Source organism: Ranitomeya variabilis, chromosome 2, assembly GCF_051348905.1.
Source record: "Ranitomeya variabilis isolate aRanVar5 chromosome 2, aRanVar5.hap1, whole genome shotgun sequence".
NCBI classification, from domain to species: domain Eukaryota; kingdom Metazoa; phylum Chordata; class Amphibia; order Anura; family Dendrobatidae; genus Ranitomeya; species Ranitomeya variabilis.
In genome coordinates, this window is record NC_135233.1 from 40533593 (window position 1) to 40605681 (window position 72089).

Below are 72089 nucleotides of genomic sequence, written 5' to 3' on the forward strand. Positions count from 1 at the left end.
ACCACAGAACGGAGGGATTCCATCCTGAAGTGTCGGATCTTTATGAATCTGTTTAGTAGCTTCAGGTCTAGGATCGGACGTAGTGATCCGTCCTTCTTTGGGACCACGAACAGATTCGAATAGAAACCCTTGAATCTTTGTTCTAGGGGGACCGGAATGATGACTCCGTCCCTTTGTAGTGCCCGTATTGCCTGGAGAAACGCTGTGGCCTTTGACCTTTGAGGGCAAGACTGGAAGAAGCGCGTGGGGTGGGGGGGGGGGGGAGGAAAATTCTATTTTGTATCCGGTGGACACCAGTTCTCTGACCCACTCGTCGGAAACGACTGAGAGCCAGGCTTGACGGAACAAGAGCAGACGTCCGCCTACTTTGTTGGTGCCCACCGGATGATGCAAGGAGTCATTGGGCGGAGGATCCATGGGATGTGGATCCCTTAGAGGCGGGTGGTTTAGGCCTGGGTCTCCAGTTACGATTAGGTCTGTAAGAGACCTGGGTGCCTCGGCCACCGCGCGAACCTCGTCCTGATGCGGGGGTAGAGGATGTAGAAGACCAGTTGGTATTGGACCGAAAAGGCCGAAATGGAGGTTGCTGCTGGTACCGAAAGGACCGGGTGGGCTTTTGCTGGGGGAGAAATTTACTTTTCCCTCCGGTAGCATCCGAGATCATTTGGTCCAATTTTTCTCCAAATAGCCGACCAGCCTGGTAAGGCAGGGCTGTTAGAGAACGTTTAGATGCCGAATCTGCTCGCCAATCCCTGAGCCACAGGGCTCTCCTGATGGAAATTGCATTGGCGGCTGCCTGAGCAGCGCAATTGGCTGCGTCCATAGAGGCGTTGACTATGAAGTCTCCGGCCTGCGCTAACTGGTTAACCAGGATGCTGGCTTCTGGAGGTAAATCACTGGCTTGGATGTTAGAGGAAAGAGTCTCGGTCCAAGAGACCATAGCCTTAGCCACCCAAGAGGCGGCGAAGGATGGGAAGAGAGACGCTCCTGTGGCCTCGAAGGCGGAGCGAGCCAGATAATCAATCTGGCGATCGGAGGGATTCTTAACGGAGGAACCGTCCGAAAGAGACAGGATGGTCTTGGACACGAGGTGTGACACAGCAGGGTCCACCGAGGGAGACTGCAGCCAGTCCTTGACTAATTCCCGAGAAAAAGGGTATTTGGCCTCGATGGACTTTTGTCCTATGAAGCGTTTATCTGGGCGATCCCTATGTTTTTGTACGACCTCCTTAAAGTGAGGGTGAGTGACAAAAACATTTTTAACACGTTTAGTCTTTTTGAAAGACACCACATGTTCGGGTTCCGAAGCGGAGTCCTCAGTCACCTTCAGGGTCTGGTTTACCGCCTCAATGAGAGAGTCGAGAGACTCTTGGGAGGAGGGGGGGTCCTGAACGTAGGAAATGTCGGACTCATATTCAGAGTCATCCGAGTTTGGGGAAGGGGACCTGGAAGCAGAGCCTGCAGGCACTGAGGGGCCCGCTAGCTCATGGTCAGGGGATGAAACGTGAACACGTTTTCTGGAGCCCCGGGTAGAAAGTGACCGGGTACGCCCCCTGCTGGTAGAAGAATCCATACCGTCGTCTGAATCCTCCACGGTCCGACCTAGAGGGGGGCCCCGGAGGGAGTCAATTGCCCTGGCTAGGGAAGCCACAGATCGTGACAGAGAGGTTGTCCACTCAGGGGGGCTAGGCTCTACCGGGTCGACGGCTGCGGCATCGGAGACGGTACCGGCGTCGGCAAGGGGCGGCTGCACAGAGGGCGAGACGCAATCTGCACACAAATGGCTAGTGTGAGCTCGGGGCAGAGCCGCATTGCAAGTGGCACATACAGTGAAAAACACTGTGTGCTTCTTGTTACCCTTTTTTGTCTCCTTGGATTGAGACATAGTGCCTTAGGGACAGAGCGGGCAGTATACAGCAGAGAAAGGGTTAAGCTTTCTTGAAGCAGCTTACCCACGGTCCTGTCTGTGTCCCCAGAGAGAGATATGGCGGTTCTGTGTCCAGGAGTTCTCCTTGGAGCGCTGTAGAAGCGTGGGCTCCGTGCAGGGAGAGAGGAAATATGGCCCCCGAGATATGGAGGGCGCCTCTCGTCCCAGACGAGAAGCGCCGATGTAGGGGGCGGAGCTACGGCCGTGGGAGGAGATTTTTCCCCTGCGGCCTACTCCGGCTGAAGAAGCCGGGGACTAAATTTTTGAGGCCTGCCGACGATGTGCGGCGGCGGCCGCGACGGAGCGCCGCCGAGCACCACCGACCCCCGGTCGGCGGTGCCTCTCCCTGGGGACCCGGAACGCATCGCTGCCGCTGAGGAGGACTGCACAGAGGGCGAGACGCGCAGGGGGAGTCCCCCGAAGGTACTTACAGCCACTGTCCCGGTTCTCACAGGTCTACGCTTCTGTGAGGATGTGACTCAATCCATGCACCCTGGATGGGGATGGAGAGGCCCCTGATGCATCATGCTGCTATAGCAGAGGGGGGCTGCGGCACAACATCCCCTCCGGACTGCATTCTTCTCCAGTTACATTGCTGTAATGCAGGGTCCTGGAGGGGGTTGGGGGAAATCGGGACCAAGAGGAACCGTTGCCCTGGCGCAAACTTTCCGTGCGCCATACGTCGCAGGAGAGGAACGGGGAGGTATACTCGCCGTGCTCGCCTGTTGTTGGTTCGGGGGAGAGCGGACCTTATGAAAAAAAGGACCCGTCGCCCCCTTCACTCCGTTAAATAAAAAATTAAAAATTTACATAAAATTAAAAAATCAAAAATTAAAATCAAGTTGGGGTCTGGGAAAAAAGACCCAAGTGCCTCCTAAGACACTAAGCAAGAACTGGTTGAAATTGTATCCAGTGAAGGGGTGTATACTGCAGAGGAGGAGTTAATCTTTCTGTCTACTTAGTGTCCTCCTAGTGGCAGCAGCATAACACCCATGGTCCTGTGTCCCCCAATGAGGCGTAGGAGAAACTTATTTTCACCACTGTAAATATTTGCTTCTGACCACTGAATTGCTTTATTCCTAATTTATAGTGTCAGATCGGGGATTAAGATTTCTGAACGGTTATTTTGCTTTCCTGTCTCCATATAAACAAAAAAAACTATATTAAAAAAAAAAACAAACAAAACACTTAGTGAATTTCTTTTCAAGAAAACACAAACGTCATACTTTTAAAATGCCTTTGTATTTACAACAGTGAATTTTTTATAACTGGAATAAATTTTATAAAACTATGTGATGAACAAGAAATAAATAACTGAAATTCTACTGCACAAAATGACAAACCCAGAAAGAATAAAAACCGGAGTAAAAGTTACTCAACTTTAGAAAACAAATTAAATAAAAACCTTAAAAACTTTTTACACAAAGAAAGTGAACATAGATATACAGCTATCACTGACAAGTTAGCACATCTTGCTGATCATAGGTAAAAGCCCTGTAGCGGAAAGGTAACAGTAAATTCTAGGATTTCCTTCGTGCACAACAACCTATGTGAGGGGGAACTACAACTCTCAGTATGCCCCATCAGTGGATGACAATTATAGAAACTCCTCATGAACCCCCAGATGATAACTGGATGATAATGAGTAGATATATAATATCTATTATAATAGTGATCGATTTTCACATCAGCTTACACACATTATTGTCAATTCACAAGTGACACCATGTGCTGCCAAACACAAGTGTGAACTGGAAAAATGGAGCCACATTCATGCTGCTGGAAAGATCTTCTTAGAGGCCTTAAGGTTACTCTGTGGGCTTCTTATGAAAGTACATGGAAATCTTCCTTGAGGAACTAGGTGCTGGAGCCTGAGGAGACCAAAGAGGGAAAAAAAAACACCATCCATTATATACAAGAAGAGAAACGAACGGAAAACGGTTCTGATCAGAAAATGATTCGGTATAGAGAACGCTGGGAGTTCTAATTGTGCAACATATAGAAAGCCACAGGTTTGATATCGCTGCATTATAGGTGATCATGATTTAAAGGATCATTAATAGCTGCTGGCATCTCCACCCTGATGGGAGTTGTAGTTTTGCAGCACCTGAAGCGCCGCAGATTAGAAGCCACTAATATAGCAGATAACAGGGGACGTTGGCAGTAACGCCGGCCTAAAATAACTAAATGGCAGCATTTAATAAAAATCAAAAAGTGATTCGCAATGAAGTTCTGAGTGGACATCTGAAAAAAGCCTAACAGCGAGCTCCTTATATCCAGTGTGACTTCATATACAATCACCCACATCAGCATGCTGAGGTAAGAGGAGGGTTGGGGTCATTTTTGCCAGTGTGCAGCAGGCTATGATATTTTAGAAGATATCAGAAAGTGGACAACCTTTAATTGTAAAACATTGTAAATAGAAAAAAAAAAAAAAAAAAATGAAGCTATGACTGCGATACAGAATTTTTTTTTCTGCAGCACGGATTTCTCCAAGCAGATACACTTGTTAGAATTTTCCAGTTGCAGAAATGCCCAACAATCTTCCACCTGCGAAGAGACATGATATAACATGGAGACATACTTACAGATTTGGGAGAGTTCGATGTACTTGTTGTCGGGGTCTTTTTCGCACTTCCGCTACTTGATGATGGGCTGTGTGTTACTTTACAATGTGCTGTGGACTTATCAGATTTTTTCTTGCTCCCCATTGCGGACAGCCAGTTCTTCTCAGGGGTGCGGTTTTCTTTGTCTTGCAGACCAGAGTGTACAAGACCGGATGATTTATTGGGACCGTCTGGCACATCTATGGAAGTTGATCTATCTGCAGTGCCCGTGCTCAGATCGGCAAGGTTTAGACACCTTGCATCAGTAGCGTTGTCCTTCTCTGCAGAGCACAGTTCCATATTCACCTTGGTCTTCTTCATGCCCGGTTCCAGCTCCATCACACAGTTACAACAAGTAATGCATTCATGTTCTGCATCCTCGCTGCTTGTCGCCAGGCGTCTCTTCGCCCTCTTCTCCAGGGTTGACGGCGCTCTGGAATCAGACCCTACGGAGCGCTGCTCGATGGGAGTAAATGCCTTCCGTGGTGATGGTGTTTTGGGGATTGGGGTGAGTGATTTAGGTGTACGGGTGATCCACTTTGTAATGGTTAGCTTAGACATAGACTGCTGCTGGGGAGATGGCTGCTCTTTCTGCTTTGGTGGGGTGTGCAACCTCGGTAATGGCAAGAAAGGGGATGTTGGTGTGCTGGAAGAAATAGGGAGGTCCCCAGCATAACTTGGGGCACAGGTGGCTGGTGTTGGTGAAGTCATAACTAGAGGATTTTGTACTTTATGGGATTTTGCAGGGGTGCGGTGAACAGGACCTGACGGCAAAGAGAAAAAAAAATAAATTGAAAGTTAGATTTATAACAATTTTAGCAGCCGTGAGTTTGCATTACCTCAGACTACTATACCAACTTAACTAAAATGTAAAATTCCACACACCCCTCCTCGAGTGGTGCAAATCCATTACAAAGAGGCCACTAGATTTGTGCACTCCCCCCCACCCCCACTGGGTCTACAGCTCCATAAGTCTCTAAAAATATAGACTACGAAAGACATATGGTCAATGCAGAATTACTCTCCATTGATTCCCTTCTTCCTGATAACTTACTATATGTAGGACAGCAAGACTGTCTTTACACTTGATAACTCAGCTGTACTCACAATCCTGCATGTGCTGGTTGATGGGAAAAAGGTTATAACACTCCGTAACCCAGTACATAGTAGGTAGCAGGCTCTTACCAAGTAATGTGCAACTACAACCATAAGCGAGTATGCAGAGCTATTTGCTGGAGACAAACTTCTCATTTTCTACATGAAGGATTTTTTTTTTTTTTTTTAATTTACCTGTACATGGAAATTCAACCTTCTTTGGACAAGTCCATCCCACCCTGTTCATGGTCTCCTCCTCAGTACCACTGCTGCCTCCCCTCTTCAGTCTCCAGATTCTTATAGTATTATCATCAGAGCAAGTAACGATCTACAGGCAGAAAAACAAATAATCAAAATTAGAAGAACAAATCTAGATAGATAGATGGAGATATAGATCTATCTATCCACCCATCTATCTATTCCCTACCAGAGGTTTCCAATCTAGTCCCTGTGGAAGCGTTACTACAGCTGGATCGCTGCATGGAGACTGCCTTCACCTTCTAAACATGGGTAAAATGGCAAAGTGTGTGGAAAAACAAGCAACATTGCAACTTACCGCTTAATAAAACCCCCTCTGTTCAAGAACAAAGATTTTTAGTTTTATTGTTCACTGCTTGGTGCCTAGTTTCCAGGCCACCTCTGCGGTTTATCAGAGGTGGCCGGTTTCATCAACAAGAAGCTCAGAACTTACAAGTGCTTTGTTTTAGAGCATGCAAGTGCTGCTGTGATGCTGGCCTGAATCATTAGACCTATCTTAGGGCGCAGTCAGATGACCGTATAAACTGGATCAAGGATGATCCGCAATACACGGACTGGTTGTCAGCTGTTGACCCAAGCGTGACAGCTTCATGTATTTCTATGCAGTAGTCACGCTCGGGTGAGTTGCTGCCAGTCCGAGCATTGTGGTCTGATTTATACAGCCATGTGACTACCCCTTAGTCCAGTGCTGTCCCCACTTGTAGCTTGTAGTTCAGACCTGCAGCACAGCCTTGTCAGTCTTCAGGTGTACACCTCTCCAGCAAGCAGGAAGACTGGGGAGCAGTGCGCTCCTGAATACACGAGACAACCCATCAATCTGGCATGCCATAAATATCTAATCTGAGAACCTAATGTGTCAAAAGGCTTGTCAAGAGAACAACCTGTTTAACTGGAGAACCTTCAATTGCCCAAACTACTCACTCCCAAAAAGCAGAGCAAAAAACAAACAAACAAACAAAAATTTTGCCCATGCCAAATGTGTTAAACACATCTTTTTCGAGCACTTCCAGGAGTCCGGCCTGCCGCCATTACCAGACTGGTGGTCTTAAAAGTGAAAAACATTCTAGACAACGAACCTTAGTAAAATCAGTGGGAGACCAAGTGACCGAGGTGACATCTTGACTGTGTCCCTGAAGCATTATTGGAGCAGCACGAGGACTGGACACCTAAAATATTAAGCATTTTGTTATTTAAAGCATTGAATCGATGGATTAAAGCTTTTTTTTGCATAAAGTAGTGAATACATGACACTTTGTAAGAGTTATCATACAGGGCAAACCGCAACTTCAACTTTTAGCAGCTTCACATCCAAGCAGTCCAGTAAGTGAGGGAGGAGGGGTATGATGCTGCAGACTGACATGACATAAGAGAAGGAGTAGTAGGGGATGGCAGCGGATTGTACGGAGCTCCTCCACATCTGCGAGCTCAGACCAGCTACAGAAAGGAACCCATCATTTACACAAACATTACTGGATGCACAACATCAATGCCTCAGATGGCTACGATGCAGGGGCATTTTTAAATAATGTATATTAATGAGTTTGGGTCTGTGGACTTGCAACCGGGCCAAGATCAGTGGCTGTAATAGGACTGCAAAAAGCCCCCCCCCCACAACATGGCCGTCTGAACAATGCCCAATACACGTTATAGAATAATAACGGATCACAGAGAGATTGAATCGTGTATACTCACACAATAGTTATAGCAGTGTTCCCCAAGTCAGGTCCTCAAGAGCCACCAACAGGTCATGTTTTCAGGATTTCCTTAGTATTGCACAGGTGATAATTGCATCACCTGGACAGGCAAGCATTCAATGACCTGTGCAATACTAAGGAAATCCTGAAAACATGACCTGTTGGTGGCTCGAGGACTGGACTTGGGGAACACCGAGTTATAGAATACAATCGCTCATGTAGGAGCTATACTTTCAGTGTTAGGGCTGCGGTACAGGCCTGAAACTACAGCCCCGTTACCAGACACTACAAATGTAGAATTTAAGCATCAAGGAACAACTATTCTAATAGACGAGTTGCCATACAAAAAGGATTTGTTAAAAATTAAATAGAGGCCAGAGCATAATTAATTGTGAATTCAAAGTAAGGGCACCTGATGCTGGAATCGCATTGGTGGTATGGATTATTTAATTTTAAACATTATGAAATATAAGCATTGAAGAAGTTTTAAAAATACTTTCAATGAGTTGGACTTTTTTTTTTTTTTTTTTTTTTTTTACTGTGGATTGACAATGTGCGCCAGGATACGTCTCACAAATTGTATAGATGCACTGGAGGAATATCCACATTAAAGCTTTAGCGCATGATTTTTTTTTCCCCTTCAGTATAATACAAGCTGCACGGCCGACCACAAGCGTCATGCATCGACAATGCCAACAGGAAGCCTCAACGCTGCACCTAAACCCAAAATATGCAAATCACCAATCCTCTACATAACATGTGTAGACTCACTAGTGAAAGCCATTGACGTGTGACAATATACCGTGCACAGTGGCCGGAGATTATAGTCTCCATTATTAAGTGCTACTGAATTTATCTATCGGTTCTAAAAATAAACACACACTGACTAAAAAAAAATTATTTTCTATAGCATTTTGGAAATGTTTTGAAGCTTTTTTGGCCGCCTTTGTTCTACAGTGTCCATTTTGGGTTTTTTTAGACTTATTTTTAGACTTTTTTTTTTTTTTAAAGCAAAAGTGGTATGCAAGGTTTTAGCCCACCAAGTTTTTCTTTGTCCCGCAATTTTATTTTATTTTTTGCAACTGTGCATAATTGCATTGTCAACATGGCAGACTATGGGCCAATGCGCCATACAAATTCTGCTGTGTATATAAAAAAAAAAAAAAAAAAACAACAACGTAAACAGACCCCTATGAACAACATCTGAAGAGTCGTTCAGTTAGGAGGTGGTAATTCCTAGATTACAACATTTTTACACAGCTGTAATTCAATAAATCTGTATCATATTCCTGTAAATCACTTTTACTACTTTCAAGACGCAGAAAATGTTCCGGTGTAACCGACACGTGACGGCGGAAGCGGCATCTGCTTCTCAGCTGACAGCCACGCTCACTTTCACTCTGAGCTGTCAGAGGCAGATTAAGAGGCTGCGATCCCGGTCCGCACAGCTGCTCCGAGCTCATACAATACAACAGACGGCCATTCATCCGCAACATGTGTCCACCCACCCCGGGAGGGGAGGCATGAGGACCATCTTGTGACTTCTTGTAAATGATGATACATTCCAGTAAACCCCATCATGAATAGCCCGCTAATTATGCGGTGACTATCACATTTCTACAAGGGTTTGTCATTAGGGAGCAAAATGTGAAGTTACCACCTTGCCCATATTATAGGGACCCCCACCAATCCAGAGAATGGGACTCAGGTCACTCTTTGGATTGGGGGGGTCCCAGCAGTTGGTTACCTACGTATAGGGATTTACAAAGGTAAGACTCGCATTCATCTCAAGAATGGGACAGTGTTGTGAATCATTAGAAATGCAGAGGTGCATACAGTGTGTGCAGCATTGTCTCGAGCGGTGATATAAGGGAATGGAGAGAGACCGGCAAGCAACTGCATCTCCTTCTGCGCCACCATGTATTGGGGCTAGTTAGAGACATCACTACAACTTGCAAGTATTGAACATTTATGGTGTATCCTTAAGATCTGCAATAACAAACGTGCTCAGGTAAGGTGTTATCCGAGCGACTTCGGCGTTAATCAAGAAATATGTTCGAGTACCCAAGAGCCTGCATGTCTCGCAGCTGTTTGTCAGCTGCAACATATGCAGGGACCGCCTGTTAGGCAATCCCTGTATGTGCTGCGGCTCTTGGAACAGCCACGAGACATGCAAACTCGGGGACTCTAACACAGCCGAAGTAGCTGTTAGCACCCGAGCATGCTCAGATAACACCTTATCCCAGCACATTTGCTCATCAACAATCTGCAATAAATGTCCACATAGGAATAACCCTTTAAAGTCGGCCATACACATTAGATTGTGGACGGTTAGTGCTTCAGCTGATAGCCATCTCAGCCAACTTTCCGAGTGCTAGTACGGAAATGCCTGAATGACATCACTCGTGACCATCAGTCATCTGGGCGGCCCCCATACACAAGGCCCTCGGCCAAACCAGTTGATATTAGCAGGTTCCACCATCATAAATCCAATGTGTATGGGTCCTTAAGAATGTGCTGCAACCAGACGTTGACAGTCACTAGACAAATAAGAAACAGACTGCAAACTTTTTGCGTGACTTCACACCTGGGTACAAAAAGGCTACAAAAATGGTTAATATCACTGCAAAACTTTGTGTAAAGGATGGCCTAAAGGGGGTGTCCAAATGAAAAAGGCTGCTTTGTTTGAAGGGTACAGAGACTATAAAAGGTGATACATGTATCTGTCCAATGTCCATCCATTCACCCCTAAAATTGGTAGTAAATGACTATTTGAGCTGATTAAAGTGTCATTTTCAAGAATATTGAACAGACGAGCTTTAAAAAAAAAAAAAAAACACAGGAAAAAAAAAAAAAAATCTGATGAACACAATTGTAGCGCATTAGCAGATATCTGAATTACAACTCCATAATAAGGAGTCAGTTTGTTTTTCAGGAAAACAAGAATATCTGATGGTGTAAATGGCCAACTCACACCAGTGTCATCCTCAAAGTTTAATCTAATTGGTGAGAAAACTATGTAAACGCAGCTTAAAAGTCGATCACACAAGGTCCCATTTCAGGGACCACCGTCTGCAATCAGATGTTAACTATTGGGAAACTTTATAGCAAATTTTTAATCTTTCTAAAGCACCACCAGGGGAGAAAAAGCATTAATTAGTGCCTATGAAACTAAATGCGCTGTGTGTGAAGCATGGACATATCTGGTCATGCTGTGCGAGAAACTAACCACTCGGCTTTGATTAACTGAGTATTCTGACCAGTAAAATGACTCCCCTTTTAAAAGGGTTGTTCCTATCATCATAGATGACTATTTTTCTATAAGGTTTTTTTTTTTTTTTTTTAAACAAACAAAAAAACCTAGCACTTTTGCGATTTACTGCTTATTACAATTTTCAGCCAGTTGACTAGGAGACAGAAAAACAATGTGCTTACAAGCACCGATTGTCAAAGGGGGAGAGATATTCATAATATACAAAAAAGGGAAGAACCCCATATTGGCTCCCTCTCTAGCAAGTAATAACACTTGTTTAATTGATTAAAATACATACGAGGTATACTTCTATTAGAATGTCCCTAATCTGCCTTTTCGGTAGTTTGAGCTCCCATTATATACTTTCAATAGATGGCACCCCGGGGTGTCACCATTATATGGCAGAACAAGACAAATTAGTGCACAAGACAAATTAGTGCACAAGTCAACCCCCCACATGGTCACCGCATGTGCGGCGAAATCAGGGGATGGGAACTATGGCATGAACCTTGTATGCACTTACCTTTTACTCCCTACCCGCCTCAGCTAACAGCAAGAGCCAGTGATTCTGGCCGGTTTTAAACCAGTGCTCACAAATTTAAAAGAAAAAACAAAAAGCTTGTAAGCACGGTGTGTGTTCTGTTGTCTAGCAGTGGTCGGTCGCCTAGGCAACCAGATGTAAACAAAGAAAAGCTTTATATCTCAAGAACGGCTGAACATTTAAGTAGAAAATTGCTCATTTTTACAGCCACCATTTAACTATACCCATTTATGAAGTTGAGAATAATCACTTTAAACTCAGATAAATTTCTATTGAAAGAAATGTAGCCTCTCATGAAAACCTGCACAAGTATTAACCCACATCCCAGGACACTTACCTGCCAGATATAAGCGCTGTGGTCACTTGAGCCGCTAAGGAGAAACTGGCCGTCAGGACTGAGGCTGGACTTTGTATAAAAGGTGGAATTGTGATGACCGCTGAACACAGAAACTGATGGGAGAGAGAAAATTGGGAGAAGAGGATCAGTCAGAAGAAATTACAGCACAACATGCAGGGATTGCAGGCAGACAACCATTACGCCGGATATTATATCAGGAACAGACTTGTCGCACAAATTACCGACTATAGATCATTAAAGTGACTTTTGCCCATTACACCTCATATGTTTACATCTAACTTTAAAAGCATTGAAGGGTCACTGGAAAATGAGTTGTGAAGAGCAGACAAAAGCTAAAAATAAGCTGGTAACCAGGGCACACCGCAGCGTCTCCCACGAGAAGGAATTCCTGCAATGTAATAAATCTTCCAGTCTGTTCTCTTCCACATAAGAACCAGAGCTGCAAATTCCTCTCAAACCTCTTACCAGCTTGACCTCAAATTAAGAAACAAGACAACACTTCTTGTATACTCATCGCAGGACCCAATGGAGATTTTACGGAGACTATACTGCCCCCTACTGTTGAATGCAGCTAATGCAAGAAAATGCACTAAAAACAAACCTGACACCCAAGAGCTGAACAGATAGCCTGGAGCTTGCTCAATGTTAAGAAAAAGCCTAAATTTTTCCTGTGCTACTTCACTTACACCCGTTAATTTGGATATTAATTGTACAAGCTACTTAAAAGGGGTGGTCCCTGACGGTCCCAGTTGCAAAAGAAAGTGAACCAGTGTAGCAATGTCTGTGCAATCAATTGGAAAGCAGTGTCAGAGCGGCTGCTGTAATGTGATCGTCAGACTTAAAAGATCGTACTCTTCTGACTGCTGGAGCTGCTGACAATCTACAAGGTTTAAGCAGTAAGAGCAACAGGACTGAGTGCTGGAGATAGTTAAGCGACAACTGAATGCCGAGGAATGTTCTAAAAAAAAAAAAAAAATTATATATATATATATATATATATATATATATATATATATATATATATATATATATATATATATCCCCTACACCACACACCTTTTTGTAATTGCATTGAGTTACAATTGTCCAGAACTAACAATAAAACTGTCTTAAAGAGTGTCATTTTAATTTCATAATCAATAGTTCACATGAAAAATAACTAACTTCTTCTAGAAAACTGACTTTTCCTGGAAAAAATACGGATTCAGAGAAGGCAGATTCTCCCATTAATGAGATGGATGGCAGTTGGTGCTTTTAAAGTTCTATACAGAGGGGAGGAGCCAGGAGACGGCATTCTACTGCAAGCTCCATAGAACTTTGAGAACCCACTGACATCTCTTATCTCAGTGATGGGAGAGTCTGTATTCACGCAAGAGATTTTACCAGTAAATGGAGAATTTTGAGAATGAAAGATCAGTCCAGGAGGAGAAAGAAGCAGATTTCATATTGACTTCTAAAAAAACATTTCTATACTTTATGTTATCATTAAAGTTCCTTTGCAGGATGGGGTGTCAGTAATGTGCAGTCATCCAAGTTACTATAACCCATATCTCCCGCAATCACATTGTAAGCAGGATTTTGGCTAAATTCCCACAGGGTGTAAGTGCTGCAGGTTATCTGCTGCCAATTCATTTTCTGAAGATTTGCTGTAGTACTAGCATTGTGAATTAAATTAATTAAAAATGAGAAGCCCACAATATTGTCAATTTGCTCCTTTAGACTATTTGCATTATAAATATGCACAAAGATATCAAAGAGTAACAATCTCCTTGTGGAGATTGACAAGCCCGACATGTCAGAGTGAGGAGACTTATTTGCCATGCATGCTCCTCAGCAATATCCCAGAGGAACGTGCATGGCATACAAGTGTCATCACTGACATGCCAGACTTGTCAATCTCCACGAGGAGAAACATTACCTTAACCTTTTAGACCTCACCTAGCCAGATAAGGCCACATACTTTGCACTAATGAGGGGCAACAGCCCAAAACAGTGACAGCAATTTGAGATAATGCTTTGGCTTTCATCCCAAGTCATGTGGCAACGCTCTTTAAAGAGTCAATATTGACTTTTAGGATTGCTACTTCCTATACGTGGCACTAGAGTTTTAGTCCTCTTCCTCTCTGAAGAGACAATTTGTATATTTATTGAAAACGGTGAAACTTGTGGAATATCCAAAACTTTCCACAATTCTTTATGATGTGGAAAATATTCGGCAAATTAATTCCCAAAAGGGAACCAGTCATCAGGCCTTTTGACCTTAAAGTATCATTAGCACAGAAAAGTACCTGCAATCAGGATTAATCCAAACATTTATATTACAAATCTGTTTCTTTATCTCTTAATTCATTGGCAAGTGATTGACAGGTCACTCTTCTGACCTGCTTCCCTGGCTGCCATCTCACGTAGGCACTCATACCGGGGATGACGCACGAGCAGTAACATCCCGATGACGTTGCAGGAACCAGAATATTCATCTGAGCATACGCTGCAGGAATGACCGTGGCAGCGTGAGATCTCAGGCAGGGGAGCAGGTAACAGAGTCTGCACACTGCAGAGGTGTCGTTCTCTGCAGGGCGCCACATGTGCAGATGGCAAAAGGGTACAACAGCGCCTGTGTGAGATGTCAGCAGAGGAAGGTCACAGAAGGCTACCTGTCCATTACTGGCGTTAGGAGAAAAGCTGGAAATGTAACTGATGACAAAGCCCCTGCAAGTTCATTTGCATGAGAATTTGCAGATTGATTATGAGTTGGAGACAGATTTGCAATATAAAAAAGGTATGAAAGTAATCAATAGAGGTGCTTCACTGTGACAATGTTACTTTGGGGGTCTAAGAACCCTTGCTGACCGGTTCCCTTTAACTGGGAGTTGGGGGGTTAACATGTAAAATTCCCTATTGAGATCCAGAGTAATTACACAGCATCACTGCTACCATCATGAGGGCTTCAGCTGGAGGACAGTCCGTGGTCAGCTGCCTTCAGAAGGCGTTTACTAGCCCACAAGCCGATTACATACAATCTCACGTACCAGGATCACTCTTTAATCCGGCTACATTAAACATATAGATATTATCATCAGTACAACTAGCAAACAAGTTGGTGCCAGTGGAATCCAAAATCAGGCTGGAATAACCTAAAAAAGAAAAAAAAAAAAGTCAGGAACGTTAACTCAAAAGCCATATACATTATTGCAGAGATTTATCATATTGTTCATTTTCTTCATAACCGCAAAGTTAAGAAACTACCACAAATCCTTCATTATAAGCTTTTCATCATTTTGCTGCTGCAGAGTGACTAAGTCATTTACATGGCCAAGTGATCTGGAAAAATGTTTCCAATTCATTAGAGCTTTGGCTCCTAGTTCCCTCTCCCTTTTCTCAGTGTTAGAGACTGCAGCAGGGAAGGAGCTGTACACAGATTCCCGCATTGTGGCAATGGATGAGAGCTTTTACAGTCTCATGGAGACCTGCTTTCCCCAGGTTTAGTTACTGTTCACAACATTGCATTGGTCTCCGCTTTGGCTACTGCAATGACAGTGCAACACTGAGCTCAATGTTCCGTGCCAACCTTGACACAGCAGATGAGCTTAGTAATTGACTACAGCAGTGATGCGCACTGTCGACAGGACGTCACCGCTGGACCTGGGGACGGTAAATCCCCCTTTATTCCAATTTTATTAACTAAAAGGTAATCACTGACATGTAGGAGTTATTCATCCCCAGTTCCTTCGGCCACACAATCAGCAGAGGGCATACTCTCCTCACATTACAGTGCTCACACGATCAGCAGAGCGCATACGCTCCTCACCATTACCGTGCTCACACGATCAGCAGAGCGCATACGCTCCTCAACATTACCGTGCTCACACGATCAGCAGAGCGCATACATCACCATTACCATGCTCACACGATCAGCAGAGCGCATACACTACCCACCATTACTGTACCCACACAAGAGGAAAGGGCATGCAGGAATTCTTGTCATGTGTTCAGTACGTTTTAAGGATTCCCATCACTTCAGCAATTACACGTAGTTCTTCCAACCATGCACAGTTTATAAAATGTAAAGGATTGACATACCAAGCTTCCGAGAGCTGCTCCCGGGATAAGGAAGCGATTTTGCAGGGATGGGATCCTGCCGGTAAGTAGTGTAATTCTTCCTCAAGTCCCACAATTTGATAACGCTGTCAAGACAGGAAACAAAGAACAGCCGAAGCATGAAGCAAGGTGCAAGAGATTTTAGTATTACAGTAAATACACTGAATTAGAATTATGGATGAGGTTTACCCATCAACTGCTCCGGCTGATATGATCGTGTGCTCATCCTGAAAGATCACCACAGTCACGCTCTGCTGGGAGTCCTGTAGGTGAAAAAGGAAAACTGTTTAAAATGGACTGTTAGCACAGAATAACTGTTCAAACCAAGTACAGGCGCTCAATGCATCTTGGAAGGGCCAACAAGTACACTTTCCTACCTGCTTGTTTTCCATCCATCTCTGGCTCTATGAAGCCAGAGCAATCAAGAGGGAGGAGGTGGAAATTGAGAGCTTTAATGTTTTACCATTGACAGACCAGGAATTAGCACCCCAAGTCTTGTGAAATTACAACTCCCAGCATAACTCTGAAGTGGCAAGTTTCACTCCTGCTGTTTAACATGTCATTGATTTTTTTTGTTGCGATAGGTGAGCTTTATTAGGTTACACCAAAATAGTGTAGATCCCTTACTAATGACTCCTGACCAAATGAACATAGAGGGGCAGTTCAGAGATTTAATCAGACTATTTGGCCGTTATTCAACACTTTTTGGTTCTCAGTTTGATGTACCTATTGAATGTAGTGCAAAAACACAATGGCCATCTACTCTAACACTGCAAAGAGTATGTCTACAGCCATCTCACCCAAGGTATCATGGCCACTATTCCCATCAAGGACAGCAGCTGCCAATTACCTTCATGCACTTCCCCTCTCCACCATTGCAATCAGGCACTTTTCTTTTTGCACTTTCCATTTTTGCCATTTGGAAAGTAAGTGACAATATTTCACTTTACTACACTTGCTTCATTTATATAGTTCTTCATTTCCTGACAATCTGTAATTAGGTTCTTACCACAGATGGGGCGAGTCCCCTGATCATAGGCTTTCGCTTCTTTATTTTCAGCGGCGTTTGTTTATCAGGTGCATTGTGAGCCCCGCTAATCTGTTTCACTTGTCTATAGAAGCCATCTGGAAAAAAACCAAAACGACATTGTGTAAATGTTTCACATCAGGATGAAATACATCTTTGACCAAGGAGCACTGAAAAATGTATCCAAACTAGAGATCACCACTCACATTTGGGACAGTGCGGTTTGGTTCACCTTTATGTGTCCGTCCCTTTGGTACTATAAAGAGCAATGCTCATTATGGAGGCATGACTATGTATTATACAATCAATCGATGATTTCAGTAGGTACCATTCAATATAGAACTCCCTCTGCAGTGAAATTTAAGTGCACAGACAAACTTAGATAGCAATAATTAACTGAGTCTTGGTCGATCACATCACAGAATTGTAAGGCTAGTATGCCTATAAAGTTATTAAAAGGGAGAATCTACAACCATTTTCTAGAGTAGAGCAAAATGGTCCATCAACCACGTCTGTAGTCCATGGCTGCCGGATCAGCACCCGGTGAACCTCTTCCTACCTGTTAGCATCTCAGATTCCTATAGTGATTAGCCAGCCTGACTGAATAGATGCCGATAAGGAGGAGGAGCAGGCCATCAGATGTGTGAGCCAGCGTCCACGGCCTGCCGATGTGACAGCTGGACAAGAATCTCGCAAATCATTTTGAGCAACTAATATTCCAAAGTGATTGATAGCAAGTAGGATTGGTTGGAGGGGAATGGGGAACAAATTAGAAAGCCAAGTCCTACATATCTCCATTTGAAGGGGAGCACCATTATGTGTCATGCAAGTGTACAAAAAAAATTCACAAAATTAGAGCGCAATAATTTATTTTCAATGGCAATCAAACCACATACAGTTATCAGGTATTGTCATGAAGCATAAATTTACCTTTCTTATTGCATCGAATATCCCAGACCATAATGTTGCCATCTCGTCCTCCAGTGCTGAATACGGCTGAAAAATAAAATAAAAGTTTGCACAAAGCAATGTCATTTGGACTGTGGTTAAGTACATGACTTGCCCATCGGACAGCACTATCACACATGTCACGGTGCAGCTGTGCATACACATTTACCATTCTAGAACTGAATTTGCTAGAAATTTCACTTAATTGCAGTTAAATAAGCAGATTGATGATGGCTGCAGATTTTTAGATAATTCTACCTTTTTCAAACTTGGAAAAAGTAACAGACTTCAGACTGCACTGGTGTCCTTTACATTCACCAAGAAGCTCCCCGGCCTTCACATCAAACAGCTTAGCAGTCTGGTCCCCGGAGGCTGTAACCTGTGAGAAAATCAAACATCACAGATGGAAACAAATTCTGACCCTTCGCTCCCTAACCCCATCATGACTATATACTGCCACTATAAGAATCTGGATTATTCTCATAGGTGCCGAATCACTTGATGTAAAGTGTTACTGACCCAGAAAAAAAAAAAAAAAAAAAAAAAAGTCTTATAAACTTAGAATTTACTTACTAGCTTGTGCTCCCCTGGAACCCAGGCAAGGTCAAAGACCGCATTAGTGTGCGCCTGCCAGTCTAAAGAGAGGGAGAGGAAACTATGCAGTATTCAAAAGCGAGAAATATGGAATAAACCCTCTGTATTTAAAGAGGCTGGTTTCACATGTCGGCGTTTCACGGATGTGTACAGACTGCAATTTCTGGTCCAGCCGAAGGTTTCCTGACCCGAACTTAACATCCTCATTTGTACATATACAAAAAGTTTAATTTGGGTCAGGAGATCTGAAACAGACGTGTGAAGCCAGGCTTAGTCTTTTAATCAGGTAAAGCCACATGATACGACATGCTTCATTCATAGCAACAGAGATGCACATGCATCTTACCTTTCACTATCTTTTGCTGCAAGTCCCGGCACTCAGTATCATACAGTCTTACAAAGCCTTCCTCATTGGTCACGGCGAGGTGGTGAGGCATATCTGGAACTAAAAATGAAGACCAGGTACAGTTTGTATTCCATCAATAGCTTGGCAGGTGTGAATATCTCAGGCTTTTATAGTGATAGTACATCAGTGTCATGTGCATTTGTCATTTAAGTGTTTGCCCCAACCATTTACCAAAAGCGTCATACTTCACCCCAGCTGCACATCTATGAGCTACATGCATTGTTTAGGGCAACAGTCAAGTACAATACAAGGAAGATGAAATCAGTCACACGATTTACACACGTGCCTGCTGCTGTCTTGGATGCATCCTCTTCTGCAGAGGTGATCAAGAGTAGTGAGCATAGTCAGTGCACGCGCAGATACAGACAGCATTCACCTGCATTGGCTGAATATATCAAGCGCCTGTATCAGAGGGTGCACTCAGGGATGGCAGAGTAAAATACTTGACAGCCAACATTTTGTTTCCCATGGACATTGTGACCATGGCCTATACACTTTATATAGCCCATAGAGGAGTAGTCCACTCTTTAATAGGCAGCTGGGATAAAAGTAGAGATTAAAAGTTCAGAGACCTTCAGATAATATTTTATTTAAGTGGTCCAGAAAAAGGCAAATTATATTTAAAAACTAAATAAAATAATTTGCAATTTGAATGGAAACCTAAAATAGTCTCACCTGAACTGAATGAGCAGCCGAAAGGTGGAACTGGCATACCGACATCACCATATGACACGTGCTCGTCTTCTCTGACACACTGAAAGCTCGGCAGTAGACTCTGGAGAGGAAATCCATACAGCCCTGCAACCAGGAAACGAATTATATAGATTAACTACAAATTAATAAATACAATTCCAAATATCACCCCTAGGGTGCACTGCACCATTCAGAACATTCTGAGAGAACCTGCTGTGCAACGCAAGTTACAGACAAATCACACAAGTTTTTTTGATCCATGATCAAAGTTGGCAGGAGACCCTAATCTTAAAGGGTCACAAGGTATTGATGACCTAATCCAGGGGATGTGTCATCGATATTAGATTGATGGTGTTAAGAGACAACCTCTGTAAACTCTTAATGAGTTAGGACATACATTTTGTCACAGGTCAAATGCGGGATGTATGCAAACTTGGGAGAACAGTCTACACCAAGCAGAAGACGGCTTAGGCTACGTTCACATTTGCGTTGTGCGCCGCAGCGTCGGCGCCGCAACGCACAACGCAAACAAAAACGCAGCAAAACGCATGCACAACACTGCGTTTTGCGCCGCATGCGTCCTTTTTTTCATTGATTTTGGACGCAGCAAAAATGCAACTTGCTGCGTCCTCTGCGCCCGGACGCGGGCGCCGCAGTGACGCATGCGGCGCAAAACGCAAGTGCGACGCATGTCCATGCGCCCCCATGTTAAATATAGGGGCGCATGACGCATGCGGCGACGCTGCGGCGCTGACCGCAAATGTGAACGTAGCCTTACTGTTTATATGACGGCTGCAGAAGTATCAGAGGTCAGAACAAGTTTCATTCTTAGTTTCAAAGCACTGAAAAGGCAGTTGTCAATCCCTGACAGTGACATGTAAATGGCTTGCTTGTTGGTGCACTCGTACAGATGCTTCCATTATTTATGCACTCAGACCCGCCGCCACGGCCGTCGTGCCACACACACACACACACACACTCAGACCCGCCGCCGTCGTGCCCCGCACACACACTCAGACCCGCCGCCGTCGTGCCACACACACACACACACACACACACACTCAGACCCGCCGCCGCGGCCGTCGTGCCCCGCACACACACACACACTCAGACCCGCCGCCGCGGCCGTCGTGCCCCACACACACACACTCAGACCCGCCGCCGCGGCCGTCGTGCCCCACACACACACACTCAGACCCGCCGCCGCGGCCGTCGTGCCCCACACACACACACACACTCAGACCCGCCGCCGCGGCCGTCGTGCCACACACACACACACACACACACACACACACACACACACTCAGACCCGCCGCCGCGGCCGTCGTGCCCCACACACACACACACACTCAGACCCGCCGCCGCGGCCGTCGTGCCCCACACACACACACACACACTCAGACCCGCCGCCGCGGCCGTCGTGCCCCACACACACACACACACTCAGACCCGCCGCCGCGGCCGTCGTGCCACACACACACACACACACACACACACACACACACTCAGACCCGCCGCCGCGGCCGTCGTGCCCCGCACACACACACACACTCAGACCCGCCGCCGCGGCCGTCGTGCCCCGCACACACACACACACTCAGACCCGCCGCCGCGGCCGTCGTGCCCCGCACACACACACACACTCAGACCCGCCGCCGCGGCCGTCGTGCCCCGCACACACACACACACTCAGACCCGCCGCCGCGGCCGTCGTGCCCCGCACACACACACACACTCAGACCCGCCGCCGCGGCCGTCGTGCCCCGCACACACACACACACTCAGACCCGCCGCCGCGGCCGTCGTGCCCCGCACACACACACACACTCAGACCCGCCGCCGCGGCCGTCGTGCCCCGCACACACACACTCAGACCCGCCGCCGCGGCCGTCGTGCCCCGCACACACACACTCAGACCCGCCGCCGCGGCCGTCGTGCCCCGCACACACACACTCAGACCCGCCGCCGCGGCCGTCGTGCCCCGCACACACACACTCAGACCCGCCGCCGCGGCCGTCGTGCCCCGCACACACACACTCAGACCCGCCGCCGCGGCCGTCGTGCCCCGCACACACACACTCAGACCCGCCGCCGCGGCCGTCGTGCCCCGCACACACACACTCAGACCCGCCGCCGCGGCCGTCGTGCCCCGCACACACACACTCAGACCCGCCGCCGCGGCCGTCGTGCCCCGCACACACACACTCAGACCCGCCGCCGCGGCCGTCGTGCCCCGCACACACACACTCAGACCCGCCGCCGCGGCCGTCGTGCCCCGCACACACACACTCAGACCCGCCGCCGCGGCCGTCGTGCCCCGCACACACACACTCAGACCCGCCGCCGCGGCCGTCGTGCCCCGCACACACACACTCAGACCCGCCGCCGCGGCCGTCGTGCCCCGCACACACACACTCAGACCCGCCGCCGCGGCCGTCGTGCCCCGCACACACACACTCAGACCCGCCGCCGCGGCCGTCGTGCCCCGCACACACACACACACTCAGACCCGCCGCCGCGGCCGTCGTGCCCCGCACACACACACACACTCAGACCCGCCGCCGCGGCCGTCGTGCCCCGCACACACACACACACTCAGACCCGCCGCCGCGGCCGTCGTGCCCCGCACACACACACACACTCAGACCCGCCGCCGCGGCCGTCGTGCCCCGCACACACACACACACACACACTCAGACCCGCCGCCGCGGCCGTCGTGCCCCGCACACACACACTCAGACCCGCCGCCGCGGCCGTCGTGCCCCGCACACACACACTCAGACCCGCCGGGTCACTCAATTGTTGGCAGGGAGGACCGGAAATCACTTCTCAATGCAAGTCTATGACAGTCAGAATGAGGCTCTCAAACTTACATTGAGACCTTGTTACAGTTACCTCCGACTTCCAGTCAGTCAGGAGTAGTGATCACAAGATTGTGGCTGGCGAGGTTTTTTTTTTTTTTTTTTTTTCTTTTAAATACACACACCAGTCAGGGAACAGATAGAGGTGCCACTCCAGGTAGAGAAATAAAAAAATAAAAAAAATGCCGGAGTGCTGCCTTAAAACAGTCAGTTAATTTATTTTAAAAAATCTAACATTAAAGAAACCTGCTAAGTTCGGCATCACCAGAATTAGTGATACAGAAAACCACGTTCTCAGGTTATTGTTACTAAAACACCACAAGAAAAGAAACCCAAAAACCAGGGGCGACGTATCATTGGTTCAATCTGTGGGGCCACACAGGGGCCCAAGATCATCTCCAAGCAGGGAGACGGTGCACTGATGGTCTACGGGGGGGCCCCTATGCTGCTCTTGCACGGGGGGGGGGCCCCTATGCTGCTCTTGCACGGGGGGGGGGCCCCTATGCTGCTCTTGCACGGGGGGGGGGCCCCTATGCTGCTCTTGCACGGGGGGGGGGCCCCTATGCTGCTCTTGCACGGGGGGGGGCCCCCTATGCTGCTCTTGCACGGGGGGGGGCCCCCTATGCTGCTCTTGCACGGGGGGGGGGGGGCCCTATGCTGCTCTTGCACGGGGGGGGGGCCCCTATGCTGCTCTTGCACGGGGGGGGGCCCCTATGCTGCTCTTGCACGGGGGGGGGCCCCTATGCTGCTCTTGCACGGGGGGGGGCCCCTATGCTGCTCTTGCACGGGGGGGGGGCCCCTATGCTGCTCTTGCACGGGGGGGGGGCCCCTATGCTGCTCTTGCACGGGGGGGGGGCCCCTATGCTGCTCTTGCACGGGGGGGGGCCCCTATGCTGCTCTTGCACGGGGGGGGGGCCCCTATGCTGCTCTTGCACGGGGGGGGGGGCCCCTATGCTGCTCTTGCACGGGGGGGGGGGCCCCTATGCTGCTCTTGCACGGGGGGGCCCCTATGCTGCTCTTGCACGGGGGGCCCCTATGCTGCTCTTGCACTGGGGGGCCCCTATGCTGCTCTTGCACTGGGGGGCCCCTATGCTGCTCTTGCACTGGGGGGCCCCTATGCTGCTCTTGCACGGGGGGGGCCCCTATGCTGCTCTTGCACGGGGGGGGGGCCCCTATGCTGCTCTTGCACGGGGGGGGGGCCCCTATGCTGCTCTTGCACGGGGGGGGGCCCCTATGCTGCTCTTGCACGGGGGGGGGCCCCTATGCTGCTCTTGCACGCCACAGTCCCCCTCATGGCTATGGGGAAGGTACAAATAAAAGATGGCGGCAGCGCAGCCTTCCCCAGGTAATGGCCGGTACACGCCGCAGGCCACATGCCTTCCCCTCACTCACCCTTGTGACTGCAGCGAGGCCTGTACACCACACTCTTGAATAACGACATAGCTGGAAAGCGAGGAGGGCCCGAGTATACCGAGAGCGGTAAGCACAGCGCCGGTGTCCTGCCTCCTCCAACAGCTGAGCGCAAAATACTGAACTCCCGCGAAATCCCAAAATGCAATCTCCCGCGAAATCCAGTCTCTGCGCCTCATTGGTCGGGGCAACATCCAATCCCTGAACAACGCTACGCATACCGGGAAAAAAAAAATCGGCCAATCACAGCGTACTTTGTTACATTGAGCTGTTTTGCGCAAGCGCACGAGAAAGTGTCATGGCTGCCTGCTAGTGGTTCCGTACAGTTCGACTTGTTTGTGATTTTTTTGGGGGGTGTGGAGGGCTGAGTCAACATGGCGGCCGGAGGGAGCGCTGCTCGGTCTTTTCTAGCCGATGCCGGTTACGGAGAGCAGGAATTGGATGCCAACTCGGCACTCATGGAGTTAGATAAAGGTAGGGAGGAGGGAGTAAGAGAGCAGGCTCTGCTATTGGCTGGTGGCATACTGAAGCCAATCAGATCAGTGCTTTCACTTTCTGACATGCTGTTAAATTAAAGCTGCAGTGTGATTGGTTGCTATGGGAAGTTGACATGACAGTACACCTGTCCTGGCAGCCAGTAAGGTTGCTGAATCTTACCAAGGAGAAATTGAAGCTGTATTTTGATTGGCTGCTCAACCATGGCTGTCACTATGGGTTTTATTTTTTTTTTTAAACAGTTTTTAAAATTGTAAATGGCCTCATAATAAACAGCAAAAATGTGCGACTATTAATAATCTAGTACTCTGCACAGTTAGACATTGTCCACACTGATGTTTTCAGCATGTGGCATCTGTAAACCTGTAACATATACCAAGGTTGTCTTTGAGCTATCCAAACAGCAACAGATCTGAATCTAGCAGTGCGGCTGTATAGGGCCCGGTACAACGATATAAGTGCTACCTGTCCTGTAGTGATCCGATGTGCCAGCGCTGAGAAATCAAGCTTCGAAGCCACATGCAAATTAGCCTGGAAGTGCATTGGGGGCGTGTCAGTGCACGGAGTATATAGCTGGTCCAAAAGCAGGAACATCTCGTCTTCATAGTCCTCAGGGATGGGGCTTCATCCCTCCACTCTGCTCATGTGTTTTATGCATATTTTTTTTATATATCAGTCATTGCTTTACTTTGGGTCATAATGTTCCTATTTTGTACCCAGGATTAAGATCTGGCAAGCTCGGTGAACAATGTGAAGCCGTTGTCCGTTTTCCAAGACTATTTCAAAAATATCCGTTCCCAATCCTGATTAACTCTGCATTTCTCAAGCTGGCCGACGTCTTCAGAGTTGGGTAGGTGGCTGAACCTGAAATCTAGAGGACAGTAGGGAATAAACATGTACAGTGGACATTGTCTGAAAGTAAAGGGGTCACAGAAGAGGTCCTAGCAAAGATCCTTGTGGTCCCCACTGCTCGCGGTACAGATCCTTGTGGTCCCCACTGCTCGCGGTACAGATCCTTGTGTTCCCCACTGCTCCCGGTACAGATCCTTGTGTTCCCCACTGCTCCCGGTACAGATCCTTGTGTTCCCCACTGCTCCTGGTACAGATCCTTGTGGTCCCCACTGCTCCCGGTACAGATCCTTGTGGTCCCCACTGCACTGCTTCCAGTACACATCCTTTTGGTCCCCACGGCTCCCGGTACAGATCCTTGTGGTCCACACTGCCCCCGGTACAGATCCTTGTGGTCCCCACTGCTCCCGGTACAGGTCCTTGTGGTCCCCACTGCACTGCTTCCAGTACACATCCTTTTGGTCCCCACGGCTCCCGGTACACATCGTTGTGGTCCCCACTGCTCCCGATACAGATCCTTGTGGTCCACACTGCTCCCGGTACATATCCTTGTGGTCCCCACTGCTCCCGATACAGATCCTTGTGGTCCACACTGCTCCCGGTACATATCCTTGTGGTCCCCACTGCTCCCGATACAGATCCTTGTGGTCCACATTGCTCCCGGTACATATCCTTGTGGTCCCCACTGCTCCCGGTACATATCCTTGTGGTCCCCACTGCTCCCGGTACAGATCCTTGTGGTCCACACTGCTCCCGATACAGATCCTTGTGGTCCACACTGCTCCCGGTACATATCCTTGTGGTCCACACTGCTCCCGGTACAGATCCTTGTGGTCCACACTGCTCCCGGTACAGATCCTTGTGGTCCCTACTGCACTGCTTCCAGTACACATCCTTGTGGTCCACACTGCTCCCGGTACAGATCCTTGTGGTCCCCACTGCCCCCGGTACAGATCCTTGTGGTCCCCACTGCCCCCGATACAGATCCTTGTGGTCCCCACTGCCCCCGGTACAGATCCTTGTGTTCCACACTGCTCCCTGCACAGATCCTTGTGGTCCCCACTGCCCCCGGTACAGATCCTTGTGGTCCCCACTGCTCCCGGTACAGATCCTTGTGGTCCACACTGCTCCCGATACAGATCCTTGTGGTCCACACTGCTCCCGGTGCAGATCCTTGTGGTCCACACTGCTCCCGGTACATATCCTTGTGGTCCACACTGCTCCCGGTACAGATCCTTGTGGTCCACACTGCTCCCGGTACAGATCCTTGTGGTCCACACTGCCCCCGGTACAGATCCTTGTGGTCCCCACTGCCCCCGATACAGATCCTTGTGGTCCCCACTGCCCCCGGTACAGATCCTTGTGGTCCACACTGCTCCCTGCACAGATCCTTGTGGTCCACACTGCCCCCGGTACAGATCCTTGTGGTCCCCACTGCACTGCTTCCAGTACACATCCTTGTGGTCCACACTGCCCCCGGTACAGATCCTTGTGGTCCCCACTGCCCCCGATACAGATCCTTGTGGTCCCCACTGCCCCCGGTACAGATCCTTGTGGTCCACACTGCTCCCTGCACAGATCCTTGTGGTCCACACTGCCCCCGGTACAGATCCTTGTGGTCCACACTGCTCCCGGTACAGATCCTTGTGGTCCACACTGCTCCCACTTCAAGTTTCCTATGGAGGCTACAAAATAAAGTTTAAAGTTACAAAAAATAGTTTTTATAAATCCTAAGACTCCAGAATTTCTATTTTTTGGTTGTTGTACTTACCACAGAAAATGCAATCAAAACATCATATGTACCCCAAACTGGTACCAAAATAAACTACTGCTGGGCACATGCAAAAAAAATCACACAGCTCCATCAACAGAAAAATAAAAAAGTCATGGGTCTCAGAAAATGGCGACACAATCCAATTATTATTTTTTCTTTTACAAATTTTTTATTTTCACCACCCAAAAAAAACCTATCCAACTTGTTGTCACCATAATCGTGATGAACTGAAGAATCATGTCACAGGGTCATTGTTATCACTCAGTGAATGCCGTGCAAACAAAATAAAATGGTGGAATCCCTTTTCATTCACCATTTCTCTTTGGATGTTGGATGTTTCCGTTCTGTCCTAAGGGGAACTGTCTTGTCTTTCAGCAATAATTTCCTCCGGCTTTGTGTGCTGAAGGTGACCCAACAGAGCGAGAAGCACCTAGAAAAGATCCTGAATGTGGACGAGTTTGTGAAGAGGATCTTCTCTGTTATACACAGTAATGACCCCGTAGCTCGGGCTATTACTCTCCGGTAAGTGGTCGGCCATCTTTGTGCATAAGGTGTCACACTGGAGCAGCGAATATACCCTTTATTACTTACAAGACCATTTACCGTTTTTGTCTTTTGTAGGATGCTGGGCAGCATGGCATCCATAATTCCCGATCAAAAAAATGCCCACCACAGTATACGGCAAAGCCTGGATTCTCATGACAATGTGGAGGTGGAGGCCGCCATATTTGCTGCATCTCATTTTTCTGCACAGTCGAAGTAAGTCTCTGGTACTTAAGTGCTGTCATGAAAACTGGGTTTATAAAAAAAATTAAAAAAAGTTTACTTATAGGTGCGCTTGTTGTCGCAGCATGCATTTATAAAGGGAAGTACTCCTCCCATAAGCGATCTTTGGAACATGCGTCATTTCTATGTTTGTCTAATACTTTGCATACACAGCCCACATACAGCAATCAGGTATGGGTTAAGCTTAGAGGAGTGTTCTCAAGTTTAAAAGTTATCCCCTATCCACGAGATAGCAGATTACCTTCCAATTGCTTTTGCAACCACTATGGCCCCCACCAATATTGAATGGAGCAGAGATCGATCATGCGCTCTACCGCTCCATTCATTCGCTAAGGGGCTGCTGGAAAAAGGCGAGTGCAGCGCTCAGCAGCCCCATAGGGAATGAATGGAGCGGAAGTCTGTCATGTGCACTGACGTTCCATTCACTCTTAATGGCAGCACCAGAGATTTCCAAGCGTAGCGCTCTGCTGGTCTTCCGCGCTCCTATTAGAATGGATGGAGCAGCAGTGCACTTGACCGATCTCCACTCTATTCTTTCCCTATGTGGCTGCTGAGCGCTGCACTCGCCTTTTTCCACCAGCCACTTAGAGAATGAATGGAGCTGCCGTCGGGCATCCAACCTGTCACTCCATTCTAAAACAGGGATAAAAGTGCCGTGTTGTAAGGACCAATGTGGGGTCCCTGCGGTAAGACCCCACTGAGCAATAAGTTATCACAATTCATTTGGATAGGTGATTACTTGTTTTCATCTGACAACCCCTTTAACTCATTTTACGTTGCTTCATATTTTCTCATTTTTTTCTGTTCCATCAGAGATTTTGCTGCAGGAATATGTAACAAAATTGGAGAAATGATCCAAGGTGAGATATTTTATTTTTATTTTTTCTGACATGTTTAGCGCTCTGTACATGAAAACGATACTTGTCACTGTCTACAGTCTTAATGCTGTTTCCTCTCTTTATTGTAGGCTTGGCCACGCCGGTTGATCTAAAGCTTAAACTGATTCCCATTCTTCAGCACATGCACCACGATGCCATTTTAGCTTCTAATAGCCGCCAACTTCTGCAGCAGCTTGTCACCTCGTACCCCTCAACGAAGATGGTGATCGTCACACTGCACACCTTCACCCTGCTCGCTGCGTCATCCTTAGTAGACATTCCAAAGCAGGTACGCGGATGTGCGCATATCATTTTCTATGAGACTCTTTCTTGGTCTGTAATGTTGATGGCCATCAGTATCAGATTAGTAGAGACTTGGTGCTGTGCCTCGTAATGCACTTCAGTCTGGTGAATGGCTCTGTAATATCAGGCACACATATATGGCGGTGTGATCGGCGGGGGTGTCCAGAGTCCGATCCCTACCTATGAGCACTTCTGTGAATTAAGTTTTATTGAGATCTTTGGTAGATCTAAATTACAATCCACATTGAACGTGATATGTACGGTATGTAGTGTGCACTAAAGGGACATTTAATTCTTCCGTGGATGTGAGGGAGTTTCTTAATAATGAAAATGTAAGTGTTTTGTTAAATGCAACTTCAATTTTTCTTCCTTCAGATTCAACTATTGCTTCAGTACCTGAGGAATGACCCCAGGAAAGCGGTGAAGAGACTCGCTATTCAGGATCTAAAATTTTTGGCTAACAAAACTCCTCACACTTGGAACAGGGACAATATTCAGGTCTGGTGCTTCATGTAAAAAAAAAATAAAGTAAATAAATAAAAAACAATATATATATAATTAGAGCTACGATTTAAGTGCAGATTCAGCTGCACTCCAAATCAAGGGGATCAATATATAATAAACAGGTTATACATAGCTATATATACAGTTTACGCATACACGCACTTGCGAACATTTTGGACAGGTGGGGAAAAATGCTGCAGAGTAGAATGCTTAAAAAATGTAAGTGTTGATTTCTTATATTTTATAATTGCTCTGCTGTGAGGAGCAATTTACATGATCACGAGTCAGTGCCAATGCTATATAGCAATTACTGAGCACTAAGATGGAAAAACAAAAAAAAACCAGAAGTGGTTATTTATTGCTTCTGTGTTCCCCTCTGTGACGGTGGGTAAGTCGAGCTACTACTAGATATCAGGAGCCTTACACTTCATGCATTTACAATGACGCAGGTTTAAAGCACACTACCATGCACTGTAAACTAGATACTATCTGGAGAATAACATCATAAGCCCTGCTATTGGTGACCATTTATTTATTTCACCCACTTGTATAGCTCCATCATATTCCACAGCGCTTTACACACACTATCATTGCTGTCCCTATTGGGGCTCACATTCTAGATTCCCTATCAGGATGTCTTTGGAGTGTGGGAGAAAACCGGAGAACCTGGAGGAAACCCACGCAAACACGGGGAGCACATACAATGTATGTATATACTTTGCTTTCCTGTATAGATCTCTATGTTGATTTTTTTTTTTTTTTTTTTCTCATAGGCTTTATGTGAATGTGCTCTTCAGACGCCATACGACAGCCTCAAGCTGGGGATGGTCGCTGTACTCTCCACTCTCTCTGGCAGCATCTCCATCAAGCAGTACTTTACTTCACCCCCAGGTACAGTATCCCAGAGGGACCAAAATTGTGCTGCACAAAGACAAGACTTCTTCCAACAATCTGACCAATATTGGGGTCATTTATTGCACTTCTCACTTTAGCCATATAAGTAAAGTATACAATGTAAAAGTCAGCTGAGCCAGCAACTGAAAATCATAGTAAAAATCTGCCGATCTAGCCAGGGATTATTTATAATTCTATCACTTCTCTGGGGGACACATGAGAACATGGATGTATGCTGCCTCAACTAGGAGGCTGACACACACAAAAAAAGTTATCTCCTCTGCAGCAGTATATAGCCACCGACTGGCCTGAAGCTAATCAGTTTTGGATTAGTGTCAGCAGGAGGCAGAGACGAGTCTGGACCCAGGCCTGTTTCTACATCAGGTTTTGTTGTTTTTTATTAATGATTTCCCTTTTTATTTCAGATACGGCTTGTGAGGGCGACAGAGTGGAGTTGTGTCACTCTGATCTCCCACCTAGAGACAGAGAGCACAGTGTGGGGTCGTGTCACTACTGTATCCTCTCTGGTCTACAGGACCCTAACACATCAAGAGTGTTTGGGGCTCCCCGGCGAATGGTCCTTGCCACCAATCCCCTGCTCGTACACCCCCCAGAGCCAGACAGAGCACGGAGGGAAAACTGATCTGTTACCTGCCAGCCGCCCAGGATGCTGTTGTCCGTCTTCCAGTACCGACCTGTGAAGAAGGATTCAGGATTTTCAGGTGTATCCAGATCTGATGTAACAGTGAAGAGGGCTCGCAATAAAGAGAAAGAAAGGGATAGAACTAAGAAGAAGAAGGTCCCAGTTTTCCCTGGGTCATGATTCATTCGACCCCTAAACCAGCTGCGACCTCCTCTCCTGCCTGGTACTCTTCGGCAGCCTCTTTAAAAAAAATAAATAAATAAAATGGCTCCCAACTTTGGCCTGGGGCTTTTCTGGTGGCCTGGCCGCACCTTCTGCAGCCTGGTCAATCACACAGCTCTTTCGCGCTCCTCCGCCCACTGCCCTCAGCCTATCAGGGTACTCTGCGCATGCTTTCTGACGTCGCCTCTTCTTCCTTCTGATCGGCTCCATCTTCTAATCTCCGGCTGTACTCTACCACAGCAGCTACCATGAACTCTGAAGTTCAACGACTGGTTCCACTGAACCACCGTCGCCATCAATATCCCCAGGACCACAAAATCCCGGGTCTGAGAACGTTCTTCCACCGGGTGATCGCCCTATATCCCCAGCATAGCTCCCTCTGGCACATATCTCTTTCCCTATGCCTAACCCCTGGGAGTCTCACTCCCATCCGCCTCTTATTGTCTTTTACTTTGCATGTTTTTCCTGTAACAGAAGGTTTCCCTTTGGTCAGACCTCGTCCCTCCGACCAGATTGCAGCCTCACAACCATGCTATGCTTCCTGAAGCCCCCACTGCCCGAACAAGGGTGCACACTCCTCCCAAGTGGGCCACAGCTGTTTATCAATTAGACGTCCTCATTCCCGTTCCCCCTGCAGGAACGCTTTTCGGGTTTGTATTGAAACCTGCTTGTGGTACCAAAGAAGGATGGCTCCGGTCGCCACCATATCCTTTACCCCAAAGTATTGAACTGACATGTCTGCCTGTGTCACTTCAGAGTGGAGTCTCTTCGGTCAGTGATGGCCTCCATGAAGCCGGAGGAGTTTCTATGCTCGGTGGATATTTAAGATGCCTATCTGCACATACCCATTTTCCCTCCTCACCAGAGATTCCTCCACTTTGCAGTCCAGGAATCCCACTTTCAGTTCACAGCCGTTCGGCCTAGCCACAGCACCCAGGGCTTTCCCTAAGATAATGGTAATGGTGATGGCCATTCTTCAGAGCAGAGATTGTCGTCATCCCTTATGTGGACGACCTTCTCATCAAGGCTCCATCCCACTCAGCATGTCACGAGAGTCTGCAGATCACTCTGGACACCCTCTTTAGGCTCGGCTGTATTATCAACAGTTCGAAGTCGTCTCTGATCCCGGCCCAACGCATAGTTTTCCAAGGAATTCTGTTTGATACCATGCGGGCAAGGGTTTTGTGCCCAAAGAAAACTACTCCGCTCTACTATGCGGGATTTGCTATCTCGGAGCTCTATCCATTTCTGCATGAGCGTACTGGGCAAGATGGAAGCAGTTCCATTCACTCATTTCCACACATGCTCTCTATAGCTCATTCTCCTATCAAGATGGGACAAATTGACTTGTTCCCTGGATCTCCTTGTCACACTTCCCACCCAGATCAAGAGATTACTGGAATGGTGGATACGCTCTATCCTCGTCCTCCACCGAAGATCGTTTCTGTCAATGCTTTGAAGGTTGTAACAATGGATGCCAGTCTGCCCGATTGGGGAGTCGTTTTTCAAGATCGAACAGTTCAGGGCCCATGTAATGCTCAGGAATCGTCCCTTCCTATCAACAATCTAGAGCTCAGAGTAATCTTCCTTTCTCTGCTTCACTCTCAGAACCTTCTCTCTAGCCGTCCAATACAAGTCCAATCCGACAATGCCATGGTGGTGGCATACATCAACCACCAAGGAGGAACTCGAAGTCAAGCAGTGTAGTCAGAAGTGGTTCGATTCCTGTTATGGGCCGATCGGAACGTACTGGAAATCTCAGCGGTACGCATCCCGGGAGTGGACATCCTGGTCTCCGACTTTCTCAGCCAAGAAGGTCTTGCTGCCAGCGTATGGTCCCTGAATCCTTCGGTTTTCGACAAGATTTGTCTCTGATGGGGCATCACCGACATCGATCTGATGGCATGAAGACTGAACCACAAGGTTCTCCAGTTTGTATCCAGATCTCACGATCCTCTAGTGATCAGCCTCGACTCGCTGGCAATTCCTTGGTCCCAGTTATCTTTCCCATACCTTTTTTTCACCTCTAGCGCTGATCCCCAGGTTGGCCAAAAAGATCATGGCAAAATGATCTCCCATCATACTCAGAAGATCCTGGCACGCAGAAGTAATCAATCTCCTCCCTGGCACTCCGTGGAGACTTCTGTATCTTCCTGATCTTCTCTCGCAGGGTCCCCTCTTCTACCTGAATTCTCAGTTGCCAATTTAACTGCATGGCTGTTGAGGCCGCAGTACTGAAATCCACCGTATTCTCCCATCAGATTATTCAGACCATGATCAGGGCAAGGAAGACTTTTTTCCTCTCACCTTTACCACCGTACATGGAATGCTTATTTCGGCTGGTGCGAGGCAAACAAGGCCTCCCTCATAGTTTTTGCTCTGCCATCCATTTTGTCATTTTTGCAGTCAGAACTTGAATCTTGGCTGACCCTCAGTTCCCTTAAGAGGCAGGTGCCAGGGCTTTCCATTCTTTTTCACATGAATCTGGTCCACTTTTCATGACCTTCCTTCAGGGGGTTGCACACTCTAGTGCCCCTTATCAGCCTCATGGAGAACCTTAACTTACTCCTGGACGTCCTTCAGAAGTCCACTTTTTACCCACTACAAGTGATCTCACTCTCCCTCCTCTCCTGGAATGTTTTGCTCCTGGTAACCATCACCTCAATCACACGAGTGTCCGAACACGTGTTCTTTTCTTGCCATTCTCCCTACCTGGTGTTCCACCAGGACAAGGTGGTCCTTCGTCTGATCCCATCTTTTCTTCCTAAGATGGTTTCCTCATTTCGCCTCAATGAAGGCATCATACTTCTTTCCTTTTGTCCGTCTCCCTCTCATCCTCGAGGGCGGTCTCTGAACAAACTTTGGGCCTTCATCTCTACCTTTCCAGAACGGCACCCTTCAGTCGAGCGGACTCTCTGTTCATAATTCCCGAAGGTCCTCTATTCTTCAGCGTCTACCATTGCCCATTGGGTCCGTTCTGCCATTCTGGAAGCTTATCGCATAATGGACATTGTCCCCCCAATGAAGCGATAGAGAAATGATGATTTTGGGTAGTCGCCATAAAATCACTTTTTCAGAGCCTTTATTGGGTGCAAGAGCACCCCACCCTTGTATACGATTGTGTTGGTTCTGCTATGTTTTTGTATTTCCATTTCTTCTCCTACTGCTTTTTTCACTGATTAGCTTTTTGCCAGTTGGTGTGTGTACCCTCCTGAGGAAGATCTAACTTTTTTTTTGCCTAGTGTCAGCCTCCTAGTGATAGCAGCATACACCCATGGTCTGCTGTGTCTACCAATGGAGGCTCTGAGAGAGATGTTTTACTGTGAGTACCCAAAATCTTCATTTCTCCTTCGCCTCATTTTCCAGAAGTTTTAATCGGTTGTCGACTTTTACAATACATTTCTGTCTCGTTTTAATGTTTTCTTTTTTTTAGGTGCCATAGCGGGTACTGCCAGGTATACTGACTTGATTAAGTTGGCACAGGAGTGCAGTTATCACTGTAACCGCGGCATCGCAGCCCACGGGGTGACTGTCCTCACCAATATTGTTGCTTCGTGTCAGGATAGCGGTGAGTTAATATCATCCTGTAATGTGTCCGTCATTGATGTTTGTGTTGTGAGTTATTGATTAGCATGGATTTAAAGATCAGAAATCACTGTCGGCCTAATGGGCCTTTAGCTGATAGCAGCAATCTGTATACACAGACATGCAGAGACTATGCAGATCGTGACTGCACCGGAAATCCTTGCGTCAGGGACCGCAGAGTTTCCTTGCTACTTTTTGATTGCAGAAATTGCGATTACTCTGTCGCCTCATTGGGGGACACAGGACCATGGGTGTTATGCTGCTGTCCACTAGGAGGCGACACTATGCATAATCTGAAAAAGATTAACTGTGGCTCCTCCTCTGCAGTGTACACCCCTGGACGGCATCAGCCTTCTCCAGTTTTTGCTTAGTGTCGCATAGGAGGCACACCTAAGATTTTTTTTTACTCCGTTTTTTCCGACGGGATTACAGATGAAGAAAAGAGGGTCTCCTGTGAGACTCCCGGCATGGCTCCTTCCTCGGCCCCCTATTATGGGGTGCCCAGTTGAAGTAGAGATGGCTATTCCCCATGTTGCTCCTTCCCCAGTCCCTCGGGTGCTGGTTCGAAGTTGAGACCCCCCCCTCCTTCCCCAATTCCTTTTGGTTTCTGGGTTGAGGTCGAGGCGAGGATAAAGGCCCCTGAAGGTGACAACAGCACCCTCCCTAATCCCCCTCGGGGGATATTAGGTTGAGACACCTCAGGTAGGGCCTGTACAGGCAGCATTCTGCAGCTCCCAGCAATGGGCCAGCACACTGCGCCTGCATCCAGGGACCCCAGCCCAGCTGCGGGCTCCTATTGGGGCTGGGGGGAGTGCAGGCAGGCATGGCACATACAGACACAGGGCTCCCTGCGTCCCTGTCTCTGCGGCAGCACCAGCTCTATACTGCCTCAGGGGGACCCCTCACACGGCCCCCCTTCCGCTTACAGCCCCACCGCTATCCTGCCTTTAAATTCGGAGGGTCCGGTTCAGATCCGACCCCCTTCTGGACTTTCGCGCCGGCCTGGAGCCCTTCTGGGCATCAGGCATCTAATTTAGGCCCCGGCTTCGGCCTAGCTGAAGCCACCGCCTCCTCTCCACCCCCCGGCCCGCCCCCCGGATGACAAATATGACACTACAGTGTCATAGAGGGGGCGGATCAAGACAGAAAGGGCGCGTTTTTACACAGCTTTGCCCCCTTTTTCTCAGCTCTCCGCCCCCTTCTCCCCCTGCCTCTTCTCCTCGGTGGCCATTTCTACTGCAGCAAGGATTAACCCTGCATCTCCCGGTCAGCAGGACCAGGCCAGCCAGTCTCCGGGGGGCACAGGACTGTGGATCTTCGGCGCTGGACCTAGGGGCAAACTGGTGGGGTAAGATCACAGCTGGGTTGTTTTACTCGGCTGTGAATCCATATTCCCTATAAGGCTCCCCTATAGGGTTCTCTGCATAGCTACCCCTGTAACGTTCTCTGCATAGCAGCCCTTCTGCACTCTGTGCACTATGCCAGGCTCAAGGTCCAAGAGAACCAGGCAGGACTGCTATTATGCATTCTGCACAGCCTGCAGGACCGCTCTCCCCAGTGGCAGTGTGTACCCACACTGCTAGGACTGCACTCAGACTACTGTGTCAGAGCCCCAAGAGGCCCCTGCCAATGCTTCGGTGTCTAATGCCACGCCGGAATGGGTCACTCAGATGTTTCAATCTATGACGCAGTCTATAGATAACCTAACCCTCCACATTGCTTCAGGCTCTGCAGAGTCATGCCTCGGCTATGACCGTTACCCAGCAAGGGAGAGCTTGGCTCAGGGACAGGACGACCCTGGCACATCCACGTCTAAGTCAGGATGCAAGCGGACCCACAGTCCATCTACGTCATCCCATCCCGTAGTTCCAGGTAAGCAAGATCGTCCCCTTCCAGGGACAGACAATGCAGATCTCCGCAATCCCCGAACAGAGAAGGCCTCCTCCCCAGCTCACCCAGCAGTGGACGCCTCAGCGATACACAGGATTCGGAAGACATCTGTGACTCCAACTCAGACAAGGAAACGGAGGGGTCCCTGATCCCAATCCCCCCTAGCAATACTGCGCTAGTTGAGGACTTAATCTCTTCCATCCATCAGGTGCTGGACATTTCTGATCCGCCACCAGAGGCCCCAGAACACAAGATTTCCTTTGAAAGATCTCTGAAGCCGCCTAAGGTTTTCTCTAACCACCCAGAGTTTAAGGTGATCCTTAAAAAGGAGTTCTCACAGCCTGAGAAAAAATTCACTAATCGCAAATATCTGGAGGCGAGGTACCCCTTCCCGCAGAAGGACACCAAGGAATGGACAGATCCACCCGAAGTGGACCCCCCAGTCTCTAGACTAGCAGCACAGACCCTCCTTTCACTGCCAGATAGCTCAACCCTCAGGGACGCAGCAGACTGGCAGGTAGAACGCATGGCTCGTTCAATTTTCAAAGCCGCAGGGGCATCCCTGGGTCCCGCGTTCACTTCAGTTTGGGCTGCCAAGGTCATTCTGGCCTGGGCCAAAAATTTACAAGCTCTCCAAGCATCCGCTCCTGAGCTGTCAGACCTTGGTTCAAATAGCAGTCGTAGCAGATTACATGCTTCATGCAGCTCTGGATTCAGCAAGGGGTGTAGCGGGGATAGCATCAAACGCCATCACAATTCGGCATATCCTCTGGCTGCGGGAATGGAAAGCCGACGCAGCCTCAAAGAAGTCCCTCACGCACCTCCCCTACCTCAGTGGGCGTCTTTTTGGTGAACAGTTGGACACAATGATATCCAACGCCACCGGGGGTAAGAGTACCTCTCTTCCCCAACTGAAACCTAAACGCACTTACAAGAAGCGTAACCAAACTCGATTCCAATCCTTTCGGAATTCTTCTTGCTTGTCCGTCTCGCGTCCAGCACAAAATCGTAACCGTTCCCCACGCAGGGACAACTCACCACTAACGCAAAGGTCAGTCAAGACCTGGCAGTCAAAAGCAGCCCAGTCTAAACCTAGAGGAGGAAAATCTCAGACTTTCTCCTCATCATGACTCACGGACCCCGGAAGACACCACACCCGTAGGCGGCCTACTTTTGCTCTTTCATCAAGTCTGGCTGCCTATTACAGAAGACAGATGGGTCAGGGAACTAGTGTCTTCCGGATACAAGATAGAGTTCACCTCCAACCCACCGGACCGATTCTTCCTCTCTGTCCCCCCAAAACCACCAGCCAAGGCTCGTGCCTACCACCAAGCGGTTTCCTCGCTTTTTCAAGCAGGAGTCATAGTACCGGTCCCCATGGCCGAGCGCTTCCGAGGGTTCTACTCCAATCTATTCGTAGATCCCAAGAAAGGAGGCAGCGTGCGGCCCATACTGGACCTAAAACAACTCAACAAATATGTACGGGTCCGTCACTTCCGCATGGAGTCCCTTCGGTCCATCATTGCGTCCATGGAGAAGGGAGAATATCTCGCCTCCATAGACATACAAGACGCATACCTGCATATACCGATTGCACCTGCTCATCAGATTTCTCAGGTTCGCAATCGACCAGGACCACTACCAGTTTGTGGCTCTCCCCTTTGGACTCGCCACGGCTCCCAGAGTGTTTACCAAAGTCATGGCAGCCACCATGGACGTCCTGCACTCCAGAGGCATAGTAGTCGTTCCATACCTGGAAGATCTACTCATCAAGGCTCCCACCTTCAAGGACTGCGAGCTCAGCGTCTCAATCACAATCGACACTCCGAGTCGCATGGGTTGGTTAGTCAACCTACAAAAGTCATCACCAACCCCGAGTCAGTCTCTGACCTTCCTGGGAATGCTATACAACACCTCCAGGGGTCTAGTGCTCCTTCCCAAGGACATGGCACTGGCTCTCCGTCTAGGAGTTCGCACCCTCCTCCGCAAACCCCCTCGATCTCTCCGGTTTGCCTCGGCAAGGATGAGGGCAGCAATAGAAGCTGTCCCATTTGCCCAGTTTCACCTCAGACCTCTCCAACTAGCCATCCTCAAGTCCTGGGGACAAGAACCCTTTCTCTCTCGACAGGGAGTTCTGGCTAATGTCGTCAACCAAGAGGTCCCTGCACTGGTGGCTCAAGCCAACCTCGCTAGCAAAGGGGAAATCCTTTCTCACAGGTCATTGGAAAGTTCTGACCACCGATGCGAGCCTGACGGGTTGGGGTGCAGTGCACCTACACCACAGGGCACAGGGCAAGTGGTCCCCAGTGGAAGCGACCATGCCCATCAACATCCTGGAAATTCGTGCCATCCTCCTGGCATTGAGGGCTTTCCATCACTTACTGGCAGCCTCTCACATCAGAATGCAGTCGGACAATGCCACGGCTGTGGCATATGTGAATCACCAAGAGGGGACCCGCAGTACCCAGGCGATGCGAGAAGTGTCACATATCCACCACTGGGCGGAGGACACAGGGTCGGTTCTCTCGGCGGTCCGCATTCCAGGTGTGGACAACTGGGAAGCAGACTTCCTCAGCCGACAAGAAATAGACTCGGGAGAGTGGTCTCTCCATCCCGAAATTTTTCGCCAGATCTGCCATCGCTGGGGGACCCCAGATGTGGACCTAATGGCATCCCACTTCAATGCCAAGGTCTCCAACTTCATGGCCAGAACACACGATCCGCGGTCGCTCGGAGCAGACGCTCTGGTTCAGGACTGGACCCAGTTCCAGCTTCTGTACATTTTTCCACCTCTCCCCCTGATATCCAGAGTGGTGAGGAAGATCAAACAAGAGGGAGTTCCAACCATCCTAATTGCACCGGACTGGCCCAGACGTGCATGGTACGCCGACATCGTACAACTTACAGCAGACGCCCCCTGGCGTCTCCCCGATCGCCACGATCTTCTATCACAAGGCCTGTTCTACCACCAGAACCCAGGCTCTCAATTTGACGGCGTGGCCCTTGAGACCTGGGTTCTAACCCAGGCAGGGCTCTCGCCGGACGTCTGTCATGCGGGTACTGGGTAGACTACAGCTGATTACCCAGGCCCCTGCGATATCCCTCAGACTTGGGAAAACCCTGTCTGTCCCTCTCCCAGAATTTACATTGATGGTGTGCTTGTCTGGGCCGCCAGGCCTGACCCTGACTCCTGTTTCAGTACTATGCTGAAACCTCCACCCGCCACCCAGTGATTAGACCACACACCAACCCCTACAGAAAGCACAGACAGGGAAAACTAAAAACGCACCACGCCGCAGACACACAGGAAAACACTATAATGTGCACAGGGCAAAACAAGTACAAATATAGGAAGGAGAAATATGACAAAGGATAATACACCACCAGATACGATATTTCTTCTCCTAGGCCACCACTCCAGACCGAGATCACCAGGCACAAGACACAAGCTATAATCGGCGACGCCCAAAGTCCAGAATGACTATTTAAAGGCCACGGGCGTGACCCAGCCTCCAACCCGATTACCAGCTAGATTAACCCCAGACAACCTGGATAAAGTCTAGCCGGCGCCACTGAGCGTATAGTGGACGAATGTGGAATTACCGCTATCTGTCGGACGCCCTAGTGTGAATAGCTTCCGACATGACAACGTCATTGGAACCATGATCAGGGCACGGAAGCCAGCCTCTGCCAAGATTTATTACCGTACCTGGAAAGCTTTCTTTACCTGGTGCGAATCTCGTGGCCAGACCCCACTCCCTTATTCCCTACCCAAAGTACTTGGCTTTCTCCAATCGGGTCTGGAGGCCAGGCTGTCGTTAGGCTCGCTTAAGAGCCAGGTGTCAGCCCTCTTAGTGCTTTTTCAAAGGCGCATTGCTACCAAGCCGCAAGTAAGGACTTTCCTTCAGGGGGTTTCCCGATTGGTTCCCCCCTACAGACGACCACTAGAAACGTGGGACCTCAACCTGGTCCTGACAGCATTGCAGGAACCACCCTTCGAACCCCTTAAGGAGGTCCCGCTCCGCCTTCTCTCCCAGAAGGTGGTTTTCCTGGTGGCAATCACCTCGCTACGCAGGGTGTCTGAACTGACAGCACTCTCCTGCAGACGGCCCTTCATGGCCTTTCACCAGGACAAGGTAGTTCTTCGTACGGTCCCATCCTTCCTTCCGAAGGTTGTGTCCAACTTCCACCTCAATGAGGAAATTTCACTACGATCCCTTTGTCCGGTCCCGGTTCATAGAGTGGAAAAGGCCCTGCATACGCTTGACCTCGTCAAGGCATTGCGTATATACGTGTCTAGGATTGCGTCCTTCCGGAGGTCTGATTCTCTTTTCCTCCTTCCGGAAGGCGGCCACAAGGGTCTGCCAGCTTCCAAAGCTACCCTTGCCAGGTGGATCAAATCCACCGTACAAGAGGCCTACCGCCTTAAGAATTCTCCTCTTCCAGCTGGTATTACGGCACACTCTATACGGGCGGTAGGGGCCTCCTAGGCCATTCGGCACCAGGCTTCGTCACAATTGTGTAAGGCGGCCACTTGGACTAGCATACACACGTTTACTAAACACTACAGGGTTCATACCCAGTACTCAGCGGACGCGAGCCTGGGTAGATGTGTTCTGCAGGCGGCGGTGCCCTAAGTATAGGGTCCTGTCTGCACAATATTCGTCCATTGCTTCCCACCCAGGGACTGCTTTAGGATGTCCCATGGTCCTGTGTCCCCCAATGAGGCGACAGAGTAAAGGAGATTTTTGTGTACTCACCGTAAATTCTCTTTCTCTTAGGCTCTAATTGGGGGACACAGCTCCCACCCTGTTGCCCTTTCCGGGCCGTTGTAACTGTTGAGTTCTCATATTGTTTGCTTGAGCTCGTACATAGTTGCCTTCTTACAGGCATAATTATGTTATTCATGTTACGTTCCTCCTACTGCTTTTGCACAAAACTGGAGAAGGCTGATGCTGTCCAGGGGTGTATACTGCAGAGGAGGAGCCACAGTTAATCTTTTTCAGATTATGCATAGTGTCGCCTCCTAGTGAACAGCAGCATAACACCCATGGTCCTGTGTCCCCCAATTAGAGGCTAAGAGAAAGAGATTTTACGGTGAGTACACAAAAATCTCCTTTTTGGGAACACAGTGCTGATTATTATGGAATCTGTGTTCAGGGGAGGTTTTTTTGCACAGGTTTTGGCTGTCCTGCAGTTGGCACTGTGTTCTGGAGCAACATCCAACGTAGTATGTAAATTAATGGGTCAAACCAACAACTGCTTAATTTATGTGCAAAATGAAAAATCAGCGTGAGTGATTACTGCCAGCTGAATGGGACATTAATGGCACATTGGAAGAATATGTTAATAGATGCGGGTCCTACACCCACTAGCTGCCACCTCTTGACTTTTGGCAGCGTGCTGCAGGGCTCTGTTCAGATAGAAGCAGGTCTTACAAATGGGACCCAAACTATTTGTCCTGTTGATCATGAATATGATAAACGTATGGTTGCAAATGTCACTATTCTTCATTTACAATTTCTTTCAGATCATTTGGCTCTGGAGAAGGATGCCGTATTCGGCCTTGAATCTCTCCTGGTCCTGAGTAATCAAGACGGCAGTGCTGGCTCCCAGCAAACCTTAAAGGTGTGAATAGCTGTGGAATGGCAATGAAACTGGCACAGTGTATTATGAGGCCATTCATCGCTCTTAAGAATATGCACAGAATTGCCTTTATAGTCAACATCTCATTCCTGTTCCCTTAGACCGCTCTGTCCTGCATGGTGAAACTGGCAAAGTGCCGCCCGTATCTGAGCCAATCCGTTGTGGAATCGCTCCTGACTCAGCTACACAGCGCTCAGGACGCTGCCAGGATCTACCTGTGCCATTGTCTGGCCTCTGTGGCCATGCAGCTGCCGGTGCTTGGAGATGGGATGTTAGGAGACCTGATGGAGCTGTACAAAGTCATCGGAAGATCGACCACAGACAAACAACAGGAGCTGCTGGTAAGTAACATCCATCACCTACGACACCCAGTATAGAGACCACAAGAGGCCGGATTGGATCTCTCTGCAATTGTACAACAAAATCCTCGTGTCTTACATGTGATTTGTGCCGAGGATTCACCGTGGATTACATTGAAGTGGTGAAATCGGCAACACAACGAGCTGCAGCGACCAGAGCTCGCCCCGATTGCTCTAGTTTAATTTTTTTAAATAAATAATTTTTATTGAAAAACTCCAAATACAAATTTTCCATCTTTCAAATAACAAATGTCATAATAATTTCATAGTATAAAACATAAACAAAGTAACTCAACTGCAATTCCATAACCCACTGTAAACCCAAATCCCGACGACCATTTTCATCTTCAGAGCAGTTCTAGAATAATGGAGTATAAAAGGGGGAGAAAAAGGAATAACAGGAGTAACAATGAAGGGATATCATTGTAAATATTCTATCTAATTAGAAGATCTGTGGCCGCCCTGGAGGATCCAACCAAGGACTCGTCATCTATTATAATTTGCGAATAGAGTCACGTTTCTGATAGACTCCTCTTTCCAAACAGATTATATTATTTATCCCTCCTTGTAGTTCTCCCATAGATGGAGGGTGTGAGTTTCACCAATGAAATGAAAGAAGATTACGTGCTTGAAATAAGAGTCGAGTGATGCCTATGAATAGGGGCGAGTTGGGATCCACTCCATCTTCAAATAATCCCAATATACATATACGGGGATCTGTTACCAATTTCACTCCATACATCCTTTCTATCAAAGAGATGATGATGTATGCGAAGATCCATCAGATCCGATTGAGTGTGTCGGATTTGTAGATATTGGTAAAAAGTGTTAGGCGATAAATTGAATTCCTCTTTTGAGCCGTTGAAAACTTTTAAGGACGGAGTTTGTAAATAATTGTTCTATTGATCAGATCCTTTCTGGTCCCAGTCAGGAAAACTCTATAACTTTGATACATTCTCCCAAATTGGGATTACGCCATAGTGGTGTGTATTTGGTGAATCCCTTAATCCCCGTAGTTCCCTTTCCTCTGTCCCACACTTTATACACTAACGCCAATGTGGGGAGTAAGAGGATATATTTTAACTGTTTAAATGACACTGGCGGATTCAACCGGAAATGTTAGAATTGAACGACCCGATCCCTTAAGACTGAAAACTGATTTAATTTTAATGTAGATTTTTAGCCTAATTATACCGTGCTTTTTTTTTTCTTCCCTTTTTGAGGTTGCTCTTGCTACCGTTATTTTTGTGGCGAGCCAAAAAGCCCTGTCTCCTGAAGTAAAGACTGTAATAAAGCAACAACTGGAGAATGTGTCTAATGGTTGGACGGTATATAGAATAGCCAGACAGGCCTCCCGTATGGTAAGATCGGTGGTCATCACAGGCTCCTGAAGGCCGGTACGTGGATGGTAATGATTGCCCTGCATTTCTGTGTCTCAGGGGAACCACGACATGGCGCGGGAGCTGTATCAGAGTCTCCTAACGCAGGTGGCTTCCGAACATTTTTACTTTTGGCTCAATAGCCTGAAGGAGTTCTCTCTCGCGGAGCAATGCCTCACCCATCTGCAGGAAGACGACATTGGCTTGGCCCTTTCTGCCATTGCTGATTCTCTGAAATCCTACCACAAAGGAATCGCTTCTCTTACGGTCAGTAGAACAATCCTCCTTCTGCGGGAGGCAATCGATTGGCATCAGATCTTGTTCTTTACTTGCACCCTGCACTGCCCTTTTTTTTTATCATGTACTTTATTTATTTTACTCACTTATATAGCACCATTAATTCTGCAGCACTTTACAGACATTATCATCACTGCCCCCATTGGGGCTCACAATCTAAATTTCCTATCAATAGGTCTTTGGAGTGTGGGAGGAAACCGGAGTACCTGGAGGAAATCCACACAAACATGGGAAGAACATACAATCCTCTTGCAGATGTTGTCCTTGGGATTTGACCCCAGCTGTGTAAAGCAATAGTGCTAACCACTGAGCCTCGTGCTAACCACTGAACCAGTGCTTTCCAATCTTGCATCGGGAGCTGAGCGGTACTGATGATGACGCATGTGTATACATAGGCTGCTGATTATTCACACGTTCTGCCAGACATCTATAGACACAATGTCATGAGCGCCTCTCGTCTGCCAATGCAAAAGTGAAAGGCTCCAGATCAATATATTTAAGGATGGCTATGGACACCTCCGACATGGAAATATTCTATGGTATTGGTTACCTTGAGTTAACATTTTTTTCATTATTGCTTCTAGTTTCTGCCCGCTCATGTGTCCTTCCCTGTGATATGTAGTGGATGTGACGTCTTTGTTTCCAGGACACTTCTTTCTTCACTTGCTCTCATATACCGACACATTTTGAAATCTCTTCTCCCTTTTACAATCACCCTGAGATTTCTCCTCCCTTTCTCTACACATCCTGTGTCCAAGATCCCTTTAAGGTCCCAGTCTCCCTGCAAATTCTGGCAAGAGTTCTCCTCTCTCACTACACAGCCTGTATGTAATCTCCCCCATTTACTACATTAACACTATGTGGAGAGAGGGTTAGAGCGGAGACAGCAGATGATGTTAGACATCAGCCAGGAGCATTCTGCTGTCAGATCTATATTAGAAGTCTCAGCACAGCCAGCTAGGTGAAGGAGTTGGTCAGAGTCTACAACAACAAAAATATGTAATAATACAAGAAGAGCCGTTTTATATCACGCAATGCGTTTTCACTCTTTCCGTTAGGCGGCCAGCACTCCTATGAACCCGCTGAGCTTCCAGTGTGAGTTTGTGAAGCTGAGGATTGATCTTCTTCAAGCTTTCTCGCAACTCATCTGCACATGTAACAGCCTGAAGACCAGCCCGCCACCAGCCATTGCTGCCACTATTGCCATGACTTCCGGCAATGATCTCCAGCGCTGTGGACGTATCTCCACCCAGGTGACTCGAGATTGGTGCTATGTTTTCTTTGGTTAGGTTGCTTGAAAAGTTATCCTTTTTTTATTAAGTTATCAGCCCTTGTGAGCATATTGATAGTGACTTGCAGGAACTCCAAAATGACTATGGTCCCAAGTGTGGGACTTGATGGGGTTGCATGACATAAGGAATCTCACTTGGTCTGCTTTGAATGCCCATCTCTGCATAGGTTTATCTGTTTTAGCCTGGAATGGTCATTCAAGCAAAAAAATGACAATGTCCATTTCCAACTTGCCCAGGCTCCTGATGCATAAGTCAAATGTGTCCACAGTGCTCCATTTACCTGACAAAGGCCACAGGCGTGTAAGTTTGGCCTTCTCTAATCTGGTGCAAGTCCGTGTACCTTTCCTATCAGCTCATGAATATCCACAATCTGCTGCAATATTCTACCCAGAAATATGCCACAACAAAATAGTCAAATTCTTTTCTTTAACATGGAAGCCTATGAGTGCCACTACACTCCTATACGGTGGCATCCAAAAATCCTCCCACGTACACAGTGTGAATGAACCCTTATTTTCTACGCAGAACGATGTTAAATATGCCTCTCATCCAACAATCTGTGACTTCTTATTCTTGTTCATGTAGGTGACATTATCTTTTTTTTTTTTTTTTACAGATGAAACAATCTATGGAAGACTTCAAGAATCTAGCCACACGCTATGGAGATCTCTATCAATCCTCTTTCGATGCTGATTCTGCTACACTCAGGAACATAGAAATGTATCCACAACATTTAATATAATTCTTTTTTTTTTCATCTACATGGCAACAAATCCTGACAGTTGGTAGAAGTCAATATCTTTCCTTCCCAGAAAACTTTCTGTTAATCCGTCACATTGGATTTAATCCGGCTGTGAATATCCTGGATGCCTTAACACGTAGCATCAGAAAACTCCTTATTAATACTTAGTATATTTACTACTTAAGCATCTCTATAAGTGTCATCTGTAGAGTCCAGTTACTTGCCTTAATCCTGAGCCCTCACCAGACAACAGCAGAGCTGCCTTTTAATCTCTCACACCATTGAAGCGCTGATCTTGGATCCAGATTCTTGCAGGTAAGAAATATAAAGCTGCTCTCGTTTTCCCTAATCAGTAGCCGATTGAGAGAAGAATTGTACCATAATATTAAAATATTTAACCGTCCTCTGTTAATCATACTAAATGTTCAGTTGCCCTGTATAAACTTGACTCTTTAAAGGGAATCTGTCACCCCAAAATTCGCCTATAAGCTGCGGCCACCTGCATCAGGGGCTTATCTGCAGCATTCTGTAATGCATTCTGTAATGCTGTAGATAAGCCCCCAATGTATCCTGAAAGAGAAGAAAAACAAGTTAGATTATACTCACCCAGGGGCGGTCCGGTCCGATGGGCGTCACAGTCCGGGTGCAGCGCCTCCCATCTTCTTATGATGACGTCCTCTTCTTTGCTTCTTGCCGCGGCTCCTGCGCAGGCCTCAATAGGCCAGACAAAGTACACCTGCACAGGAGCCGCGGCAGGAAGAAAAGGAGAGGACGTCATTGTATGAAGATGGGAGGCGCTGGACCCGGACCGCGACTCCCATCAGACCGCACCGAGACCGCCCCTGGGTGAGTATAATCTAACTTGTTTTTCTTATCTTTCAGGTTACATCGGGGGCTTATCTACAGCATTACACAATAGCTGGAAAAGTTCTCCCTTTTTTTCTGTTGAAGCTACACTAATACATCCAGAAGTGTGTTATCATTGGTGGCAGTGGGGATAATCTCCTATTCGGTATTGGAGTAAACAGTAAAGTCCGTAGCAGTGTGCTCATCACCAGTGTTATTTCTTCCCTTCAGCCATAGGAAACTACGTAGCAGCGTGCATTTGCTCTTCGCCTGTCCTCTGTAGCCGCTTGCTACTCTTCCAGGTATATTAGTGTAGCCAGCAATGTCAGCAGAAAGTAGACTGGGAGGAGAACACGTCTATCACTGTGTGCTCGCGGCCAGGCATTGATAGACATTGTCAGTGCACATGCGCACACACTCCGGCAGTGTTCAGACAGTGCTCGGTCTGGGAAGTGAGAATCAATCAGAAGCAGGGGAAGGCCTCAAATATACAAAGGATCAGGTGTGACTGTGCACCAAACTCTTGGTCCCGCCATGGGTCCAACAAGGCCCCCTCATTTCCATACATATTAAGTTATTTTTTTTCTAGCCCTGAACCAGTAATAGGTACAGTGCTAGTATGCTTTTTATAAGTGATATGTCCGCTACAACACTATATAACTAGTTTTTCGGGGTTATGGAATCCCTTCAGTACCTCAAAATCTAAAAATTCCTATGTATTGTTTATTTTTGTGCAATTCTAGTTTTCAGGAAAACAGTTTCAGCGGTTCTTTACAAGCTGACAGCGAGTACGAGCGCAGGATGATGTCTGTCTTTAACCAGGTTCTGGAGGAGGTAGAGCTCCTGGGTAGAAAGCATCCACCAGTCTCCTACCTGGTAAGTGGAGAAATATTTCTGAACGCCAAATATAAGCCTATACTTCTATAAAGACCTAGTACCCAGGTTTCCCAACCTGCAGCATGTGCACCAAGGTTTACACTCCGTGTTTTTATGGACCGTCACTGTACTTTTTAAATAGGTAATGCAGTGTATGATCAAAGTATTGAGGGCACTTTATGGTCTTTCTGCTCTAATCCCTCATAACCGATTTTGATGTTTCCACTAACTTGTCAGTTCTTCTTCCGTATCATGCTGCCAGCACTATAGGTGCTTGAACTTTCTTTCATTACTTCCCAGCATGTATTGCACCCATTATTGTCCAATTGGAGAGTTGCAGTGTCTGGAGTTTTATGGATTTATAGCTAAGGAACTATTTTATTTTTTCTTAATGCCACAAATTTCCCTAAAACATAGCAAAATTGTGATAAGTCGACCTAATGCTGGTCTAAACATATATGGCATGACTTGAAAGTTGTCCTAAAATTTTGGTAAAAGTAAAAATTTAATCCTTACATCTACCAAATCAATGATCGTATACAGCCATGTAAAAAGCATGTAAAGAAAGAAAAACAACCATCAGCTCACCGGATTGAGAAATGCCTGGAATGAAGGCGCGGTGCATGCTGGCTTCAGGCTGGTTTCCTGTGTATGAAAGCCATAGGAAAGGGGATGGGAAGATTCAGCAGCCGCAAGAAAAAATGTAAAACATCACATTTATTGTAGAAATATAAAAAATTAAAAAGAAAGAAAAAAAGGAAATAATTAAAAAGGCATATTGGCGCTAATGTCGACGCGTTTTGAGCTGTGCTAGCTTTCAAGTCATGATTAAAAGCTTGAATCGCGTCGACGTTGGCGCCAATATGCATTTTTCATTCTTATTTTTTTCTTCATTATTTATATTTCTACAATAAATGTGATGTTTTAGATTTTTTCTTGCAGCTGCTGGACTTTCCCATGTAAAAAGCATACACCTCTTCAGCAAAATACATTTTTTTTTGGAAAGTTAGTTACAATTGCATCCCAGCAGAACATAGCGATTGGGTGTGTTACCATCCTGCATATTCAGTCCTCATATCCCCAAATATCTGGTGGTAAATCCTGCCGACATTAAAGGGATTCTCACCTTTCAGAAAACCCTTGTCTGCTGGATTCAGTTTGTAATAAAATACAAAAAAGTGCTACTCACCCTCCCCAGGTCCAGCGCCAAGTCTCCCCTTCTGCTCCCAGTGTCGTTAATTAGTCACAGCACTGACGTCAAATTGACAGCGCTGCAGCCAATCGGTGAGCTCATCGGCTCTGAGCGGAGCATTTTGACTATACGGGCAGAGCTGCTGAGCCAAGTGATTTGCTGCTGCACTATCAACATGACGCCAGTGCCGCAACTAAAATCGGACACTGGGTGCAGCGTTTTAGACTCAGTGTTGGACCTGGGGAGGGTGGGAAAATAAATTTGTAATTTATTACATTTTTTTACTTTTTTTTATTTTTTTATTTGTAAGAGAGAGTCTTTTGGGACAGGGATTTTCTGAAGTGGGGCAACCCCCCTGCTTAACGTGTTTTATACCTTTGCTACTACCATAATGTGGACACCAGGGGGCACTGTTCTCATTGAGTTTACTAAACTCAAGTAGCTGCAGGTTTGACTTTTTTTTTTTTTTTTTTTGCAATGCCATGGCTGCGATTTATTCGGTCCAGAATCAGAAATGGCGAAACAAATGAAGAAAGGAAGTAAATCAAGTAGCAAATCTGTTTTTTATCATGATCCCTCCTCAAAGCATAAAAAAAAAAAAAAAATAGGCAAATTACCCAACGATATTATCTAAGATCGAAGGGGAGAGCTGGCCAGGCCAAGGCATGGGGATAAACAAAATTAATATAAGTTAATAAAAAATATATATACTAGAGTAGATGTATATGTAAAGTTCATCTTTCGCTGTTTACCCCGTGTGCAGGGCATTGGGAATCCATGGTTACGACCACTCCTATAGTGACAGTTAGTGTTTAGTGGTTGTAACCATGGAAACCTAAGCACATGCCCTGCACATGGGGTAAGTGACATAGTGAATCAGAAGAAATGTACTACATTTGTAATTGGAGGTATTTTTTTTTTATTATTATTATTACACTCTACACATTAAGATAGGATCTTGGAGATGGCAATACCCATTTAACATTCGGCTTGTGTTCTATTGATGCCTGTCTGTGATACTATGAAAAGAAAAATGGATCCTGGAGTGATCTACTTTGTTCCTAAGACTGTTCTAAGATTAGACGAACATTGGCGCTTTCTTTTATATCCAGTGCCACTGTTGTTTATGGGTCATGTGTGGTATTGTAAATCAGCCAAATGTTCTTAAATTCGGGCTAAGCTGCAAATGCAGACACGGCCCACGGATAAAAGTGGCGCTGTTTCTGGAAAAGTGTATGTGCCTAAGAATCTGCCACCTTCTTATTATTTTTTCAGCACACCTCGTGCCTGTGCAATGCAGTCATCAGCCTCCTAAAAGTGCCTCTCTCCTTCCAGAGGTATTTCTTCCAGAAGCTGCAATCCACGAGTATCAAGGTAAGCCGGCGGCCGGTGTTCTGCGCGGCACTGCTGCAGGGAGCAGGCATTTCCCATATATATATATATATATATATATATATATATATATATATATATATATGTGTGTGTTAAGGTGTTGCAGCAGGCTGCATGTTCTACAGGAGACCTCGCCCGCGTTTTACGTCAGCAGCAGATATCTTGTTTTTTTGGGGGGAGAAGGAAAATGTGTCTTGTTTAGTCAGTAGCAGTGATACATCTGTACATGTGTTCTGTACAGGAGAGAGAGTTTTACTGATTCTCCCTGACGGAGGGAAGAATGAATGAGTGTTTTATTAATAATCCCTCTTAAAGTAGGACATTACTGTTAATATTTTCCTTACATGGGGCTTCTCTTTTTGACATGACACTTTATTTATAACAATGCCACCTATAAAAGTCTGTAATCCTGATTTATTTTTTTTACGCTGCCAATCAACACCCAATTATGGTTTTGACCTACTACCGCCTGTGTGTAGGGAAGCTCCGCTGACAATAAGTGGCGGCTTTCTACTTTTAAAGGACCACTTAGACTGTCCGCCGATCAGCCGACCAATAAGACGCTTCAGTGAATGAATCCAATAAAAATTATTGATTAACCTGATGCTGTGTATGGAGACAGGACGGCCATGTTACCTGGTTCTTCCCCATACAGTTTTTGACAGCATTAAGCATGCGCAGAATGATTTGTACATAGTCGATTGGCGCTTTTCAAAGCCTCACAACTTCGTCTTATTTCACTGCATAAGTGGTATCGATAGAGCGTGTACCCTGCCCCTAGTCTTATACTAAGCAGCCGCTGTCTTCTCTTCCCGGTGCTGCTCCAGTCCTTTTCCACCATCTTGTGACCGAAGTTTCTGACTGACCGGAAGTCAGAGCAAACGGTCACAAGCTCTCGGTGTAAGTCTAAGAGATCCTCGTTCTGGCTCTCACAAGCTTACAGTAAGTGAGAAGTGACGTCCGGTCCCCATGCAAACACTGGAGCCACCCGACAGGTCACAACCAGCAGAAGTGGCTCCAAGAGCAGAAGAAGATGGCGGTGGCTGATGAGGAGGCAGGGAGCTTACATTACTGGCAGTAATAGCACAGTGCCGGAGAGAGGCGCTTACATGGTCTGAAATCGATCCAGTCTTAAAGGAGTAATGGTTTCAGTTCAGTGTCCTTCCCATGTACCTGGTCCTGGCAGAATGGCTTGTGGCACCCCAACGGTAGTCATGTACGGGGCCAAACTATATACACACTGCTCAAAGAATAAAGGGAACACTAAAATCCCACATCCTAGATATCACTGAATGAAATATCCAGTTGCAAATCTTTATCCATTACATAGTGGAATGTGTTGAGAACAATAAAACATAAAAATGATCAACGGAGGTCTGGATTTGGAATGATGCTCAAAATCAAAGTGGAAAATCAAATTACAGGCTGATCCAACGTCAGTGGAAATGTCTCAAGACAAGGAAATGATGCTCAGTAGTGTGTGTGGCCTCCATGTGTCTGTATGACCTCCCAACAATGCCTGGCCATGCTCCTGATGAGGCGGCGGATGGTCTCCTGAGGGATCTCGTCTCAGACCTGGACTAAATCATCCCCCAACTCCTGGACAGTCTGTGGTGCAACATGACGTTGGTGGATGGAACAAGACATTATGTCCCTGATGTGCTTGATTGGATTCAGGTCTGGGGAACGGACGGGCCAGTTCATAGCATCAATGCTTTCATCTTGCAGGAACTACCAAAATGAGGTCTAGCATTGTCCTGCAATAGGAGGAACCCAGGGCCAACTGCACCAGCATATGGTCTCACAAGGGGTCTGAGGATCTCATCTCGGTACCTAATGGCAGTCAGGCTACCTCTGGCGAGAACATGGAGGGCTGTGTGGCCCTCCAAAGAAATGCCACCCCACACCATTACTGACCCACTGCCAAACCTGTCATGCTGAAGGATGTTGCAGGCAGCAGAACGTTCTCCACGGCATCTCCAGACTCTCACATCTGTCACGTGCTCAGTGTGAACCTGCTCTCATCCATGAAGAGCACAGGGCGCCAGTGGCGAATCTGCCAGTCTTGGTGTTTTCTGACAAATACCAATCACAATGCACGGTGTTGGGATGTAAGCACAACCCCCATTTGTGGACGTTAGGGCATCATACCACCCTCATGGAGTCTGTTTCTGACATTTTGTGCAGACACATGGATGCTAGTGGCCTGCTGGAGGTCATTTTCCAGGGCTTTGACGTTGCTCCTCCTGTTCTTTTTTGCACAAATGAGGCGGTAGCTGTCCTGTTGCTGGGTTGTTGTCCTCCTACGAACCCCTCCACATCTCCTGGTGTACTTGCCTGTCTTTTGGTATCTTTTCCATGCTCTGGACACTGTGCTGACAGAAACAGGTACCCTTCTTGCCACAGCTCACATTGATGTGCCACCCTGAGTGAGCTGCACTACCTAAACAAGTTTTGTGGGTTGTAGACACTGCCTCATGCTACTGTACCTCTCCCCTAGAATGAAGAGCAATGACAAAGGGAAAAAGTGACCAAAACAACAGCCAAAAAGGATAAGAACAGATAAATGGTCTCTGGTCACCCCCTGCAGAACCATTCCTTTATAGGGGTTGTATAGCTAATTTCCTAGCATTTCTACCTGTTGTATGTTCCATTTGCATAACAGCAGGAGAAATTGATTCACAATCAGTGTTGCTTAATAACTGGACAGGCTGATTTCACCGAAGAGGGATTGACTTGGTGTCACATTGTGTTGTGCAAGTTTTCCCTTTATTTTTTTGAGAAGTGTGATATATACAAGTGTCCTTAAAATGCTTCAAGAAGAATCAGATTGCTTATCGGCCATCTCTGTATCTTCGCTGAATCTGCAACGTTTGAGGTTAAACTATCCTGAGTGTTCAGAAGCTCGGCCACCAGCGGGGGGTCTCGCCTCGGGATAGCCGCATGTGTCACTTCATGTACGGCAGACATTGGCGGTCAGGCACGGGGGTGGAGGAAACAGAGCCTGACTGTCCCAATATAACCCTCCGGCTCACTGGTCCATTGCAGGGGGCTTTTTCTCCCCGGTGACCTGCACACAGAAGTGGGGGGGACGGCATTATGTTATGTCCGTAAGCGATAATGATTGTTAATTCATTATGGGAGCAGGAATTCTTCACTTTATGGCCGTGATCCCAGTGACGACAACAGTTCAGTGCTAGGCTGACAGCAGAGAGCAATAGATTACATTTAACTTCTCAATGAAATGGAAAGGTTTTTTTGGGGGGGGGAGGGTTTAAAGGAGTTTTCTGGTTTTGGAAAACTTTCGCCCTCAAGGTCCATTGCTGAGCCTCTGTTACTGTCTGCAGCGCTTAGTTTTTCTGCTCGAGTTGGCAGCATGAGCTGCTCACAGCCGCTAAGGTCACTGATTGGATGCAGCGCTGTCGATGCGACCTGAGCGCTGCAGACAATCGCAGACACCAGAAACTCATTGCTGGATTTAAGGAGGGCGAGTAAAGCACAGTTTTATTAAAAAAACAAACTGCTGCTGGGATACAGACGTAAAACCCCTTCTAATGATTGTGGGTAGCAGCAGCCATTTATGTTATTTTACATATAGTTATTAAATGTCAGTATAAATCCACCAAATCACTATGCAAAACTAATAGGCATCATCTTCTTTCCTCCTGATTAGCTGGCCCTGTCTCCGTCACCCCGCAATCCCACAGAGCCTATAGCTGTGCAGAGCAACCAGCAGATGGCGCTGAAGGTGGAGGGGGTAGTTCAGCACGGCTCCAAACCCGGCCTGTTCCGCAAGATCCAGTCCGTCTGCCTCACCGTCTCCTCCACCCTGCAGAGCAAACAAGGGCAAGACTACAAAGTAAGTCCGCATACATCCACGCTGCTTTACTCCGCAGAGTTCTCTGGGATGGATGGATGGGATAAAATCTCGATCACAATACCACTGCCGTAATATGCAATTAATTTTTCACGTGCGTTTCCACTACGGAAAATGTGGAATATAACCTGGAGGAAGCCATCAGCCTCCTCATGGTCTGGAACCAATGCTGGACCCAGGGAGGGTTAGTAGAGCCCTTATTTTTTAATTTATTGTTTGTTTTTCCAAACCCAGAAACCCCTTTTTAAGGATTATTTGCATTGAAGCCACCTCTCTTTATAGGAATAAATTATTGAATTTCTGAATGGGACTTCCAACAGGGAATTTTAGAGCCGCTCTTTCGGGATAGGTGGGGGTCTACATGTTCTCGGCTGTTATTTGGATATATTTTAATGTTGGGAATCATCCTTATTGCAGATCTATTCTGCGTGCAGAACCTCACGACTTTGTGACATAACGCCAGTGTGCTACATTTCAAACCCAAATCTGTGTATTCAGATTTTAAGATTTGATATAAAAAAAGAAAACGTTAACGGGATAATGTGGCTCCGTCCATCACGCATCATTATACGTAACGCATAAAATGTACAAGGCGAGGGACGGATGTTCGCCATAAATGACGACTGTTCTGGTGACGATCGCCATAAATGATGACTGTTCTGGTGAAGATCGCCATAAATGATGACTGTTCTGGTGAAGATCGCCATAAATGATGACTCTTCTGGGGAAGATCGCCATAAATGATGACACTTCTGGTGAAGATTGCCATAAATGATGACTCTTCTGGGGAAGATCGCCATAAATGATGACACTTCTGGTGAAGATTGCCATAAATGATGACTCTTCTGGTGAAGATTGCCATAAATGATGACTCTTCTGGGGAAGATCGCCATAAATGATGACACTTCTGGTGAAGATCGCCATAAATGATGACTCTTGTGGTGAAGATCGCCATAAATGATGACTCTTCTGGTGAAAATTGCCATAAATGATGACTCTTCTGGGGAAGATCGCCATAAATGATGACTCTTCTGGTGAAGATCGCCATAAATGATGACTCTTCTGGTGAAGATCGCCATAAATGATGACTCTTCTGGGGAAGATCGCCATAAATGATGACTGTTCTGGTGAAGATCGCCATAAATGGTGACTGTTCTGGGGAAGATCGCCATAAATGATGACTCTTGTGGTGAAGATCGCCATAAATGATGACTGTTCTGGTGAAGATTGCCATAAATGATGACTCTTCTGGTGAAGATTGCCATAAATGGTGACTCTTCTGGTGAAGATCGCCATAAATGATGACTCTTCTGGTGAAGATTGCCATAAATGATGACACTTCTGGTGAAGATTGCCATAAATGATGACTCTTCTGGGGAAGATCGCCATAAATGATGACACTTCTGGTGAAGATTGCCATAAATGGTGACTCTTCTGGTGAAGATTGCCATAAATGATGACTCTTCTGGGGAAGATCGCCATGAATGATGACTCTTCTGGTGAAGATCGCCATGAATGATGACTCTTCTGGTGAAGATTGCCATAAATGGTGACTCTTCCGGTACCATCTTCGGATCAGACTTGTATCAACCCAAATATTCTCAAATAAAGCGTCTTTTCTTAGTGGTTCCACCAATAAATGTCTGATCTGACAAATGACGTCAGGGGAGATAAGTATCCGCCGTGTCTGATTTCGGGCCGCCGCCAGTGATGTGATACAGAACACAGGAGCGCTCGGCATTGGTTTCATTTGGTCGTGAGTCCCCTAATCTTACATATGCAAGGTTGCACCATAGCAGGAGTAACTTTGTAGAGATTTTATTTTTGCAGTTTTCCATTTGCAGTACCTCTTATGGAGAAGTTGCAATCTTTACATTGCATTTAATAAAAAAAAATACATTTTATATTTGTAGATTTTTTTGTCTCTACATATCTGGCAGAGAGTCTTCCCAGCAGGAGGAGAGTCATTTCACATTCATGTATTCAGAAGGTCACAGATTTCTGGCCTCCGTAGAAGCCTCGGAGCAAGAGCTCGCGAGGCAGCTTCATCTCCAGAGCGGCACATCGCTGGCGGCTCCCCCTGCGCCCTGACGCCAAGTGACATGTCTGCGAGCTGTATTAATTGGTAAAGCCTTGGCGCAGCCGTCACAGATTGTCATCCCAACCCTCCATCTAATTGATTTTTTATTTTATAAAACCAAACGAGTAAAAAGAAGATGAAAGAGCAGAGATGCGAAGGGGCCGGATACAGAAAGGTCCATTTTCCATAGCGAACAAGTCCAGCCGTTGTTTTACTAGTTTACTGGGGGTTTTTTTGTTTTGTTTTTTTAGTTTTTCCCATATACATAAAGAATAAGTGGTCTTGGGGACAAACTCTTGGCTGGGTGTGGAGAACCTTGTTATCCAGATTGGGGGGGTTGGGGTTGCAGGACTCAGACCCCCACAGATGACCCCAGTGAGATGTCCATCTACTGTATACATTTATCTAATTAAAGATATTGTCTTAAGAGGGTCCGGACCCCCAGCGATCAGCTGTGAATACCTGGGAAGGCCTTCGTTGACCGCACACTTCCTTGCGGTATTACATGGCAGCAGTGGAGCTGAGCACAAATATTGGCAGGTCATGGTCCGGTATTGGGGTCTGTACTGCGTGGCAGCCATGCCAGGGTAGTGTGACCTGAATAGTCCAGTATCTTGGCAGTCTCGTGATTACTAAGCTACCCCGCGACCTGAGGCCTTATCACTAGCCTTCATGTGGCATTATGATGTCTGTCTCACCATGACATTGCCTAATAATCACCAGAAGCACCAACATTTGAGAAGTTCACCCTGCCTTGGTCTTGGCTGTCACAGAGCACTGACTTGGCCGCCGGACCATGGTGGTGCAAACCTTTTTGCTCAACTCTACATGGCAGCCACTAAAGGACGCCAACCACTTATGGGGGCACACTATGGTGGCTCCTTTCTTTGGCTCATAGAACGGACCCCTATCGGCAAGGGTTATCTTATGTAGATAGCTCCTTTTTAAATTTGAGGTCCATGAGCCCAGGATTCAGCAATGTTTTTGCAAAATTTGACTTATCAAGTCAAGCAACTGTAATTGCAACAATTGACAAAAACTCTGCCTGACCTATTCTTCCTAATTCTGTTTTTTGAGGGACTGTACTGTGAAAATGACAAATGCAGCTGACCTTGAGAACATTACTGATTGTTTTCTGTTCCTTTTTTATGAAGTTGCCAGCGGAGGCGGTGAGGACTGAGATAGAGCAGCGGGTTGAACCCCACAATGATTATTTCAGCACCCAGTTCCTGTTAAACCTGGCAGTCCTCGGGACGCACCAGATCACCGTCGAAGCTTCTGTCGTAGACTCCAACGGAATCCTTTGGAAGACCGGCCCCAAGACCAGCATCTTCGCCAAGTCCTTGGAAGACCCCTACTCTCAGCAAGTACGACTACAGCAGCAGCCACAGGTCCAGCCGCCGCCGCAACGAAACGCCTACTCCAGATTTTAGGGTTTTGGAAGATAGACGGGATGGGAAATATTTTTTTTAATATATATTTCTGTAGGAAAAAACCTTTTTTGCTATAAAATATGTGTGTAATATAACTGAGCATTGTGCGCATTCATTCCATCCACAAGCAGGTACCGCTAAGTGTCGACAGATCACAAGGTCGGCCATAATTCTACCGCTGCGACCATGACAGACGTGGTCGTTACTCACAGAACGACACGTTGGAGGTCAGTAAGACACAACGTCACACACGTGTATAAGTCAGGACCAGGTAGGTCTCCTTTACAAGCACATGGCGTCATTTCCAGAACTCTTCTTTGTGCACGAATGCAACCTTTGCCAGCTGCATAATCGCACCAGTAGAGTTCGCGGCAAGAGAAGGAAAGGCTGCCGTTCCTGAAACTCGTGACTTTTCTTGTGATCTGGACTATCTTTATCAGTGCGTTATCAGCTCCTTGCACAGGAAAATCTGTGAAAACCAATAAACATTTACAATATGGTCACAATTAGAGTCTGAGCTTTTAACGCCATGTCATCAGTTATGTGGAGACGTCCTAAGAAGCTGAACCCATGAGACTCCAGCTGCGCCTCCGCTAACAACCCCTAAGCTCATCTCCAGCACGTGATGGCCACTTATCTCTGTACTCATTGCTATCAGTCCCTTCATTGTGCTCCACCTGCTGCTCCGGAGGGATTGACACATGCCTGGTAGCAAAACCCGCAAGCAAAAAAGTTATATACCAGCTCTGCTCACGGAATATGGGAAGAAATCAGGTCCCTGATTCTTCAGTTATGAGATAATAATATTTATTCACTTGTATAGCGCCATTAATTCCGTAGCACTTTACATACATTGGCAACACTGTCCTCCTTGGGGCTCACAATCTATTTATCAAAGTCATTTGTATTTTTGTCTTGTGATATTTTCTAATGTTTTTGGGGCTCCAAATACTTCAGAACATGGTTCATGAATTTTGCAAGATCAAAAAATGCTCTTTGTTTTGTTTTTTAACAAGTTTTGGTTCAAATACATTAAAAAGGTCACAAAAAATGTGCCATATTGAAGAATTCTCCAGAAACCATACTCCAGTGCAGGGACTGGAGTGAGAAGTGTAACAAAGTCACATTTCATGAATCTGTCTGAAACTTCTAGATAAGCAAAGTTGTTGAGGAAAAATACAAAAAAAAGAGACTTAACTTAAACAAAAAAAAGGGAGAAAATTACTCTAGAAAAGTGGAGAAATGGCAATGATGTATTGGGGCCATTCCAGGCAAATCTGGGCACAACCTGCAGCTTTGCATGGTCCGTGGGTTAACACCTGCAGATAGTATCCAGTTTGGAGACCCAGGCTGTAATTTTCATTTTGACATTTAATATAATCCTGGCTTTGGGTGGACTCCACTTCCTCTTTGCTGATAAACGAAACCCTGGATGAGGTTTCACGAATCATAATGAAACGAATGTTGATTGCAGCCCATTGACTTTCCTATGCTTGGCGTGATCTGTGTTTAGTGCTACAGAAAAAAAAACTAGAGAATTTGCATAATGGCCCAGTGATTAGCACTCTTGGGGCCAGAGTCATCATTGGCTTCTTTGTTTTGTATTTTTAATTCATTTTTCTTTTTTTGACTTTTGGTTTTCGCTAACAATTTTTGCTTCAAATTCATCAAAATGGCGTACGTGATTCATGAATTTTGCAGAAAACCCAAAGCTGTTGCTACCGTGACTGCAGCATCTCCGGACTTGTCTCCCATCGACTGCACCTGGGAAATCATTGGTCGGTAATTACACAGGAGCTGCCAGCAGAGGATCTTGATGAATAGTCCAAGTGCATTCAGCGGCAGAACCTTCCTCAGACTTCCATTAATAACCTCATTGATGGCAGCCGAGGCTGGAAGTGCCAGGATTTCTGCACTTGGCGCTCGTACTCCAGACTGAATAATTTCAGATGTTTTTAAACATGTATCTTCCATCTTTCCATCATTTGCAGATCACTATCCTGTGGTTTCCATCATTCCGTGACTTTCCCTTGTTGAGAGTGTATAATAGACTTGAAAATTTGTTAAAAAAAAAAAACTTGGAGAATCAGACTTTTTGACTTCCCACATATCCCTTGGCCATGAGAAAGCGAGTTGCTGTCTAGGTTTGTATACATATAACAAAGTATGTTAAAATAACAATAAAATAAAAATATTCTATGGAATTTTATAAGAAAAGGATCAGTAAAAAAAAAAATATATAAAAAAAAGTTACAAATTCCATATGAAAGCAATCACCTAAATGAGCCGGTCACTGCTTCCCTCGTGAACATCAGTCTTCTTCTGCTGCATTCGCTCCATTTTATATTATTGGTTTTTTTTGTTGTTGCTCATTTACATTACATTTATTTGTTTCGTATAATCGGGTGTCTCCTTGTAAGGTTCACATGGATGACAGAGGCTCATAAAGGAGGCGATATGATAAAGTGCTGCTCCTCCAAGCTTGACAGGGTCTCTTCTACAAGAAAAGGGGTCAGATGGGCTAATCCGAAAGTGGCCGGCAATCTTCTCATTCATTCCGCTCAGCTGCTGAATACATTATAACCCGCTCTGAACCCGGACTGTGGAAAGAGACAGAATTCTGTATAACAAGATTGTACGTAGATACCGCCAGCTTCTCTCTGAATTATATCATCAGTGCAATTCCGTTAAAGGGGAACCAAGCCTCCAATCAATCTATGGGCTCAATTCATTATTGCATTTCTGCCTTTCTTTGTCTAGTTTTTGGGGTCTTTCAACAGTTTTCTTTTATTTGCATCTTATTCTTTTACTTTTGCGCCTTTTTTCAAGTCTATTTTATGAGTTCACTTGTGTTTTGTTTTTTTTGTTTGTTTTTTTTTATGTTTCTCATTGCATACAGGTTATCAGATGTTTTCGGGGATTGATCATTTAAAAAAAAAAAAACACACACTTTTTTTTTTTTTTTGTACTCCAATCCCTCTCCCCCACTCTATAGTAATTTTATATGCATCTCAATTTGTTTTTACGTTTTTGTTCTAAAAAAGGCACACAAAAAAAAGGTTAAAAAGAGCAATTATGCTTTTGGGCAAAATTCAAAAATAATAACCATTGGTGTGGTTTTTTTACCTGAAGCTTCTTTTTTTTTTTTAATATCTGCCATCGGGGGACGAACGGGATTGGTGTCGTCCCCCCACATTGTGGATAAACTGCTCACATCTCAGCATCCTGTGACACTAAGCGGTTGGATATGGCAAGTTCCTTTCTCTGTGAGCCAGAACGGCTCTTACTCCGGGGGATTGGACCGGTGCATGGATCTCATGGTTTGCCAATCATCATGCATGTAATATTTTGGTGAACCTTAACTTTTCCAAGGGGGAGGGGCTTCACCAAGAGGGTATGGCTTACTTGGAAAAGGGGTGTGGCTTCAAATAAGTCAAAATTTAGGTACCCAAAAAACTATCAACCAAGGTGGGTATATACCTTGAGGTGTCCAGAAGCGTCTTCCTCTTGTAAAACCAGGCAGGTACACTGGTGTCTAAAAGACATGAGTACATACCCTTTATAATATAAATGTAGCTGTAAAAAGACAATGCAATAAGGATCATTTATACAGGATCCTTTTTTTGGGGAGGGGGCTCACTCATAGATTTGAATGGGCGAGCTTTATCTGAAGAAATGGAAGAAACTCCAGCATGGTGGACATTTCTTCACACGGACGCTCAGTCTTAGATTTTAAGCGAACCTGGCCTGACCCCCTACATCCCCTTTAATGAGTAAAATCCCGTGTAATTGTCCCAGATGACCATTTTTTTAGGTCTGTGGATATGAACATCGTTTCACTGTTTATACCAACATATTTTAAGCCTAAAATCTTCCTCTTCGTTGCCTTGATTCGGTGACCTCAGATGAGCCAAAAATGCTAATCAGACCTCATTAATTAGTCCAGATGACTTCTGGCATTCATTTATTTCATCATTTCTTCCATTATCCGTGTGTTTATTGACATGATTCATGCTGACATCTGTGGAAAGGAGGTTGGTGGAGGCCGGTAGTGCTCAGTTTTGGGAATATAGAAGGCAGTAATGATGGGAAGAAGGTAAAACTATGGTGTCACATAAGGCTCGTCGTGCCGCTACATGGTTAAAGGGGTCCTCCGGGAACACACAAATATAAATAATGTCATTATTATGAACCAATTTTTAAATACCTTTAATTAACAAATTGTAGTATATTAAAAGGGCGGTCTCATCTTGTTAAATTGTTTTTACAAGCTCTTTGCAACTCTACCTCTTATTAAAAATACTTCCTGTTCTCAAGAATAAAAAGAAAAAAACACAATAAAAGCGGAAGGTGTGAACAAACCCTTTCAATCAATCAAAACAAATTGCTCGTCCTATCTCGAGAGCAATAACTTAGAGTTCACCGTTTGTAAATCAGCATGTCCCCCTTGGGCTACTTGGCCAAAATTATTTATTTTTTACCCCCAATTTGTCACCTATTTGAAATAAAGGGAACTACTAGAAACCGTTAAAACCATCATTTTTTGTATTAATTCTGTTTTTAGGCCTGTTTTAGGTTCTAGGTTCTACCTTATTTTTAGTCTGAGTTAATGTTTTATGTGATTTACTATAGAATAACCTTGTCCTGAGCACGCTCAGGAGCTGAGCCTGCACCCAGCATGTGCAAGTTGTGTTACACAGCCAGCCTCAGCCTGAGAAAGGAGCGACCAGAGCCAAACTCCTATCACTCCTTTTAATGCTATAGACTACGTTAATATGATGATGTCTATCTTTATATTGCATCCGCAGAACCTCCAGCATTTCCATCTTTTTTCACCACATATGTGCAATAAAAAGTGATCAAAACATCATATGTACCCCAACAGGCTAACTTTAAAAACAGATTACCCCTCAAAATCAAAACCTCACACAGTTCAATCAACTGAAAAATTACAAAGTTAAGAGTCCCAAAAAATGGTGAAATAAGTAAAAATAAAATGTATATATTTATTTTTTTTTACAAATTTCTGGATCATCTAAAATAATTAAAAAAAATAAATAAATTTGGAATCGCTGTAATCGTATTGAGTTGGGCAATCTTACTGCTATTCATCATTTGTACTACAGAATGAATGTTGTAAAGAAAAAAAAAAGGAGGAGCTAGAAGCAGCAACTAACATTCTATTGCAAGTTCATTTGAAATGACAATATCATTTTAAATAATAAAATAGAACACTCTGAACAAAAACAAACTGATAGATTCAGTGGTAGAACTAGAGCCCAATGGACCCTAATGCAAAATTAGGACATGGGCCTCCACCTTCATGTTGCATACGGTAGATGTATGAGCCTCTGTAGTGTTCTACATCCTATAAAGACATACATGTTCGCACCCCTTATAATGTCCCCCATCCTGGCCCCTTCCTGTATTAATGATCTCCATCCTGGGCCCCTTCATGGTATAATGTGCTTCATTCTGGGCCCCTTCATGGTATAATGTGCTTCATTCTGGGCCCCTTCGTCCTCTATCCTGATCCATTTCGTGTAATAATGTCCACTTCATGTAATTATCACCCAACATCCTGGGCCCCTTCCAGTAATAAAGTTCCCTATTCTGGTCTGGTCTCCTTTCTGTAATAATGTCCCCTCTCCTGGGCCCCTTCTTGGTATAATTATGCCCATATTGGGCCCCTTCCTGGTATAATGTCCCCCATACTAACATAATGTCTCCCATCATGGACCCCTTCTAGTAATAATGTCCTGCATTCTAGACCCCTTCCTGGTATATTATTCCCCATCCTGGGTCTCTTCCAGTAATAATGACCACCATCCAGGGCCCCTTCCTGCTATAATGTTTCCCATTCTTCTCTTTTCCAGCACATTTAAAAAAAGAAAAAATTCTTAACTTTCTCTGTTCCCATGATGTGCGACGTCCTCTTCTATAGCGGGCGCAGATGCCAACAACTACTCTAGCCGTGAAGGCACCGGCAGCACATGGCAGTGATGTCCTGCACCGCCCATGGCTGGCACACCGACGTTAGCTGCCGGTCAATGATTTTTGGTAGCGTGTATTGCAGTGCAGGGAGCCAGCGGGTCTCTGTGCCGCATTACATTTCAGCTGAAATTTACATTCTCGGGCCCACCTCCCGCACTTATGGACCCTGACGCGGTTGCACCATCTTTGATCATTACGCCCCTTGATAAATCCCCTCTAATCATTACACATTTTGTTTGATTGTACTATAAATCTGAAGAATAAGTTCAGCTGCGACCTTGGGTGGAATTGATTTGCAAACCAATATATAAAGGCTTTTACTTTTTCTGTCTAGTGCTCTTAATATTTTATTCAGCTCACTTATAACATGAAACATTCATTAGCGGGACGGCGCTGCGTTATGGAGGTACGCGGACGATGCTTTGTTTCATCCTCCTCCTCCCATCAGTCAGTGGCGGCATGATGCCGATCGCCAGCTCTCATAACTCCAGAATTTAGGAAATGGATCTGACGCTGTATAATTCTTGAATAAATCACGTTTCTCTGTTCGGAGCATTGATAAATTCATGCTGCCGGAGAATGTCGAAATCTATTAGGGTGACAGATAAGGTCAATTTAAAATCTCAAATCGAATTTTGTTTCATTTCTTTCAATCAAGATCTTAACAAGTATTACTGTCCGTAAGGGCCATGTCATTCAGAAGACAGACGTGTCACCACAGGAAACGTCGCGGTGTGATGGAGACACGACTCTGAAATTAAAGACACCCTGACTTCAGACCGGGAGCATCGATCTCCACAATTATGGGTGACGTTTATCTGTTAGATCACAAAAATAAACAAAATAAAAATCCATTGGTATAATAAGTTTAACCTCTAAAGAACTCCTCGGTTTTTCATTTTTTTTGTTTTGTCTTCCCCTTCTTCCAAGAGTCATAACTTTTAATGAGAGGGGTTTTTATGGCATGAGTTGCCATTTTGAATTCCAAAATTCACATTACTATATACAGTATTGTACTGAAAAACGGAACAAAATTCCAAGTGGGTGGAATTGACAAAAACTAAAAAGTAAATTTCACCATTTTTATTTTATTTTTGGTGGGGGGTAACAAGGACAACATTCGCTTTGCTGTAAAAAAAAATACCTACATAACCTTGTACGAGTGTTTTTTGTATTATTAGTGGGAACAAAAATTGGCTTCAGTCACCATATCTTTTTTCTTTTTTTCAGTCATAACCACTTTTTTTTAATCCCATTTTAGTCTTTTTTTTTTTGGGGGGGGGGGGGGCGGGGGGTGAGGAGTTACATGATCAAAAACATTTCCATGTCGGAGTTCACTGTACATTACTATGTAATAAAACGTTACGGCTCTGGGAAAAAGAGAAGGAAGATAACATTAGTGGGAAAAAAATGTCTGAGTCATAAAGGAGATTAATTAAAAATAAAATGTCCGGGTCGTAAAGGGGATAAATAAAAAAAAAATGTCTGGGTCATAAAGGGGATAAATGAAAAAAAAAAAAACAATGTCTGGGTCATAAAGGGGATAAATTTAAAAATGTCTGAGTCGTAAAGGGGATAAATAAAAAAAAAATGTCTGGGTCATAAAGGGGATAAATGAAAAAAAAAACCAATGTCTGGGTAATAAAGGGGATAAATTACCGTAAAAATAAAAAATGTCTGGGTCATAAAGGGTTTAAATAAAAAAAAATGGCTGGGTCATAAAGGGGATAAATTACCGTAAAAATAAAAAAAATGTCTGGGTCATAAAGGGGATAAATGAAAAAAATGGCTGGGTCATAAAGGCGACGACAAATTAAAAATAAAAAAAGTCTGGGTCATGAGGGGTATACATAAAAAAAGTCTGGGCCATAAGGGGGATGTCAGTTTGGTATTTTGGTGTTTGGGGAAACGAAGACATCACTGGGACCTTCGCACTCTGGACACCACAAGACATGGCGGGAAGCTAGGGGGCTTATGGTTATCATTTGCACTAAATATAGACATTTTCCAATAAACAACATGAAACAATGGCGGCAGAATCAGCAGCAGCGGATGGCATCTCTGGAGATGGTAACACATGACATGTGACATGAGGGGGAGGCATGATGGAAAATGTCTGGTGATTGCCTCCTCGCTGTTTCTTCTGCTGTGACTCTGACATCCTTTATGATGCACACAGGATGTGAGGTGGCCATTCCTGTTTACACCATGGTGAAATATTAACGTTTCCATGGTGAACGCACAATGGTGACCGAAGGACTGAAGCCACTCTGCAGTCACACACCGTGTCAGTGTAACATGGGAAGATTTTACCTGTCACTTTAAAGGGATTGTCCCTGTTCAGAAAAAAAATTCTTTATGATTTCTTAGTAAAAAAATTACAATTGTTCTTCACTAACTGTCCCTGGGTCCATTGCTGAGTCTCCACCACTGCACCCGGTGTCTGTTATTGTCTGCAGCACTGACGACAGCGCTGCAGCTAATCAGTGAGCTATTCGGCAGAACTACTGAGCTCAGCGATTGGCTGCAGTGCTGTCAACGTGACATTTGTGCTGCAGACAATAACAGACATCAGGTACAGCAGGAGAGACTTAGGGTCTCACGTCAGGATTTTGTCAGTATTTTTCATCAGGATTTGTAGCCAAAACCAGGAGTGGAACAATTAGAGGAAAAGTATAATAGAAACATATGCACCACTTCTGCATTTATCACCCACTCCTGGTTTTGGCTACAAAACCTGATGAAAAATCCTGACAAAATCCTGACGTGTGCACATACCCTCAGAATTGGACCGGGGAAAGGTAAGTAAAGCACAGTTTGTTTTTTACTACTAACAGATCATAAAGGAAAAACTTTTCTGAAAGGGGACAACCACTTGAAAGTGGTTGCCTGATACTTATAAAAGGTTTCATACATTTCTATTTTTCAGTGCTACACGCTTTTGTGACATGATTTATTGTGATACTATCTACTATTCTCTCTATGCAAATAATGACTTTATCTGTTTTCTTTACTTCCTGTGACATTTTCTCTGATGGGAGTCTCAGACAGGACATCACAGGATAGCCTTGCAATCACTCGCCTAAGTACTCCGGGCCAAGCGACCGCGGAAGTTACACCCCGGCCACACAGGAGAGCTGACAGATCCTCTATATACTACACCACACAGGAGAGCCGACAGATCCCCTATATACTACACCACACAGGAGAGCTGACAGATCCTCTATATACTACAGAACACAGGAGAACTGACAGATCCTCTATATACTACAGAACACAGGAGAGCTGACAGATCCTCTTTATACTACACCACACAGGAGAGCTGACAGATCCTCTATATACTACACTACACCACACAGGAGAGCTGACAGATCCTCTATATACTACACCACACAGGAGAGCTGACAGACCCTCTATATACTACACCACACAGAACAGATCCTCTATATGCCACACCACACAGGAGAGCTGGCAGATCCTCTATATACTACACCACACAGGAGAGCTGGCAGATCCTCTATATACTACACCACACAGGAGTGCTGACAGATCCTCTATATACTACACCACACGGGAGAACTGACAGATCCTCTATATACTACACCACACAGGAGAACTGACAGATCCTCTATATACTACACCACACAGGAGAGCCAACAGATCCTCTATATACTACACCACACAGGAGAGCTGACAGATCCTCTATATACTACACCACACAGGAGAGCTGACAGATCCTCTATATACTACACCACACATGAGAGCTGACAGATCCTCTATATACTATACCACACAGGAGAGCCGACAGATCCTCTATATACTACACCACACAGGAGAGCTGACAGATCCTCTATATACTACAGAACACAGGAGAACTGACAGATCCTCTATATACTACACCACACAGGAGAGCTGACAGATCCTCTTTATACTACACCACACAGGAGAGCTGACAGATCCTCTATATACTACACTACACCACACAGGAGAGCTGACAGACCCTCTATATACTACACTACACCACACAGGAGAGCTGACAGATCCTCTTTATACTACACCACACAGGAGAGCTGACAGATCCTCTATATACTACACTACACCACACAGGAGAGCTGACAGATCCTCTATATACTACACCACACAGGAGAGCTGACAGACCCTCTATATACTACACCACACAGAACAGATCCTCTATATGCCACACCACACAGGAGAGCTGGCAGATCCTCTATATACTACACCACACAGGAGAGCTGGCAGATCCTCTATATACTACACCACACAGGAGTGCTGACAGATCCTCTATATACTACACCACACGGGAGAACTGACAGATCCTCTATATACTACACCACACAGGAGAACTGACAGATCCTCTATATACTACACCACACAGGAGAGCCAACAGATCCTCTATATACTACACCACACAGGAGAGCTGACAGATCCTCTATATACTACACCACACAGGAGAGCTGACAGATCCTCTATATACTACACCACACAGGAGAGCTGGCAGATCCTCTATATACTACACCACACGGGAGAACTGACAGATCCTCTATATACTACACCACACAGGAGAACTGACAGATCCTCTATATACTACACCACACAGGAGAGCCAACAGATCCTCTATATACTACACCACACAGGAGAGCTGACAGATCCTCTATATACTACAGAACACAGGAGAACTGACAGATCCTCTATATACTACACCACACAGGAGAGCTGACAGATCCTCTTTATACTACACCACACAGGAGAGCTGACAGATCCTCTATATACTACACTACACCACACAGGAGAGCTGACAGACCCTCTATATACCACACTACACCACACAGGAGAGCTGACAGATCCTCTTTATACTACACCACACAGGAGAGCTGACAGATCCTCTATATACTACACTACACCACACAGGAGAGCTGACAGATCCTCTATATACTACACCACACAGGAGAGCTGACAGACCCTCTATATACTACACCACACAGGAGAGCTGACAGATCCTCTATATACTACACCACACAGGAGAGCTGACAGACCCTCTATATACTACACCACACAGGAGAGCTGACAGATCCTCTATATACTACACCACACAAGAGAGTCGACAGATCCTCTATATACTACACCACACAGGAGAGCCGACAGATCCTCTATATACTACACCACACAGGAGAGCTGACAGATCCTCTATATACTACACCACACAGGAGAGCTGACAGATCCTCTATATACTACACCACACAGGAGAGCTGACAGACCCTCTATATACTACACCACACAGGAGAGCCGACAGATCCTCTATATACTACACCACACAGGAGAGCTGACAGATCCACTATATACTACACCACACAGGAAAGCTGACAGATCCTCTATATACTACACCACACAGAACAGATCCTCTATATACTACACCACACAGGAGAGCCGACAGATCCTCTATATACTACACCACACAGGAGGGCTGACAGATCCTCTATATACTACACCACACAGGAGAGCTGACAGATCCTCTATATACTACACCACACAGGAGAGCCGACAGATCCTCTATATACTACACCACACAGGAGAGCTGACAGATCCTCTATATACTACACCACACAGAACAGATCCTCTATATACTACACCACACAGGAGAGCTGACAGATCCTCTATATACTACACCACACAGGAGAGCTGACAGATCCTCTATATACTACACCACACAGGAGAGCTGACAGATCCTCTATATACTACATCACACGGGAGAGCCGACAGATCCTCTATATACTACATCACACGGGAGAGCTGACAGATCCTCTATATACTACACCACACGGGAGAGCTGACATATACTCTATATACTACACCACACAGGAGAACTGACAGATCCTCTATATACTACACCACACAGAACAGATCCTCTATACACTACACCACACAGGAGAGCTGACAGATCCTCTATATACTACACCACACAGGAGAGCTGACAGATCCTCTATATACTACACCACACAGGAGAGCCGACAGATCCTCTATATAATACACCACACAGGAGAGCCGACAGATCCTCTATATACTACACCACACAGGAGAGCCGACAGATCCTCTATATACTACACCACACAGGAGAGCTGACAGATCCTCTATATTCTACACCACACAGGATCGCTAACAGATCCTCTACATACTACACCACACAGGAGAGCTGACAGATCCTCTATATACTACACCACACAGAACAGATCCTCTATATACTACACCACACAGGAGAGCTGACAGATCCTCTATATACTACACCACACAGGAGAGCTGACAGATCCTCTATATACTACACCACACAGGAGAGCTGACAGATCCTCTATATACTACATCACACGGGAGAGCCGACAGATCCTCTATATAATACACCACACAGGAGAGCCGACAGATCCTCTATATACTACACCACACAGGAGAGCCGACAGATCCTCTATATACTACACCACACAGGAGAGCTGACAGATCCTCTATATTCTACACCACACAGGATCGCTAACAGATCCTCTACATACTACACCACACAGGAGAGCTGACAGATCCTCTATATACTACACCACACAGAACAGATCCTCTATATACTACACCACACAGGAGAGCTGACAGATCCTCTATATACTACACCACACAGGAGAGCTGACAGATCCTCTATATACTACACCACACAGGAGAGCTGACAGATCCTCTATATACTACATCACACGGGAGAGCCGACAGATCCTCTATATACTACATCACACGGGAGAGCTGACAGATCCTCTATATACTACACCACACGGGAGAGCTGACATATACTCTATATACTACACCACACAGGAGAACTGACAGATCCTCTATATACTACACCACACAGAACAGATCCTCTATACACTACACCACACAGGAGAGCTGACAGATCCTCTATATACTACACCACACAGGAGAGCTGACAGATCCTCTATATACTACACCACACAGGAGAGCCGACAGATCCCCTATATACTACACCACACAGGAGAGCCGACAGATCCTCTATATACTACACCACACAGGAGAGCCGACAGATCCTCTATATACTACACCACACAGGAGAGCCGACAGATCCTCTATATACTACACCACACAGGAGAGCCGACAGATCCTCTATATACTACACCACACAGGAGACCCGACAGATCCTCTATATACTACACCACACGGGAGAGCCGACAGATCCTCTATATACTACACCACACGGGAGAGCCGACAGATCCTCTATATACTACACCACACGGGAGAACCGACAGATCCTCTATATACTACACCACACGGGAGAGCTGACAGATCCTCTATATACTACACCACACGGGAGAGCTGACAGATCCTCTATATACTACACCACACGGGAGAGCTGACAGATCCTCTATATACTACACCACACAGGAGAGCTGACAGATCCTCTTTATACTACACCACACAGGAGAGCTGACAGATCCTCTATATACTACACCACACAGGAGAGCTGACAGATCCTCTATATTCTACACCACACAGGATCGCTAACAGATCCTCTACATACTACACCACACAGGAGAGCTGACAGATCCTCTATATACTACACCACACAGGAGAGCTGACAGATCCTCTATATACTACACCGCACAGGACAGAGCCTCTATATACCACACCACGTACCTTGCTAAACTCCTGAATCAGCCCTATATCTGTACCTTTCCACCATCCAGGGACATGGGGATAATAGTGTATGTATATACACAAACCAGACTAACAAAGGAGGACATACAGGGATAAATGAAAATTACAAACATACAAATATGCACTCACAGACAATAGATAGGATCACTGGGAAGGAAAGGGAGGCAGAACATTAGGAGAGGATGAGTATGTGCACACAGCCGATACACCAAGCAACAAAATCAGATCAACACTCCAAACGCCTCTACCAACAACCGACACCTCCACTCCACACTAGGCAGTATAAGACTAACACTGGCAATCTAGATTGCCAGAGGCGAGTATATACAGGAGAGGAGAATGGCCAATACTGAACAGCTGAGCTCATACAAGCAGGAAA

At 46.1% G+C, this 72089-nt stretch overlaps 2 protein-coding genes across 2 annotated transcripts; one reads left to right on the plus strand and one right to left on the minus strand.

The window, feature by feature from the left end:
* Positions 1 to 3150: 3150 nt before the first annotated feature.
* On the minus strand, positions 3151 to 24075 carry DTL (denticleless E3 ubiquitin protein ligase adapter). Its single transcript, XM_077282308.1, has 15 exons — positions 23752 to 24075; positions 19481 to 19603; positions 18746 to 18844; positions 18379 to 18440; positions 18064 to 18184; positions 17788 to 17853; positions 16840 to 16955; positions 16020 to 16093; positions 15813 to 15916; positions 14762 to 14866; positions 11712 to 11824; positions 6963 to 7052; positions 5824 to 5956; positions 4516 to 5297; positions 3151 to 3798 (listed from the first exon to the last, which is right to left on the minus strand). The coding sequence occupies exons 1-15, from the start codon at positions 23798 to 23800 to the stop codon at positions 3736 to 3738; spliced, it is 2100 nt and encodes a 699-aa protein (XP_077138423.1). The 5' UTR covers positions 23801 to 24075; the 3' UTR covers positions 3151 to 3735.
* Positions 24022 to 58098, plus strand: INTS7 (integrator complex subunit 7). Its single transcript, XM_077282307.1, has 20 exons — positions 24022 to 24243; positions 24985 to 25114; positions 27263 to 27409; positions 27509 to 27646; positions 28487 to 28533; positions 28641 to 28840; positions 29230 to 29352; positions 30132 to 30249; positions 34551 to 34685; positions 42123 to 42220; positions 42340 to 42579; positions 43821 to 43958; positions 44037 to 44243; positions 45332 to 45526; positions 46182 to 46285; positions 46554 to 46622; positions 47897 to 48029; positions 50497 to 50595; positions 54287 to 54472; positions 57725 to 58098. The coding sequence occupies exons 1-20, from the start codon at positions 24144 to 24146 to the stop codon at positions 58001 to 58003; spliced, it is 2886 nt and encodes a 961-aa protein (XP_077138422.1). The 5' UTR covers positions 24022 to 24143; the 3' UTR covers positions 58004 to 58098.
* Positions 58099 to 72089: the final 13991 nt, after the last annotated feature.

Bases quoted from the DNA above. Each gene is read 5' to 3' on its own strand.
- INTS7 (XM_077282307.1), top strand. From the start codon at position 24,144: ATGGCGGCCGGAGGGAGCGCTGCTCGGTCTTTTCTAGCCGATGCCGGT. The intron at 25,115-27,262 runs GTAGGTGGCTGA...CTTGTCTTTCAG, and splicing joins GCCGACGTCTTCAGAGTTGG to CAATAATTTCCTCCGGCTTT. The intron at 30,250-34,550 runs GTACAGTATCCC...TCTTTTTTTTAG, and splicing joins GTACTTTACTTCACCCCCAG to GTGCCATAGCGGGTACTGCC.
- DTL (XM_077282308.1), bottom strand. From the start codon at position 23,800: ATGTCGTTATTCAAGAGTGTGGTGTACAGGCCTCGCTGCAGTCACAAG. The intron at 19,604-23,751 runs GTGAGTGAGGGG...TCCTGGTTGCAG, and splicing joins GCCTCGCTGCAGTCACAAGG to GGCTGTATGGATTTCCTCTC. The intron at 15,917-16,019 runs GTAAACCTCATC...CTGTCTTGACAG, and splicing joins TCAGCCGGAGCAGTTGATGG to CGTTATCAAATTGTGGGACT.